This window comes from Accipiter gentilis, chromosome 17 (assembly GCF_929443795.1).
Source record: "Accipiter gentilis chromosome 17, bAccGen1.1, whole genome shotgun sequence".
In the NCBI taxonomy this organism is placed as follows: domain Eukaryota; kingdom Metazoa; phylum Chordata; class Aves; order Accipitriformes; family Accipitridae; genus Astur; species Astur gentilis.
The window spans coordinates 18588329-18660417 of NC_064896.1; the positions used below are offsets into that span (position 1 = coordinate 18588329).

Genomic DNA, 72089 nt, shown 5'->3' on the forward strand with positions numbered 1-72089 from the left:
CCAGCACAACAGTAGCTCAGACATTATCTTTGTTATTTGTTTGAATTGGTTTCCAATTTTAGATGCAATTTACCCCTCTCCTTCGCCCCAAGAACAATCTGGTAGGATTAAGTTTATGTGAGCCTGTATCACACTCTCAAACTTAAAGGGAGATTTCCAAGAACAGGCTTGTATTGCAGCTGGTGACCGTCTACCAGTTCCCTTCATATTTAGGCTTTTATGAGATTTTTTTTTTTTGTTACATTTAGGATTTTTTTCCAAATTGTATTTTAGGTCTGCTCTTTCAGCAAATGTCAACAGCAAGCTCTTTCTCAGTGCCAGCTAAAATTAAGAAACGGGTTTTGTGCCTCTGCGAAAGTATCTAGCAAATTAGCATTTGAAAAAATCAAGATGGAACTCTCAGAAGTTTTGTGGTAAGTACACATAGACAGTACAACGTGTAACTTAACTTACCCAAATTTATAGCATTGCAGGGAGTGGGGGACTCTGAGTATATGTACTGGTATCACAGAGGTCTCAGGTAGACATATGTTAAGATTTAGCTGTTTTAGTCCATGCACTAAGTTCTATAGAAAGCCTATGCTTATTCTAGTGTTTTCATGACGGTAGTGTCTTCTCAGCTGCTGGTTATGTATTTTACTGCACAGAGAGGTGGACTACCAGTATTCAACTAAAATCTTTTTTATTAATGTTCCTTACTTACACATGAAATCCAAAGCTCATATGATGTCAGAAATAACAATATTACCTGAATTTATATTGTTTGACCAAGGAGCAGTCTGTTTATCAAAGCAAGAAGGAAAGGAAGTGTTTGAATCAATGAAATTTAGGAGAGTATGTAAAATACTAAATGATTTGCATGTTGGCCCACTTCCTGAACTGAGTTCTTTTTGAGTCCTTCAGAATGGTTACTATGGACTTTGCACTGGCAAGAATTCAGCAAGGAGAGCTGATTGATAGAATAACATATTCTTTAAGATGGCTTATACTAGCAATGTATTTTATCAGAGATATTCCAGCCACTGGACTGCTAAAATCAATATACTCCTACCGATTTCAGTGGGCTGCCACAGGTTTAACCTATTGAAGATATGTGCCAAAATGCAGCTAAAGGTGGTTTTTTTCGGCTTTTATTGCATTATGATCCATACCAACATTGTAAATATACTGAGCCATTTATCAAATTGAGTTTATGAATGGCCTTTCATCATATCCAAATAATTCATGGTCTTGAAAGTTAAGAGTTGGTACTGTCATTACATCAATTCTCTAGCTGGAAAACTATGGGAAATTGCAGGTCACCATGGAAATGTTCACCGGAGCAGGACACGAAAACCAATGTATTGATCTAGTGAGTAATCAGTTATCTCCATATTGCTCAAAGTAGTGCAGTACACCTACCCTAGCTCTCATTACTTTGTCATGCTTGGCACTTCCTCCAAGGCTGGCTAGGGCTCTAAAACAGCTTGCTTTGTTTGAAAATTGAGAGTCTTGCACTTCTCAGATTGGCTCACTGCGCTACATGTTTTGAGAATATTTAAGGTTAAAGTCTCAGCTGTACCCAAGTACAGTTCCTGTTATTTTCTTGTGTCAATACTGGGAAGGGGGATTAGTATTATTGCTTCTACTGTTAATCAGAATCTGAGACACTAAACTCAGCAAGTAATGTAAGCTTAGCTTAAAATAACTTAATAGCATTTGTGTAAGAGGAACAAAAGAAATACAAATAAATGGGGATATATCTCTCACATATGTATATAATGTACATATAGAAAATACATATATATATGTGTGTGTATATACTTACAGAAGAAAACAAGGCCTTAAATGCTTCCCCTGCTTTACACATCTGGATCGGAAGGAATGCAGAGATGGCCCAATGCGCATGCTTGGCACTTTATGCATTACTTTGCTGGGGAGAGCAACTGTTTTCTAAAGGAGCAGCTGTGAACTGATTCTCCAAACTTCTTTGTATGATGTCACCTTATCGCTGAATCATAAGGGCAGTATAGTATCACAGGAATCTGCCAAATTCCTTTCCTCAGAATGTAAATTCCCAACACAAAAGTGTACTAGACTTTGGCTTTATAGTTTGACTAATGTATAGGAAAAATGTTAAGAGACCACTTCCAATTAAATATCTTTTCAAGTAGCTGATCATACCTTGGGTCCTAGAACTGATGCAGATCAGTACTTGCCCTGGCTAACAGCAGAAACGAAGCAAGGCTCTAGCACCATGCACTCTAACTTTGGTGTAATTTAATATTATTTTGAATATTTAATTCAAAGCTGCAAGGTTCTTCTCTGAAAAAGGCCAGTCATTCAGTATTCTAAAGTGATTAAGTCTTCAATTGTCTATGAAGTCTGAAAGAATATGCAATCATTCCTTAAACGGTTAAACAAAATCACCTTAGAAATACAAATCAAACTTTCACCTGTATTTCAATTTTAATTAACATTCTAGCTAACTTACCCTTCATTTCTCAAATTTCACTTCATCCCACCAAAAAGAAAAACATCTATTTTGTAACAGAACAAATTCTATAAACTCTTCATCCTCCACATACTTTATCAAACCAGTTAAAGATCCCTTTGCCTTTTACAATCTTAAGTGTTTTGCATAGCTTCTTAGATAATAAAATTATAGGAATACTTCACAAATCAGAGAGCCTTCGGGCACTCTCACTGCTAACATAAACAAAAATTAGCTGTAAGATTTACATTGCTATTAACTTCAAAATATTTGAAAATAAAACCCCCACTCAGATGGTTGCTTTCCTCACTCCAGCCATGTATTTATGCCAAGTTAACTCTGTTGTCATGGCTGCTTAGTAAACTCATTAAAAATAACATTTCACTAGGCTCCAACTACCAGCTGTATGGAATCTGTTAGAGGAATGGATGTGGGCTCCACAAAATGAATCCAGATGAGCCTGTATCACTTCAACATCACCACATTAAAAGCCACACCATTCAAGGACTTCTTTCTACCCAAGAATCTTACTCAGTCCCTGAACCTAGGAGGTAAAGGCCTGATTTTGTTCCAGAGACTTCTCGGTCATTTAGAAGTGAAGCTTATTCTGCACTACCTGGATAAGAGTGGATCCAGGGAAATACAGTAACTGGTTTGTATCTTAGTAGAGAGCAAAGTTTTAATGCAGCTATTTTTGAAGCAATAGCAAGCTTTGTTTGTAGGTCTTGTCTTGGTTGTGCTAGAAGCAGTGCATAAGAACTCTGCAGGTATCTCAAAGCCATATTGATAGAGTCTTTTTTAAATTACTAATCCTGTTAAACCTTAATATTTTCAACTATGTATGTGCTGTACAATTCTTTTTTTTTTCTTTCCTGTTACAGTGAGCAGCTTAAATCTCAGCTGCATAGTTATTTCTATTTTGAAGATACAACATATGAGTAACTATACCAAGTTATAGATGTGCCTATAAGCATACTTTGCCCCCCTAAACTGAGACCTTATCTGCCTGTACAGGCAAGACAACTGCTGAATACTTCTGGGCTCTGGCCAACATAATTCAAGATAAAAAGCAGCAATTATAAAGTTGGAAGATACGGCAACTTTTATGAGGTGAAAGGAAAAAGCAGCTTCGCCAAAGTGCATTTGATCATTGAGTACTCTATGTGACATCCTGACACATTCTGCCACTAGTCTCACATTCCCATTACTATTTTCCATATTCGTTCAAATCATAATTGTATGATGTCACTGGCTTCAAAGCTGGTTTGTATTCAATGCAACTAGTTACTTAAGCAACTCTTCAAAATTAACATATTGGTCTCACACAGTGAGAATATTAAAAAAATACTTGAGCCCAGACTCTGTTTTAACCACAGCATACACTCACTCCTCAGCAATTCTGTTATTATTTCAACCTAACATGGCATACATCACCACCCTCCTTTTCCTCTATAGCCTGCCCCCTCCTTCCAGGAGGGTGCAAAGCATTTATTGCTGCTTTATTCTCTCCCAAACACACCCCATTTATCACCCTTGCTTCCCTAGTTCGGCACAGTACCCACCCCTTCAGCTGTTAACACTGGCCAGACAAAGCATCCCTTGCAAGGAACTCTGTTAACAACCCTGCGTTATTTCCCCACCCTAAAGGGTGTGAAGTGGAATGGGGGCATACGCAGGGAATTGCAGGAGTTGCACTGTTATTCATCGACATATCAACCTCCTCATGATTTATTCTAGGTTAGGGGAATACTTGTGACATTGCTGCTGCCACATACTCTAAACCCTCTGCACACAAGATGAGAGCATGCCCATATAGTTGTTTGCCACTGTTAAGGCTTTAGCTGAGCAGCATTTAAGTAAGCACAGCAGCAAGCAACAGTTCATAAATGTAGGTTTCTCCAGGTACATGCAAGAGTAAGCTCTCCCCTTCACTTTACTGCACCAGCTACCTGGTAAATGATTTGAGAATAAGCATGAACTGGCAATAAACCCATTCTTTGTCAGTCACTGCAGCTGCTAGCCTGGATTGCAACATAAACTATGATAATTCATGTTTCAGATACATTCTAAAAATTTACAGTAACTATTCTTCAAGACTGTGCTGGAATTAGCTAATTGGTTGGATTTATTCACTGCTCTGGAAAAAAAGACCTTGAAATCCAAACCACATTCAGGTGGAACCTTCCATCTGCTAAAAAAGCAGGTCAGTGAAGTCACACTCATAAAAATGTTGTCCTGTACCCAATCTCCTCCCCCCAGCCCCCTAAGGTTTCTTCCTGCAATCTTCCCCAAGACAAAAAATGATGCCTGTGCAGAGTTATGAAGATGTTTTGACTTCTGGAAACTTATCAGAACACTTCCCTGATCTATCCAAATTTAATGTAACTAAGCACCAGGGACAGCTGCAGCTTGAGAAAGAAATCTAGTCTTCTACTAGTATAAGCAGTGATAATAAACAGCAGTCCAACTATTACACTTAGAATTTCTTGGAAAAGGTGAGGATTCATGATCACTGGTCATCTTCAATAACAAGCCTGTAACTTCTATTGTAGGAACCTTTAAATCTGATATGGACTGACTCCTTTAAATGGACATGCTTTCCAACACTTCACTCCCAAGTACACCAGGCAACTTTGACACATGGAAGTGAAGCTTCCTTAATGGTTACCACAACCTAGTCATGTCAGAAGGTAAGCTTCATAACTGGTATGAAACATCTTATATATGCATTTTTTTCCCCAATCCTCCTGTAAGTATGGTTATGTTATACCTAACAAATTAATACTAATAAAAGCCATTATCATTCATCAGTTATATTGGTTTAATTTTGACTGTGACTTTACTATTTGAGTATGCTCTATTTACATTTGAAGTACAATGCAACTCATAGTTAGAAGCCACATGAAAATCAGACCAACTGAACACCCACCCCTTTTTGCAGATTGACTTAAGTCACGAGCACTGCAATAGAGCACTAGAAACTGTAGTCAAAGATCAGGTCAAGATCCTCCCTTTCCTATCTATGGAAATACCATTTTGATGTAGACATTGCAGTTCTAAGAGCCATTTTTATATCTGTTTCAAACAAGATCTGTTCACACTAACTGCATGTAAATTTTGCAAGTGACTCATCATGGAGAATAATTCTACAGTTCAGTAGTATTTTCTACTGCATAGGTTCTAGCCCACATTTTTGGTCATTCTTCTATCCTACAGGAGTTTTCTCTAAGAGCTCCTAACTCAGCACCTAGTTACAAACAAGCCAAGTAGCAAAGCCTCCATGCACAAGTACATAAGATCATGGTAATTGCATTTAGACTGGGCAAGAATACAAGGCTTAATTATGCTCTTCAAACCATCTACACCTGCTAGCTTAACCCTCTCCAAAACTTCAGAAAAGGTTAGCTGCAGGTTCTGGTTCTATTCTCCTGAAGTTTTGACTAGGAATCATTTTACTTGCACCTCCTTCTACTATTGCCTTTTTAACCTCACATCTGCAGGAAGTTTAGTTGGAGCTATTGGTTAGGACTGTTCTTTCATGGAAGTGTAGTTCCTCCCCATCTTCAGTATGAGAATGAAGTGCATTGTTTATCTGGTGACCTGTAACTGGAGTATACAATAAGTAGTATTCTGGTGGCATGCACCACTAAACTGATCAGCTGTAACAGCAAAGTTTAATCCCGTTATTGAAACAATGCTAAATTTCACTACACTGCCTCTTACTACACTCAAAGTAAAACCGCAATTCTGAAACAGAAGAATTGGGAATTAAGAGTAAATGAACCTTGAAACTATACTCATGTTCTTCTACCCCAATCAAACATATTGAACTGCAGAACCTTAGTGAGTATAAAGGACATCCACTTGAGAAGCATCTTTGTCTACCCAAGAATGGACATGAAGTGAAGGGTAAAGCCCATAGCCCCTGTAGATCTAACATCAACTGTATTACTCTACAGCTAGGAAATACTTTCATAAATTGATGATAGCTCTGTATCATGACTGGGAGGAACAATATACCATTAAGAACTTTTTTGGAGACCCCATGATGTCACTGCTCGCCATTGTTACACAGACATTGCAGCTACATCAAAAGCAGCCAGCTCCCAACCTCAAGTCACCTAAGGAAAGGAAAGCACAAACTACACTTAATTGAACTAGTCCACAGAAATACCCTACTCTCCCATTTACTGCTAGATATACATTTCTGAAACAGAGATGGTTGTTTCAGTATCATGAAATTGTTAGCAATTCAAGAAGTTAAAATATCAAATGTTACTTGGTTTACATAATCACTGCACCTTGATTTACTGACCTACACATTGTACAGCAAGTTACTGAGCCATGTGAAGAAACTCCCTGAAGCAAATCTAACAAGTATACAAGAGGCCACTACTTTAACAGTAGGTTAGGAAGCCTGCCTTTCACAGCAGATTGCCAGCAAGAACCAGAGAACCAGACCCACTACCCCAGTCACAGCACTTCAAAGCACATAAATGCAAACTATCCCTCTCCTCAAAGCAAACCCTTTTATCATCTCTAGTTTTCTCATGCTCCACTTTTTCATTTCCCACAATGCAGAAGACAGTATGCAGTCTAAAGCACTTCCATCACTGGCAAAACCAAGTTTTAGTTAAGGAGACACTACTGTTTTGCCATTACGAATACATCACTTTCCAACTGCCAGTGAGGAAAAAAAATTCCACTAGGGACAAGGTTCTAGGAAGTTAAGAATTTTGAGTATTTAATAGATGACATTTCAAGCCTGTACAATGCAACATCATTAAACTCTTTCTGTGTTTGGGTTTCTTTGCCAATTTGAGAAACAAGCAGCTAATAACCAGTGCTGCTTAATTAAAATGCATGCATGTGACCCTGGGGCAAGTTCAAAGCATTAGGAAGTTAAAAAGCACATACTCACTGCTAAAGCATGTACTGGACCACAAGGCAAACACCTACCATTTCCCCAAAATTTCTTAATTTTCCTCCTGTCACAGCAAGTATGTAGTGTCTAAACTTATCTGTGACCTTATTTAGAATTCATTTGCTTGTTAAGACAATTATGAGAATCTTAAGATGGTCCCAGTCGAAGTCAACTTCCACTGAGGTTTCCTTCCATAAGTAAACTAGTTGTCAAAGCTCTTCTACTGGGAGACATTCAGAAACAAGTCAAGTATCACAATGTTTATTGATAGATACAAGTATATAAAATCAGGGCATGAACATGTCTTGATAAATTAAGTAGACTTAATTTCAGTACTATAATAGAGGGACCAATTCAAATTTCTCACCATGTCATGTTTCACACCCACAAAAACCTCTTCCAAAGGGCATTAAACCATCTCTTCAGCTGATCAGTTTTTGTGCAAGTAAACTGTTTCTTTTTAAAAGACTTGTGCACTTGCCCAGGCTCAAGGATATTAAAACCTAGCACATAAAGCCCATTACTAGAGGTAGAAATACAGGCAATATACTATTACGGCAACAACCATCGATTACAGTTAAGGATTCTCTGTAACAACCAAATGGATAATCAAATATTGCAACAACTCAAGTATTACACTGAGCAAAGTGCATTTCTACAGTATTCAGTGTTGCTATTCAGTTTTCTAACTTAAAAACAGCCTATGATAACTGGCAGCAAAGAAGACCCTTGCAACAGACTGCTTCTGCTCGAGAACTTATGATGTAATTATTGCATGCTGCTAATACACTGTTATCTAAACATTAAAGATACTCTAAAATATTTTTATTGTAGACTATTAAGACATACTACAAAAACCTTTTGCAGAGGATATCCTATTGACATACTTCTGCTTTAAATATTGTGAAACATTACAGCGGAATGAATTTTCGCAGTGGTTAGGTCAAATGCAGTTACATCATAGCAACAGTATGTTTGCACAATTTAAGGCTTTGGCTGGTTCTTTAGTCAGCTTCTTCTTCAGATTCTTCTTCTTCAGCAGTTTCCAGCCAGGTTAGCCACTGGTTTACCTGCAGTTACATAAAACTGGTTTAAGGGAGCAGGAATTATTTCCCCACTATGTACTTCCACAGAATGCTGCTTCCCCCCCCACACTCATTTTAAGTATCTTTCAGCCACACTTTGCACTAAATGTAGGTCCCTAGTAAAGAAAAGATCAGTTCATCCTGCCTCACTTCTTCCTAGTGAAATACTCCATGAAGTTTCTAGACTTAACAAGTCTTGAACACAGTCTTGGAAGTGTTCTCTAACACTCCAGTGCAGCAGAGATCACAAAAGACAAGTGTCTAATGTCAGCAAATTTACCTGGAATAAAGCTTTGCCTTTCCCTGGAAACTCTTGAGTAATATCTTCTTTCCATGCCAAAAAGGCTTCTTCTTCAATGATCTCCATATCATAGAAATGAACAAAGAAGCGCAGTAACATGCCTACAAAAGTAAATTTAAGCTTCGTTAGCTTTATAAACTTCTGAACAGCTTGACTCTTAAGAAACATAGTGACAAGCCTGAAAGCCACACACAGACACAAGCAAGCAGACACAAGTTAAGTTTTGGCAAAGATCTTGATGCACATACCTTTTGGAAAGTTATTGTTGTAGCAGTGCACCTGGAGTGCATATAAAGCACTCACTTGCAGATCAACATGGTCATGGAGGAACTTCTGCATTACTGGCTTGAAGGAAAGAAGCAGTTGTTTTTCCTGCTCTAGCTGCTCTTTAGATGGAGCAGATGAAGAATCTGATTCGTCACTAGGTGGGTTTACTTCACTAGAAATATACTGCAAGAAACTGGACAAAAAAAAAAGCTAAGTTCTGTAAACTAAAATACAACAGCTGGATTTCATGGTCTAAACAGTTAAGATAAGTACTCCCGAGTTCAGTTTACTAGCTATTGCTAAAAATACCCTCCTGCTTTTATCAGCAGTTAAGTGCATGCACAGTGAATTAATATTGTGGTTGACCATGCACCACAAAAATCAGTTTTGCTTCCATTATGGCTCTGAAACATTTTAGAAAAAGAATACACAGGTCTAGACTTCTTCCCAAGGAAAGGCAACACTGGACACTCATGCAAACCTGGAGACTTGCTTTTCTTCTCAAATACAACATGTGTTTAAACACAGGGGATGTTTGCTCAGAACAATTTATCTCCCCATGTACTCTATCTTTTTCTGCACATACAAGGGGTCAGCCTTTACACAGTTAATGACTTACTGGTAGCTTAAGAAAACATGTGCCTGAACTACATCAAGATAGCATCTCACCTGGTCATCAATATATTCACAAATCCCTTATCTACATGAAGTTTGGGTGAAATGTTATCTTTAATCCACTTATAGATGGCTTGAGGGGATGGATCCGATTTTATTTGCTTTAGCAGTTCCTTCTCCAGTTTCAGAAGTGGGAACAAGAAGCTAAGCCCCTTCCCTTCTAAGATCTCCAGCATGCGGTCCTTGTTCTGGTCAATTTCTGACAAGTAAAGAAGAGAGACACACTTGAGTGCTGGTGCTAACCAAAAGCTATCATCAATTGTTCATAGGTCTAACCACCTCTTAAGAAACACCATTCTGATACAATCAACTGTCATGATTCTTAAGAATAACCTTGTATGTTATTTTACTTTGGTGAAAAAAACTAGAGGAAAAAACATTTTGCATACACTAATGAGGTGTCCTAGGAGCTATTTGCTAACTCTTACCTGGTAGCATTTTCTGCATATTCACTTTGCTTTGTTGGAACAATTCTGTTAGCCATTCACGATCTTGTAGCTTAGCTAACTGTTGAAGGCAAAGCAGGAAGAGAGGGAAATGGGTGCCGCTTTCCAGTGGTTGAGCCAGTTCGGAAATGCTCACCAGTTCTGAAATAATGGCACGGGCTGCAAACTGTGCTAAGTAGGATTTCACCAATGGGATGTCCACCTCCAGTTTTGGGCACTGGTCCAATACATTCAGGAAGGCCTAAGGAACAATGAACACACAAGTTGAAATTCTGAAATAATTTTGTTCCTGTGCGCAGTAATGCTCTAGCTACATAGGAACAACATGTTTCTTTTTCGCATTTAATCAGTTGCCAGGAGGTTCCCCCTTTCCAGTTCATGAATCCTGTACCTACACTTCTTCCTTTCATCACTTCTTATTCCCCTTAGAGGTTCATATTATTTTTACCTCCTCAGATCAATAGCATTTGAAAAATTTGCACACTGCCTTTACACAAGCTAACACCATCAACAGCCAAGCCTATTGGATTGCAGTACCTGCATGAAGTTGTCACTTGTGGCTATTCCCTCCTGCTTAAGCAAGCTGATCAAAGTACTTGCTTTCTCCTTGTCTTCATCTGATCTATCTAGGGATTGAATGATTACTTTGCTCAACATCTCAGGAATGAAGTGTTTTGGAGCTCTCATTTCTCTCACAGTATTGACAGCATCATTAGCATTTCCATTGTTCAGATACTCAGTCACAACGGCTTCCTAGAGGAAAAAAGTATAGTTAAACATTAATTTTTGAAGAACATAATCAAGGCTTCAAGAAGCACTACTACTACATACTTACAGTTTGTTTAAGTAGCTCTTCTTTAGAAGGAGGTGGTTTCTTGGTGGTCTTTGCAGGCTTTTCTTGTATAAGCGGTGGATTTGTTTTAAGACCAAGTTGAGGAGGCTGAAAAAGATACCAGAATTTGTTTCTTTGGAGTATATCTACCTACATTTACATCAAGTTTAAGAACACTCAATATGTACAACGGCAGATCAAAGTCAAATTAGGTTTTCATGCATTCTTATCTCCTGCTCTATGCCATGAGACTTCTCTCTCTCTTCCCACACTAGAAACTTGTCTAAGCTTTCCATGCATGAAGATTAAGTATAACCAACAATACACAGTAGTTTTCATATTTACCTGTCCCAAAGGTGGTGTCTGAGTGCGTGGTGGTTGAGCACTGGGAGGAATCATAGTTATCTGGGGCTGAAGCTTTGGCACTTGGTTTTTATTCATTAGAAAAGACTGAGCAGGTCTCAGGCTAATCTGTAAGCAGATAAGTCAGAAAAAACTCGAACTGTTTCAAGTATTCTGACCAAGAATACATAGCCATGGACTCACACCAACTGATCCCACTGAAGCATGACTTTTCCATTTCTACAATGTTAACACTCAAACACAGATTAAGCCACATTACTGAAGTTCCCCCAAAAGCACAACTTGATGAATCACAACCTGCTGCAAGTTACTGTATTTAGTTCCATTGGTATCAAGATCTGGAATCGCTCCTTTTAGATGCAGTATGTTAGAGACCCAAGAAGACATTTAGTGAGTTTGCTGATGTATTTTACAGCCAAGATAGATGTCTACCAATTGCTCAGAAATTAAGATACAAGTCTGGTTAACACTCAAAATAACAACGCAGTTCACTTTGCTTTTGACATTTTGTCTATTCGCCAGTTCTAAAAAAAATAAAAAAAATCTAAAAAATAGATTTAGCCTGGTCCAGCACTTCAGGGTTTCTAAAGTTCAGGATTTTCTGAAGTTTTAATTAAATGTATTTTTATCAATATGATGCATGGGAACTGATGTCAGAGTAGTGTTCTTGGGGAGGTGTGGGGCAAGGAAGGGACACCCCAAGAAATTGCCCTCATATCTCAGTCTTGCTCATAGGACGCTGGATACCCTAAGGAAAGTGAGGGGTAAGGTGAAAGAGGAAGGGACAAAGAAGGAGGAGGAGAAGGAGAAAGAGTTCCAGCATTAGTCCTCATAATAACGCGTCTTGCTATAATCATTGGGCAATATTTAGAATAGGCTTTAAGTAATGTAGGCATGTAATGTACCTCATCTGCATTAAGCTGTCCTTTCTTAGAAAACCGAGGTGGCATATCCTTCGACTGTCCTTGTTGCTGGGATAAGAGTCCCTGATTCTGGTTATGGTAGAGCTGGCTTTGCCCCTATTTCAGAAAGGGAGATATAGAGAAAGAAGTGCAGATGATGGAGTGGCGTACATCATATGGTAAGTAGTACCAGAGGGACCAGAGGAACAAAGATTCTATTTGCCAGGAAGGGAGAAAGAAGGAGCAGGGGTGGTGGGAGAGTAGCATCTATCCCTAAAAACAGGGCTATCTTTTAAATAAAACACACCATTCTGACCCACCAAAGCCACATGCACCTTTTCTTGCAGTAAAAAGTGTATTCCTTGCATCTCTTGCACAATTTAAAAAAATGATTTAGAATTTTTGCATCAGCTGAGCATCAGTTCTTATCAGAATCAAATCTGAGGAAGTCTTTCAACATAAGCAGACTATAATCCATAACATACGCATCTGTAGAAGAGCTTCTAAACAAGCTGAGGTCACCCTGTGAACAGCATCTTCCTTACCTGACTTTTCAGAAAAGATTTGCCTAGTTCTCCAAACTGGGATTGAGCAGAAGGCATGAGGTGACCCCCATGGCCATTGAAAAGTTGGTTTGAACGATGGCGTCCCATGGTGGGTGAAAATCTATCCTGAATAACCCCTGGACCAGTACCAATTCCGCTACCTGTATTAAGGAGACGAAAGACATTTTCAGTTCCTCAATACAGTACAACTGCAGTCACCCCATCAGCCTTGCAGTTTCAGTGTACCTGGCATTTGTCCAAACATATCAGCAAGCCCTCCGAGTGGGTCCCTGTCAAGTTTCATCCTGGGTGGCATAAAGGGTCCCTCCAGAAAGAAGTCACTTCTCATCCCTTGAGACATAGGAGCAGGAATAAAAACTCCCAGATCCTTTGAAACAGGAATTGTAATTTTGGTCAGTTGGGAATAATAACCTCTGATAAGGTTGAGTTTTTAGGCCTGAACTATAAAAGTCCATCTGATTTTAACCCTTAATCCCTTACTGTCGCACTCTGCTCTGAGAGCTATTCATTAGTGCGCAGCATGAGTTTTGTGACATATAGTAAGCAGCACAAGGATTCACTTTAACACTTAAGCAAAAGCCAAGTACAAGTCTTCGCATGCAACACTTACTTTTACTGCATCTTGACGGATTTGATTGATAGTCTTTGGTCCATTGTCAAGAAAAGCTTTGCGAGGAACCCAGTTGTGTTCTCTCAACTCCACAGTATCCTTAGAACATAATGAATTATCAGGAAAGGGTTCAAGACAACTTTGCAAGAAAAAGGATACAGTAAGCCATTTTACCATCATACCTGCAGCAGGAAACGAATCCTTGCTGGCAATTCCTTACTTGACATCAAGGAGCGCATACGGGCAAAGTACTGATCCATTAAGGACTGGGGGAACAGAAGCAATGTTACAAGTGAGGGCTAACTCTATCCATATCAAATATTTTCAGGAGAGGTGATCATATTCAAGGCATCCAAGATCAAAGTAATGGAACAGAATGCCCTTTCCTGCCATCTCAATCTCCTTGACAGCAGTAGAGCTTAAGGAAAGCTAACACATCAAGACATCTCATCTGAATCAAAGATCAAAACCTGCCAAAATTCTCATTACTATGACACTATTTCAAGTTTACATTCACAACTCAGAAGTCAAGGTCCAAAATACATCTGTCAGATCACCTAGTTGTGTTCAGATTAGAGTTCCTCACCACATCCTTTCAAGGCAGCATTTACGAAAACAACAGTCTCACTTCTGTGACTTGCTAATGACCCTAACTGCATTCTGGGAAGACATTTAAACCCATTTCAAAGATTGGCTCTTTTTGCTATCAAGAGATTTGATGCAGGAGCGATTGTTTGCACTCTTGCTCTCCGCAAGTCAGACCTCAGTTTTGTACTTATGAATAGAACATTGAATATACAAGGTTCGAGCAGTTGAAGTCTTAGCCGTAGTTTAACTAGTTTAATGACTGCAGTGGATATGCACATACCTTGGCTTTTGCATGGTCTAATCTAGGTCCCACTGTCCTCATTATCTGACAGAGGCACTCCAAATCCTCCCCCATATCTTTGAGTTGGACTCTCTTCTTCTTTTCCAAAAGCTGAAATTAGAGGTGAATTAGCTATTTCAACAAATTATAAATGACAATTAACATTAAGAGACAACTTTGTACACAGACACATGCAGAAACATTTCATCTTGTTCTGAAGACAAATGGACTTGAAAATTAGTTTAAGAGTTGCTAATTGAAGTACTTGCTACATAAAGTGTATGTACTCTGAAGTACCTGCGGTACTTCTGTCTAGGCCAAACTACACCTTCACTTGGAGACAATTCCCATGGATTTGAACAACGCCAATTTTACTTTTTAATCACACCAAGACTGTTTATTTCAAACAGTGGGGAGTAGATAATTGACAAGAAACCTTTTTGTGGTATTTTATGCTCCAAGATTCCCAAAGCTACATGAACATTTACATTTTTTTAGTTTAGAAGTCTTATTTTGCTCTTAGCCCCCAACCAGTCTGAATACTCACTGTTTTGATGCACTTATGAAGGATAGATTCATGAATAAGATCAAGCTTGCCAAGTTCTCCAATGAATTTGATGTTCCCCAGCATCTTGATCTTGGCAATGGCTCTCTGTTCCTCCTCCTCGGGGAGGAGGGGACCATCATGCTTATCATAGACTAGAAAACAAAGAAGCCTATTTAGCACAGCTGTGGAAAGAGAAGGTAAATAAAGTCTCTATTAAAGTGGTTTTAAAGCTTACTATCAACATTTCTGGTTCGGTTTTCAAATTCATCTTGAAGTTTAGATATTAGGAGGCGTCTGAATGTCTAAGAAGAGAGAACAAAGAAAAATAATTACGCTAGTCAGTGCAACTATATGTGCTAGTGAAATTTATCATTCCAGATTGAGGGATATACTCACTGTGCTTTGCTTCTGTCCTGGATGACTCTCTGCTGATGGGCCATCAAAGTTGGGTGCATCTTCTGCCAGTCGCAGACATAGTTGAGCATACAGTGAGCTATACTTGGGCTCTTCAAGGGCTTTGTCTACGATCTAAATAAATTTATTTTGAGTAAGGTAGCGTGTAGTAGAATGAAAAGTTATTAGTAAAGTGAGTTGCAAGACACACAATGGAATATTACCACTGTATGATCTAGAAAACCTTTTTTTGCCATTTCAAACATACAGAAATAATAGATTTTGTTTTAACACTAGTCTTACTGCTGAAGCAAGGGAAAAAAGCTACTCTATGCTACCAAAGTGCTTCTATAACCCTTAGCCAACAGACAGGACAAATTTGAAGTTTATCGTCAGAACACCGAAGTTAGTATTGCCAATCCAATCTCAGATTAAACAAAGTGACATGATAGTGAAACCAGTATATGAAGAGATCACCTGTGGTAGCATTTCCAAAACCATTAGGCTTGTTTGTCAAGAAAACAGGAAAAGGAAGAGGGGGGCCAGGAAAGTAAAGATTGCTAACTAGCATCTTAGACTATTAAAAAAAATCCCCAATAACCTTTAGTAATCCTTGAGACTTCTAAAACAGAAAGTTAAAGCATTAGGTCTACTTCCTCCTCAGTATATCCTTTTTACACAAAAAGCTGGAATGACATTTCTGTATGTTTGGATTATCAAACACCACATTAGCCATGCTACTTCTGTATCCCATCAAAAACAGACAACCTCTATTTTCAACATGCAAGAAAACTGTAGTTAAAAGAAATGCAGCCATCTTACCAGCAGTATGACCCCTTTTAGGATGAGCTTAGATTCTACACCCACATTGAGGAGCTCAAGGCATAGCTTGTCAAACTTTTCAGGAGTAAGCTTATTTAGTATGCTAAAGAGAAAAAAACAAAATATAAATCCAGATTACAAATATTGTAAACATGCTACAAGTAACTTAAGAAGTAAAGGTAAACTTGGATCTAAAGTCTTATTAAGCAAAAACTGAGAATTGCATTTTCCATTCAACTATTCTTCAGGTAGATCTTTAGAATGTAAAAAGTATTATTGAAAAGACTAATTCTCTCACGAGAATTATTTCTGAAGTGTTTGCTGCTGATGGCCTATCAGTTTCTGCCTCCTTCCCTCCCAAAGATATCCCCACCCTGGCTCCCCCCCACAACTTAAGACCCACATATCCTCCTTTCCTCCAACCCATTTATTAGATACATATTACTTAAGAAAACAGTAAGGAAAAAATCTCACAAAGAACTTACCCTCTTACTTTCCTGAAGATTGCATCATGTCGTTCTTTGTCGTTTGCGGAGTCGTCATCTCGTCTAGTGCTTCGTGAAGGAATCCATTTCTGAGCGTTTTGCCCTGGGGTTTTCCCCAGGAACTCGCTATAAAAATTTTAAGAACATGCTTGTTAAACAAACAATTTCAGGAACTGACCTTTTAACCATTCAGTATTACCTTACTCAAGCTAATTCTGTTACTAGCTTTGATAAGAGCAGACACTCACCCCTACCAACACTGCAATACCTGATGCACAGTAAAGTATTCACTCAACAGTAATAAGAATTAAAAAAAGACACAAGAAAACCCTCTGAACTTTAAATGAAATGCATGAGAAAGTCTGTGCACCTCGTATTATTACACACACTTTCAACAAATTATATGCTATCTTGCCACAGACTGGAAAACATTAATATGTCATGAACTCAGTAAGTATTCCTTGTACAACTTTAAAGATACTCTACTTTCAACTCAGTATTCACCATCAAGCATTCGCTGCCTTTGCTATCATGCCAAACTGAATAGCAAGATGACATACCTGTTGCTGGCAGTCTTGGGATAGTGCTGAGGTGCACCCCTACCACCTCCTCCGCCTGAAGAAGCACTGTTAAAAACAAGCACGTAATCTTGTTTAAGTTCCAAATCCCAATGCTTACAATTACACATCAGTTTTGGTATAAACATAAGACAAATTTAAGTTCTCCTCAAAGGACAGCTTCCACTGCCAAGTGTTCATCAAACAAACATAAAAAAAGCACTAGTACCTGAAACGAGAAGCACCCCCTTCTGCAATCGCACTCTCCACTTTGGCGGCTTGACAACGAAGAATCTTCAAAAGAATAAAATTAAATTGACGGGGTGGGGAAAAACAAAACCTAGAAAGACAAATCAAGCATTCATATTATAGTTGTTTTACTAGCAGCCATAGTATCTAACTTACAATAAAAGTACAAACATTTGTTAGAGAAGGGGAACCCTCAAACACTAAACTTCATAAAAGTAAGAAACTCTTACTTATGCAATACTGGGGATACTCATAGAAAGGCCAGTTTCATGATTATTGCCATGTTTTCCAACGGGGGCGAGGAAGGAGGCAAGTGAATCCCAGACTGAGAAAGTAAGAGCCACAAATTTACCCTGTCAACCCCCCTGCCCCAAAAGCACTTGCGAACCAAAGAAAACAACACAAAAAAGATGGGGTTTTTTATGATAATATAGCATAAGTAAATGAATCCTTTATTGGTATGCTTTACAAACTACAATTATGGCAAGACACAGTAGTCAAGTTTCAAAGCGAAGTACCAAATCACAAAATGCACTTAATACAGTAAAAGGGATGTATTCTACATCAAAGTCCAAACGGCCAATTAAGCTGCTAAATAATGAAAAAAATACCGCCTCTGTCCACCTCAAATTTTCGCTTGCAAAACAGCAGCAGAAAGCAGAATTTCACTGCACTGCTCACGTAGCAGAACGCAAATCACGGGGATACAAACGCCTGGGGAGCACGAAAAAAGACCCACAGGCATTCTGAAGCTCCATCACAGATCTGCTCCGAGACCTTATAGTACTAAGCACAGAGTCATCTCCTCGGAAAGCCAGCCTGAGAAACGCCCAACAGAACGCACCTCTCCCCACTGAGGCGGCGGCCGTTAGCACCGCGCCCCGGCAGCCCTCCGCACCCCGCCACCGGCCGCTCGCCGAGGCGGAGCCAGCGCGGGCACGAGGAACGGCTCCCAACATGGCTGCCGCCGAACAAAAGGGCTGCGGGAGCGGGAGGGGCGCCCCCCACAGGAGGCAGGCGCTACCCTGCCGCATGGAGATGGCGGCTCCGGGCGCACCGAGCCACCTCCCCTTCCCCCAGCGGGCGCCGCCCGTTTCCAGGCTCAGGCGCCGCCAGGAGCCCGGCCGGCTCTTTGTTCTCTGCGAGGGAGGTAAGCCGGCTCCGCTCCTTCGCCGCCGGCGCAAAACGGCGCCCTCCACTCGCGGCACCCGCCCCGGTCCGCCCGGAAAGGGGAGGAGGGGGGAAGCAGTCGGTATCCCCCCGGCATCACCGCCCCCGCCTTGGCTTTACTCGCCGCCCAAGCCTGAACAGGAAACACGGGCGAGGCGAGGCTGCTGCCGACAGACACGGCTCCTCGGTAGTCCACTCTCCCACGACAAACACACAAGAGTAAGTGAACAAAAAAAAAAAAAAAAAAAAAGGAAAGAAAAAAAGAAAAAACCTCTCGCCACCGACTCCTGAGAACAAACAACCTCCCCTCCCCCCCCCCCCCAGCAATGCGGATCCCAGAAGATCCCGAGACCGCAGTCTGCTACGCATACTGAAACTACTCCCCTCCAAGGGCAAACCTCTCGGGCACCCCGGGGCCCCCGGAGGCCGCAGCTAGAGACAAGGATTCACCAGCTGATCTGAACTCCCGAAAGGCAGAGCTACGAACCGGCGCTACGCGACGCCATCTCCCTCGCTACAGATACGCGGTTCTAGCCTCAAACGCTTCTGCTCAGTTTCCCTTCCGCGCCTAGCGGGGGCTGTCGATCTCCTCTACCTCTTCGCTTAGCACGGCCGGGATCCGAAAGCGAACAGCGAGAGAGGCCGTCGGCCCGAGCCGCCATTTTGTGCGGAAGAAAGAGAGAAGCAGCCGACCAGAAAATGGCGGCCGCTTCGGGCAGCCGCCATTTTAAGCGACGGCTGCAGCAGTACCCGTTCCCTCCCGGCCCCAGATGACTCTCCCGCCACTCCCGCATTTCTCACCTTCCCTAAGGCCTTGTCAGCTTCCCCGGGTCCCGGCGGCTACCAAGGGCAGGGGAAAAGGCAAGAGAAGGGGGGGGAGGGGAAGGGAGCCGGGGACCGGGGCTGGGGAGGGGAAGGGGGGAGCGCGCGAGACAGGGCGAGTCTCCGAGTCACCACAGCAGGCGCAGCAACGGCCCAACACTTCCCTCCGCCACCTCCATAGAGAGCCGACTCGCCGCCGCGTCTAAAGCGCACTGAGACAGCCCCACTAACTTTATTACCCTTCACGCAACCTACCCCACCTCCCTCCAGCGACCGCCAATCGTCGCGAAGGGCTCCGCCCGTCTTGCCAATCACCACCGAGAAAGGAGGTGGCCTTAACGTCGAAGTGGGCGGGGGAGGGAGGAAGTTTGGTTGAACTGTGCCATCGCCGCAGTGCAGCATCCGTATTCGCCAAAGCCGTTACGCCACATAGCTAGCGGTAGGGCCTAGGAGGAAAGGGAAATTTGCGCAAGTGGCGTACTTGGTTAATGGCGGCAGCTTGGCTGCCTCTTTCCTTCGCTGTTTGCTTCTGTGCTTCAACCACCACAGAGCCCCAGTTCTAGAGGCCTAGAGTGTGAGTTACAGTTGATTCTGTCACGTTCATTGAAGGGTAGTTTAATATATATGTATTCTCGTAAGGTTTTTTTTGTTTGGGGTTTGGGTTTTTTTATTATTTAATAAATTTATTTAAGGCTAGGTTTCCCTTCAGTCAGACCACATTTCAAATTTGGTTGAGGTAGAAAAATAAGCTGATTATAGACTGTAGTCCTGAGCTTGCAGTCAGATCCGAAGGAGGAGGCTTGCCATTTGAGCTCCAAGAGCCTGTCTGTACAGATCCAATTTCAGGTTTGCTTTCTGGGTTTGGAAACTATTTCTATCTCTGCATGTGCTTTTAGCTATTAACTGGCCTGTGCGTGGCAGGGCGTCCTGCAGGCAACCCATGGACAAGGAGGATTCTTGAGAGACATTTTCATGTATTTATCATGCTAAGCACTCAGCCGGTGCGGTTTTCTTGCTACTGCTCAGTTAAACAAAACAAAGATGGCCAGGCTTTTAGCTATAGGTGGAAGTTTGAGTCACGGGAGACTTCCAGAGACTTACCAGTGTGAGGTTTTATCCTTTAACTGTCAGGTCTCAGTCCCAGATTGTCACTGAAGTAGCAGCTACCTGGACTTGCCAAAGATTCAAACTTATTTGCCCTAGATGGGGCAGGACAGAAAACAAGAGCTAAGTAAACCTGACAACGAACTCCACAAACAGGCACATCGGCTTTGTTCACACGTACGCCTTCCGCTTTCAGTTTGCATGACTCATAATTCAGATGACTGGGAGAAAGTGATACATGTAGCAACTCTTGAACCATATAGACAGCAAGTCCAAACAAATGATATTGCAGAACTTCCAGTTTTCCAGAGCCAACCTCATTCCTAATGTTTTCAACGCAGTGTGCCACAATGTCCCAAGGGTTATACAAGGCCTAAAGGGTGCTGTCATACAGGAGTTCTTGCATCACATCTTATGTGGGATGAAGTTTGTTCAACATAAGTTTCCCCATCTCATACCTGTAAGCATTAAGGACAGTTTACTTATCAGATTGTGTTATGGAAAATCTTGAATAAACTACCTGAAAGTAAGTTTTGAGCACTGTGTCACATAAGGGTGAACATAACTGTGACAGGTACTTGACACACCAGAATTTTTATATAATGACACTTTCCTGCATTTAACAGTAGTCATATTACTGCAAGAGCTTGGGCCTGGCATGTGAATCTGTAAGAACAGAACTGTACAGAACTCCATTGTAATCTGTGGAATCCAGTTTGAAAGAAGGGGTCAATGGGCACAGAGGCAACAGCAAAGTCACCAAGATTTAAACCAATATTAAAACCAGTTAATATTGTTGAAGTAAACCTTCTCAGAATAAAAAGTAATAAAAATACTTGCAAATCTTAAAAATGGAAGTGAAAGCAAGGATTTTGTTTTGCATTGCATGGCAGAATATTCTCATGCAGTGTTTCCAGCATAAGCAGTCCAACACTGTTCAGGGCAGAGACCCCATAAGTGAAAATTAAGGAGAATTTTTCTTTTGGGGAGTGGCAGGGGAGAGGGGAGAAAAGAAAGGAAAACCTGCAAAACATGGTAGGTACATATTGACAGACTAAAGCATCACCTTTTTTGTTTATTTTAAAGCATACTATAAAATACTTATTACCATAACAACAGAAAAAACCCCAACGTTTGGTTGGTAAGAGAATAGCAGCAAACGATCACTGTTTTGTTAAAACTGTGATTTGTTTTTTAGGACTTAGTCCTGCATTATATTAAGATCAGCAGGATATATGCCATTCCATAGCTCACATTGACTTTGGCAGGTGGGAATCTAAGAAGTTTCTGCACTTGGCTGCTGATAGCTTTCCTTCACATCTGTGCCACGCTTTGTCAGCCTCATACACCAGCTGCACTAGTACAGTTGATGAAGGCAATGAACTGTAGTACAGAGGACAAAAAAGGTTGTGAAATGCCTTCTATTTTATACATCTCACCTACTTCTTAAATTCCATAAACTAATGTGCAAGGCACCATTATTCATGTCTGAGAATGTAGCAGCCCAATTGTTGGTACAATTATTTGGTAACAAATATACCTAAATAATTTTTTTTCAATTTGTCCCCTTCACAAAAAATAAATTAAAAAAATAATAAAAAATTAAAAGATCAGCAAATGGAATTTAATAGCTATCAGTTTCAGTATCACCTTGCAACTATAAGTCACCTTAGTGCCTTGTCCAAATTCCACCCCCACTTTGTATTTTCCCCCTTTCTGTCTTCCACTTGCCCTGAACACCAGTGATGCTTTAATTCAAATAAGCTGTTTTACAATTGACGTAGTGGTAGTTCTGGATTTGTTTCTGCAAGTCTGAACTTGCAGAATCTATGCATAATTCCAGCCTGAGTGCACTGCCACTGGTTATTTGGAGAAGGGTTGTCTGTAAAGTGTTGTGAGGAACCTATTGTGTTGCAGACTGTGTGGCACTGAAAAAGGAGTTGCTACCACAGATGCAGCATCTGGGTGAGAGGAAGAGGAATGCCTCTTGCTGCACATATGGCATAGCTCAGAACCTGGACTGGCTGCTATCATCTACCAAAACAACCCACAAAATGTGGGAAAAGAGCTTTGCGGAGCTGGGAGTTTTTCCTTACTATTGCCAAGCTGGAATCACTGTGACTTATCCTGTGTAGCAGGTTGCATTGCAGTGATTACAAAGCTGAGCCCTGCTGGGTGGAGATTCCTGAGAGCTGATGACAGGGTGGCTGTAGCAGTGTGGCACTGTACCATCTCCAGTAAATACTGGATCTCATCACTGTGCTGATTGTGGATCCAGCTAGGTTGGGATTTATGCAGGCTGCCCCATTAATGTAGTACAGACATGCATATAATATGAACCAAAGCATCCATGTAGAGAACTACTGCAAAGTAATTCACTGAAAATTTACATCCTAGTTTACTCCATGCTAATTTCTCGAACATAATGACCTCCTGCACCTTACTTTCAAAACTGTTTTTCAGTCTGCCTTTTCAAGTGAGCCTCTTTTTTCTCCAAAGCCGTGTATATATAGTTCCTGACCCACCCCACAGATAAAGCAGCTGTCACGAACATTTAACCAAATGTACTTATGTAGTTTTTCCTGTGATAGAAGTCTGTCTCAAGGAGAGCTGTAGGAAAAAGGCCTGGGGGAGAAAAAAACCAACAAAACCCAAACCCAAACTGAAAAAGACACCTATTTTTTTCATTTAAACAATTTTCTTGGCACTTCTACTGAAGCAGAACGCTCTTAATGGCAAATCCATTTATACTGTGCAGATGCACTATTACAGGAAGTTTGCATTGTCTTTTGGAAAAATGCACTAATATATTGGTTATGTGCCTAATTTGTACAATATAGCACGGATGGTGTGAAAGTGTTGCAGAAGTCCTTGTGGTTGCTCTCCACAGGATTTTAATTTGCAGACTATATATTGGTAGTAAATTTCAGAATATCTGTAGAGATGACTTTTAGTGAGACTGATTTAACAATACTCACTGAGGCAAGAGCATTCCAACACTTCTAAACAGTGGTGGACTTCTAACCACCTGGGAGGTCACTTCTTTTTTCCCTTTCTTTGGAACATCCTTTGCAGTAGATTTCAGTAAGTCTTCCATCTAATAAAACAAATGATTTTGCTTTTGTCCAGTTGTCTTCTGAAATGCTGTTCCCTATACCTTAACTCAGCACCTGGATTTCCTGCTGCTCAGAACCAGTCCTTTATACTTAATCAGGTATATTACAAAAAAACCAAAACCCATGTTCTTTAGTCTCTATTTGAGATCGTGAAGACTTGTGAGATTTCTTAAGTATAACAATTAGTCTGGCAGTTACAATTGCATGGGACTGTTATTGTGGTTCTTTGTCAGAAATTTGGAAAGATGTTTGGGGGGTGACTTTATAGTTACCCAGTGGAAACTGCTTAGAATACTCAAATGTCCAAGATACTGATATTTCATCAGTGAATGTTTATACAGGCAACTAAGGAAAGTGAGGCAGTGCCCATAACAGTACAGCTTGCTTTGCTTTCAGAGTCCTATTTAGAACAGTGAATATTTTTAGCAGATATAATTGTACTAATGCATAATCATAACTTTCAAAGAGGAAGATTGCATATGTATTCCCAGAATGGTTTAGAAAAAAAACCCAAAAAACAACCAAAAAGCAAACCCAACAGTGACTGTCTTCTCAGCAGGTCTAGTTCAATGAAACATGTAAGCTGCAAAATTTTTGTATTCTCTAATCTTCTAAAATGACAGATTTGTTCATGTTCTTTAGCATCAGCAGAGTGAGTGTGCTGTACTGCAATGTTCTGTTTCTGACATTGGTTAGCACCAGCTTTACAATAAAGTAAGAAAGCTTTAAAATTTATCTTTTTCATTATTTGCCGAGAAAAGAGCTTTTCCTTCTCCTAACCACTGCCAGTTCTTGTTTGAATTACCTTAAAGCATGGCTATAATTTGTAATTTTAATAGTTATTAGTATTTCAATTTTCTGTGTTAATGTCTAATTTTAGACACCTTTTAGGCCTCTCCAATATCATGTCTTAGTGAGTTCTGTGGTTTAATAGTACAGTGTTTAAGGAGTAATAATCCTTGTATCAGTTTTAAAATGTATTGGCTTGATTCCATTGAAATCTGCCTGCTTAAGTGGCTTTGTGGCAGTCATCTTCTGTATGAAATACTTATCATATTCATAAACACCTACTTGAGCTGAACACAAATTACGGTTGACTGAGTTGGAAGAGCATCAGAGTGTCCTATAGCTGCATTGCATTACTCTTATCTTTATAAAAATATATTATTGATGAATTCAGAAGCATGGATAGAAAATTACTTACTGTTATTAAAATGCTGCACTTGGTATTATCAAAATGATTTTGCATTATCTTTTTCATTGCAGAAAATGCTGTGTCATGGTTTGTGTGTGTAGGAAACACTAGGAATATACCACAGAACACATATATACTTTTAGTTGCTTGTACAAATGGGCTTTTGCTGGACGTAGTGAGCTACTCTGCTGTTTGCCTTACTTTTCCATGGTCAGAAATGTAGTGTGTCTTCTTACAATTTAAGGTAATATTCACATATAATAGTTATCAATGGTTGCTACTAATATAATTGCTCTTAATGACAAAGGATAGCATTAATACTCTGTTACTGTAAGGGCTAGATTTTCTGTTCTTTAGAGATCAAAGATCCACTTGAGCTAGAAAAAGTGTAAGGAAAAGCTACTTAGCATTTTCAGTCATCAAGAGGAAACAAAAATACAGGGAAATCAGGCAAATAGTTATAAATCCGGGTTAACCTTTTGGAAGTCAGTGAAGTCCTTGTGTTTTACCTAGTTAACTGTCTGAAAAGTTCAAAATCTTCCCCTAATATAAAAAGATGATTACTTGTACATATGAGCATGTTATTACAAACCTATATTTTAAAATAGGTTCAAGAACATTAAAGCATTTGATTACGATGAACAGCATTTCCATTGCTTGACCTATGGTTTCCTTTATTAAATCCAGTGTACTTACAGTGTGTTAAAATTGTTCTGCATTTCTGTAGAGTATTTTTATATTGACATTCTTTAGTCCTTAATCCATTAGCAAATATAGCTACTCGTTGAAATTATGTAATTGTCTCCTATTTTGGTGAAATCAGTTTGGTTTCTAAAGAAATTGCATAAAGGAGGCTTTTTCCCATTCGTACCCAAATTGTTGCTTATACCTACTTTGGGAAGAGAGATGGGGGAAGAGAACCGAAACCACTATCAGAATGTGACCTAAATCAGGCCAAACATCTGAAGACTCTCAGATACTAAAAGCAAGCTAGATCTGACACTTAATCTAGCTTTTATTAACCAGTAGGTATTTCTGGCCTCATGTGGCATGATTTTATGTCATACAGTAAAACTTAAGCAGGTCCATAGTAGGGCCACAAAAATGATCAGGGGGATGGAATACCTTTTCTATGAGGAAAGGCTGAGGGAGTTGAGTTTTTTAGCCTGGAGAAGAGAAGGCTCTGGGGAGACCTTATTGCGGCCTTCCAGTGCTTAAAGGCGGCTTCTAAGAAAGATGGGAACAGACTTTTCAGTAGGGCCTGTAGCGATAGGACAGGGGGTAATGGTTTTAAACTAAAAGAGGGTAGATTCAGACTAGATATAAAGAAGAAATGTTTCATGATGAAGGTGGTGAAATGCTAGAACAGGTTGCCCAGAGAGGTGGTAGATGCCCCACCCCTGAAAAAGTTGAGGTCAGGTTGGATGGGGCTTTGAGCAACCTGATCTAGTTGAAGATGTCCCTGCTTATTGCAGGGGGGTTGGACTAGTTGACCTTTAAAGGCCTCTTCCAACCCAAACTATTCTATGATTCAATGAAAATGTTAAATGTGTTCTGCAGATTGAAAATATTTAATTATCTGGGGCAATACAAGCCATTTCAGCACCATAGAATTATTTCCCATTAGCCAGCTTCACGAGTTTAGTGAACTTAGGAAATGAATCATCATTAACAAAACATAAAAAGGACTTCAGAGATGTATTTGAATAACATGATCCCATTTGTCGGGATTCTCTCTTGTGCACTTTTGAGTAAAAATGGAAGGTTTTAAAAGAAAAGATTATGAAAACTTAGTTCTTTTGCAAGTTCTGAGCTAGTATGGCCTTGCCACATGGCAATAGCCTCACATGCAGCTGCGGGAATTGCTATATTATGGTTGGTGAGCAATCTCATGAAGGGTTGTAAGGTGAATGGGGGTGTGGTGTGGGGGAGTAAGCTGTATGTATGCCTATTTGTAAACTACCTGTAATCAGAAGAATCTCCAACTGGGTTTTTTTTCTCCTGGATTTCCTTGGTAAAAAGGAAGTGGTTTTGTTCCTGTTTTGTTTTGTTTTGTTTTGTTTGTTGTTGGTTTTTTTAAGAGAAAAAATATGAGTAAGCATAATTTCATACTAGGTAGTTATTCTGGTTAATATAAATGGTTTACTGAAATTATTTTAATTTTGCAAGACTTTCAGGCTTAGCATTTACATGCTGTGTGTCTGAAACAGAAGTCCCACACACAGTGAATCCAAGTTAAACACATCTGTCCACAGACACATGTTTGTTTCAGATGTAAATAGCTGGATCCCTAGATTGAGATGATTTTGAGTTGAATTACAAAATTTTCTAGAGATGAAGTTCCTAGATAATTTTTGGTTTCAGCATTGTTCAGATACTGTGAGAGCTGAGCATGCTGGGATTGAAGTATTTAAAAGAGTGACAGAAAAAACACTCTTGAGCTAATCAAAAGCCTTTACTCCTTCTATAGACTCTTAGTCCTGTATTTTTAGCAAGTGGAACTCTGTTTAGGCCCTAAACAAACACAGAAGGACATAGTACTAACTTTATGTTAGTTTTATCAGGGATGAATTTGACTCAGCATCTTATCCATATTGTATACTTTATTAACTCATTTATTGAATGCAGCAGCTGCCAGAGAATTAGCTGAGAGCAGAGCTATAGGGTGCTTCCTTCAATATACTGACTTTGATTTTCATCTAGCTCTATTAGAAAATAACAGGTTAATGACTGTTATTTCCTAAACAACATTGGTGGAAAAGCTTAAGAAAAATAGGAGTCAGTAATTTATTTAAGTTTAAAGCTTGTTCTGATTAAAGGAGACAGTTTGCTTTGTCCAACTTTGCAGATTAGAAGCTACAGTAGAAAACTTCAGTAAGAGCTCAGCTTCTTACTCCTCTAAGGGGCTAAAGCACCTAGAGAAGCTAAAACATATACAAATGATGTCAGGACTATTCCTACCAAAGGGTGTCTCCATCCTCAGTTAGCTTGGTAAAAGCTTTCTGATGTTCCTTACACTTGTCCTTCTCTTCCTTGGTCCTGGCTTTCTTAAGTAATAAATACATTCTTAGCCAGCTCCCCATGCATCTTGCTTCCAGCAACCACACTGTAAATATCCTCACATTATGTCTTTTAGCCAAACAGATATAGAATCATGATAGCACTGTGACAAATAGAAAAAGTACAAGGCTGAGGATGTGTCAGCTAGAGAACACTCTGGAAGATGAGTCCAAATGCACAGACTTTATGGATTAATTGAAATTAGAACTTGGATACTTTCAGCCAGATGTCTTTAATGTTTAAATATGTGTCTTTAATTATTAAAGCACTTTCTAAGTAAATTAAAAAAAACCCCAACAGTTAAACCAAATTAATTTTGAGCAATAAGAATGTCTGATTAGAAATATAGCACGGTGTAACTGGTAATTTAAAAAGATAACTAAGATTACTTTTCCTGTGTATATCTACATAGAAGCCACAGAGAAGAGTCCAAGCACTTAAGTAAAGCAGTTTGCCTCACATAGGTAAATAAGGACTAAAGCTGTCTGCCTTTAAAGTGGAGTGAAACAATAGCTATATTCTGTGAGTCCTTATAGAAGACTCTCTTCCTTTTTCAGTACTCTAAGTTGTGTTTCCTAGTTTCACTTTTCATGGCAGTCAGAACCAATAAGGGATTGATTTCAGGTAGAATATGTACAGAAAAAAAATGCTTATTTGGTAGCATTAACATTTGCAAAAGGGAAAACAAATGGTACATTGCTCCTGCACAAATATTAGTGACATAGACCATGGTGTTTGGGTGTACTAAAAATGGGAAAAAGGTAATTTGTTCTTTATTTAACACAAACTTCATTTTCATTCTGTCTTTTTTGTCTTTTTCTGGCTTACATTTTCCTCATAAATGAAAGATAGAGCTTCTCTATTTTCATATTTGTACCCTTCAATTAATACTAAAAATATAATGCACATTTGTTTCTTTAACAACAGATTTGGGTGGCATCCTTAACCTCTGTATTTTCCTAGCAACAACCATGGATACCATTAATTTCTTCAATGTAAGCATTATTTTCTAGGGAATGGATAATGAAGTTTGGTACGCAACAGGTGTTGTCACATAAGCAACTAAGATGAGGAAGAACTGGTACAAAGCTAGATTATATTATGGGTAGGAGATTATCTATCCTCCTACCTGTAATCAACCAACACTATTCCTGTTTAACACACAACTGTTATCTATAGATAATTCTTTGCCAAGAGAGTCACTCGCAGAAAAGATACTTTCTTTAAGAAGACTACACTTAAAGCAACTGACGATTGCTTTGCACTCTGTGAATTGTTAGCAGCAGTACAACATGAGGAGGCAAGGCAAAGAAAGATGCCAAGAACAGTTATACTCCATTTGAATTGACTGGAGGTGAGCTTTGGGTGCAGAGTGCTCCCCTCTAACTGGTATTTCTTTACTGTGTTAGCAAAAGTTGCAAAGCAGTAGAAGCCAAGTTACAGAAGACAGATTTTATCTGTAACAAGCTTCATCCTGCCCTAATTGTATTTTAACTGCTACAGAAACATCAGATAGAATACAGGCAAAAAAACCCCAACCCAACTGGGCATGTACTCTACCGTCTAGCAGCTATGTTTTGGACTTCTGAATTCTTCTCTCTCCTCTTATCAAAGTTGCATAAAACCTCTAAATGTCTGAGTGTAATCTTATCTAGTTCAATGTGGCCTCTTTACCCTACCTTGAGCACCTGTGTGAAAGTGGAACAGGAAATTTAACTCTATACTTGCTGGAGATTGTTGTCACTTCTCAATGGAAGTAAGAACAAAAAAAGTCTTTTAAAGAAATGGTAATTCATGTTCAGGTCCAGTGACTGCCCAGATCTGCAGAAGTTCTGAGTAACATGCGGCATTTGAAGATCTGATATTTGTGTTGCTGATACATTAAACTCATTAGTGACTTCCTCCATTCTGATAGTGGTCTTTTTCCACAGATCTTTGCAGGACAGATGGGTTTCACAAGTTAAAAGTTATCACGATCAAGGATATTTCAAAAGAAAACACATTCTAGTTGGTATGGCAAAATTTGATCAGTCAATTATTGCTTCTTTATTCAAACTGCTATTTCATTGATTTACGTGTTTTAGGGAGAAAGAATCTAAAAAAAGTCTTCAGGCTTCTTTGAAAAAATGCAGAACATCACTATGGTATTTATGTTTTCAGATGTGAATTCATATCAAGAATATTGTCTATTTATTATATCTGATGAAATTTAATATATTTTTATTTCCAATCCCTGTAAATATTACTAAGAAGCATTCATTCTTTTCCTTGGGGTTTAGCCAGCTATCAAGAAAAAGAGAAATAAACCCTGCTCCAGTTTTTATACTCTAGGCCAGCAAAGTCTCAGAATCAGTGAACCTCAGGATTCAAAAGAAGCTTTTGCAGCTACAAACTTTACCAGAAAGTAAACAAACAAAACTGATGTCAGAAGGCTCACTCCTCAGTCTTGCTAGAGCTGATCTTAAAAGGGTTGTCACTGATGCTTCAAACTGTTTGTTCTTTTACAAGATGCAAAATTGTCACTTCTGCTGTCCCCTCTCAGAATTGCTGTCACTGAGCTCTTGAAGGGAAATCACTTCTAATGCAACTAGGGCTGCCTGGAAAAAAAAAAGAACTGAGAACACTGTTGGCCTTCTTTTGATGTCAATTGATGATCTAGCCTCATATGATGCTATTTCCTTTGTATGGTGTTATAACCTATTACAGATAACAACTGTAATTATCTGTAATTAAAAAAATATGGTCAGACTACTGTAATACTGGTTCTTGCTTTCATTGACTGTTTTTTAACAGGGAGAATTCAAAGGGGTGCTCTTGAAGGACAACATCTTGCCTCACAGGCAGGATATGCCTGAGGTGTACCTGGCTAAGAGGACAACAAACACACAAAGTGGGTTGGGTATTTCCTACTTACAGAGAGAAAGTACACAACTTGCTTTATCTCAGTTTTAAGTATGGTTACTTAGACAGGGAGTTTAAATCTCCAAATCTATAGGTACAAGTATACAAAATATGCTTGCACCAAAATGTCTTTCTTGTTATGCAGTTGCAGGATTTATTCAGGCCTTATAATTACTCATTTTTGAAAGAAATTTTAGAAATAGACACTGAAAGCAAGGTTTGTAGTTTGCGTGGTAAAAAAGGAAGAGAATAAGCAGTGTATACCACACTGACATCTAATTGAAGAATGAGTGGCATTACTACCTTGCTTATGATATTGTGAGTAGAATTTGTGGTGCATTTAGCTTGATAACCTTTGCTATTGGGCCAGATTAAAAAATGTTTGGGGCTACATATATGCGTAACATATGTTTTATTATCAAATTTAATTGCTAAGACAGTTTCTTGGCTAATCACTGGTGCATAATTTAGATAAAAAGATAGAAAAGAGTAGTCACACTTCATACAGGGCATGTATAAATACTCACCAAAGCATCTCCTTTTCACATTCTCCACAATGGAGTAACCATAAGTAACCAGGATTACCAGATCTTGGTTGGGAACAGGAAGTATTTTGGTTTGTTGTGCAGCGTGAAGTGTTGGAAAATGTGAAATGCAGAATAATCTGTTACTGTCACAATACACCAAGTAAGATATATTGTCTTGTACATTGGCAACATAGATTTGTTTGCAGGTGGTGAGTATTGTTAAGTAGATATGTTCATAAATACCAGTTCCTTTCAATTCATCTTACAAATTAGACATGATCTTTGCGATGTAATTGGCAGCACATCTTTGAATAATGTTTAAGCCACTAGTGACGTGGAAATATGAAAGTGGGGAGACAGTGTACTACGTTCACAATGAATTAAGAGTTCAAATTTATTATGTTACATTTCTTGTGACTCATCAAAAGAGATTAAAATTAAAAAATGGAGTGATTAGCAGAGCTCAAATTACAGGTGCATGTGACTGAAATTAATAGCTCAAGCTATTTTGTTCCCCTGTGCTCGGCACTGGTGAGGCTGCACCTTGAGTACTGTGTTCAGTTTTGGGCCCCTCACTACAGGAAAGACATTAAGGTGCTGGAGTGTGTCCAGAGAAGGGCAACCGAGTTGGTGAGGGGCCTGGAGCACAAGTCTTATGAGGAGCGGCTGAGGGAGCTGGGGCTGTTTAGCCTGGAGAAGAGGAGGCTGAGGGGAGACCTTATTGCTCTCTAAAACTGCCTGAAAGGAGGTTGTAGCAAGGTATGTGTCAGTCTCTTCTCCCAAGTAACAAGTGATAGGACAAGAAGAAATGGCCTCAAGTTGCACCAGCAGAGGTTTAGATTGGATATTAGGAAAAAATTCTTTACTGAAAAGGTTGTCAGGCATTGGAACAGGCTGCCCAGGGAAGTGGTGGAGTCACCATCCCTGGAGGTGTTCAAAAAATGCGTAGACAAGGCACTTCAGGACATGGTTTAGTAGGCACGGTGGTGTTGGATTGATGGTTGGACTCAATGATCCTAAAGGTAGAGGGGGTTGACTGCATGTTTTTCTACAGTCTCAAAATTGCGGATGTGTGTAGAAAGACTAGGAACTATGCTTTTCATCCCAGACCATCTATTTGTTGACGGATCTCTGTAAACAGCAAGTGTCTTATAAGGGATGTGTGTCTCAGCCTTTTTAGCATATAGGTGGTAGGAGCATAGGTGATTCAATTATTAGAAATCTGTAAATAACTATTATACAGAAAGTACTGTAATGAAACAACAAATCAATTTGCATGTTAGTAGATTAATACTGGTTGAATTACTTACCACAATTCATATGTCAAAATCTTCACTTGTGTGTCCTTCATTTTTGTCTGCTTTTGCTTTTCTAGATATTTGTGTAGTTTCTATCACTGTAGTGTCTGAACAACATAGAAAAATCAGTACTGTAAATTCCTGTGTTATTAAGACCTTTCATGTAGTAAATATAATTTATGTCCCATTTAAGCATGTTTCACACTGCTGTAACAAGGGCATAGGGGCCACAGTGCAAGACCAAATGAAGATGTAGGTAATTAGTCTGTATAGCAGTCTCTGCAACTGGGGAAAGAAGACTGAGAAATAAAGGCATTGTCTTAATGGAAGAATAAGTGCTGTTTAAGTACGAAGTTATGGGATATTCTGTACAAATGTACGTTATGGACAGTGAAAGGGTATTTTTATGCCAAAAAGCAAAGCTGTGTACAGTATCTAAAACTACCTCTAAATTAAATCAGAGAACATGTCAGAAGCAGGATATTTATGACTAGATGGATGATATGCTGCTTCTGATACTGAAACTTTAATTTATTTTTGTAAAGCACTGCATTGTGGAATGTGACTACACCTTTGGATTTTACTATGACTGTCTTTGTTCAAAGTAGTTTAATCCATATTCAAAGTGGGAAAAGCTGCCTTTGCTTTCTGTGTGGTAAGAATGTTTATACTGGGAGTTAGTTCAGAATTGGTATGGTGATCTGAATTAAGGATGGTTTTCCTTTATGTTTACTTGCTTGTGTAGACAAACCCCAGGTAAGTGCATCACACAGGAAGTCTGTGGAGTTACTCTAGATTTATGCTGGTGTAACAGGATACGAGAGAAATTTTATGACTGTTTCTGTCCCAAGCAGACCGAATACTAAGTGACGGTTCCAACAGGAGCAGATCTTGGCAAGTACTGTTTTAAAGGCTTTGTTAAAGAAGAGGAGTCACATGTCTTCTTTCAAGTTTAAATAATGCATGAATAGTGCATTACAAGTCCACATTGCTTATAATGCTGGAATGCAATCCAGTGGCCTCTGTTTTTCCAGTTTTAATGTAGACTATTTAAATTTAGATTATAAGGGAAAAAGATCAATGTCAGTACTGCTCCAAAAAGTATGTACTTCCAATCTGTGCTGGACTTGTAGTATACTACCTATCCTTCACTTGTGACCTTCCTGTTCCACTTCCGAAGTACTGAGAGAAAAAAATTGTAATATTGAAAGAACTGAGAGAAGAGACGTTATAAATGTGTTAAAAGGCCTCAGTGCAATTTTAAAGCTCTTCATAACAAATAAAACACACGTGGACTTACTGCCTCTCCATCAGTATAGTAAATGTCATCAAACTTCCATTAGTATCATACTGTGTTTTCCAAGAAGAGAAATGCCATCATGTTCATGCAGTTCAATTTTTAAAAATCTTTCTCTCTCTCTCTCCAGCTTCCAAACACTACTGAGGGGGCTGGACAAAGTTAAACACAGCAATTCAAAAGCCAGATCCATTAGCCAAGATGGAATTAGACTTTCTGCTAAAAGAAGAAGAATGATACAAAATATTGACAGAGTGAGCAGACTGAAGCTTTCTTTAATTTAGATATTGTAGTTTCTTCATATCACATATTCCTGGAATAGATTTCACTGGATTGATTTTTTCTGGCCTAGCATTTCCCTTTCTTCAGTAGCCTTATGTTCCTTTCTGTATGATACATTAGATACATTAAATAATTTTGTTCCATTCTGTAATCAGCATTTGTTAGCTTCCAGGAGTCAGATCTTATTGCTAGGCAACTAAACAAGAAATCTCCATCTTTGTGTTAAGCAGTTTGCTGTATCAATGACTGACCCTATGCTTATCTGTACATATATCTATCTATAAAATTACTTAAGTGCAGCTGTAAATGCCAAATGTAAACATGCTGCATATATTATGCATACTGAATTTATCTTGAAACTGAGTCATTAGTAGTCAAAACAGCTTGGAAAAAGACACAGATTTTTTTCCCTCCCCCTTTTTACATGTATTTCCTTCACGTGCAACTAGCTTTAAGGGCAGCCTTGGTGCTGAAAATTACTTTTGTATTTTGGGCTATTAAAAGAAGACCTATTTATATATTAACCGCTACAATTTATATCTTTTTACATCAGGATACCTCCATATTTTTATTAATGTCTCTGAAAAATTTTGATTATTGTAGTTCTCTGTTTGCAAGTTTTCCAAAGGAATTATGAGACAGATGAGTTAGTTTGAAAAACCAACAGCAGGGCTTCAGCAGATTGTACAGACAGCAGTCTTTCTGCAGTTTGAACAAAGCTTATACATTTAATATTTTAATAAGTTCATATCTGCCATCTTGGTGCTTGATTGCATTTCCAGTGCCATCCAGCTTATTTTGTTGATCTTCTAATAATATGTCCTCAATAACATCATAGTCTTATTACTAAGGATTTATTCTTTTCTTCAGTGTAATTTTTATAGCTAGAATATTACTGTTCTGCCATGGAGAAAAAGGCTTCTGATGTCACACATTGGCATGACCTTTTTTTTTTAAGGTATTTTATATTGATTTTTAACCAGTTCATGTCATGCTTTTAACATGTATATTCCTACGTGTGATGTGTGAGTCTCAGTTTTAGAATTGTAGAACTAAGGTCAGAGAGGATGTGTGGAGGTCATCTAGTTCACAGTCCTGCTCAAGGCATGGTTAATCGCAGATGCTCAGGGCCTTGTCCTGTTTAGTTTTGAAAATCTCCACAGATGGAGTTTGTGCAGCCTTTCCAGGGCCTTGCCGCAGTGCTTAGCCACTCATGGTGAAGATTTTTTCCTTGTGCACAGTCAGAATTGCCTTTTGTTCTTTCCCTGCACACCTTGGAAAAAGTCTGCTTTTGTCTTCTCTGTAACTGTTCTCTAGGTGGTAGAAAACTGCATTGAGGTTCCTCGCAGCCTTTTTTTTTTTTACTTGCTAAACAAACCCAGTTCTCTTAGTCTCAGCTCATGTAATGTGCTGCAGTCCCCTAGCCATTGGCGGAGGCTGCCTCTGGACTCCTTCCAGTTTGTCTTTCTCTCTCCTATACCGAGTGCCAAACCTGGACACAGTATTCCAGTAAAGGGTATTCTGGATGTGGCCTCACAAGTGCTGAGCAAAGGGGAATAATAGCTTCCCCCTATATGCTAGCTATGCTTGTGCTAATGCAGTCGGGTGTGTGGTTTGCCTTCATCACTGCAGAAGTGCATTGCTGACTCACATTCAACTTGCTGCCCTGTTCTATACTAGTGTTTAGAAGCTCCCGTCTCTGTCAGGGCCTCAATGTGCTTGGATCCACACAAACACCGTAATGAAACCAAGGTGACGAGGAGGTGAATCTTACAGGCATTGCTTAGGCATGCTACTGTCACCACCCCTGAGATGATTACTTAATTTAACTGGCTGAATTACTTAGCCAGTTTTCTAAGTAAAAGCTTTGGACAGAACAGGCCTCTTCCAATACCCAGTTCTGCGTTTTGAATTACACTTTAAACCAGCTTCTGATCCTCAGTATCTACAGAAGGAGCTTATGGATACTCTTTCTTTATTCTGACTGGCTCATATAGGTACACGTACAGTTGGTTAGTATAAATAAAGGAACTGAACTGATCCATTTTTTGTTCTAATTTTGGTTCAGCGGTGATTAAAGCTGTCCTTCCTGTTCAGATCAGAAATAGATTGGTAACTGACTCATGTTAGAAAATATAGCATTTAAAAATAGGAATGACTGCATGCTGTGGGTGATCCCATGGAATGGGGCTTCAGGTGGAGGTAGGGTTTAAACCCTTTTTTCTGCTTTGCTCTCATAGCACTGCTATTATTTGCGTTTCCCTACACAGCACCACTGCTTTTCTCACCTCTTCAATCTCACTTGCCATATTTAGTAACCGAGGCAATCTGGCAAGTACAATTGAGGAGATGAAGAAAAGCTGTAGGTCTGCACTATACTTAGTGTTTTAGCGGTGCTGTCAGCTGTGCCAAGTATGTGGGAGATTGGAAGGGAGATGCTGAAGCCCTCTGAGTCTTGCCCTCCTGGAAATAGCATAGACACAGGTGTTTGTACTGTGACAGACATTGTTAGTTTTGTTGAGCGGAGGGTAACACAGGCTGATGGGGCCAAGTGGGGACTTGGAGTGTACTGGTGGCAGTGAGAGCATACTATTGCTCAGGTTAGTCCACGTGATAGTTTGTGGTCATCACATATCAGTTGACTGAGTGCACAAAGAAGGCGGACCTTGTAGCAGAGGACACAGAACATGTGGAAATAGCATACGTTGCTTTAAAAGCGGCAAACCTCATTTCAATCGTAAGTTCATATCCAGACTAAATAAGTGCAGTTTATTAATCTATCAGATTTCTTAGTTCTTTCTCACTGATTCAGCTGTGATTTCTAAACCTGCATTTTTTTATGGTGCTTCAATGGAGACATGAAGCTGTTTGCCACAAAAATAGTCTGAAATGAGTACATAGGTTTTTAAACTTCAGGTAAAATGTGTTGGAGTCACAGTATAAGCATGATAGCAGATTCTAAACATGATAAAAAGAACTATGTAAACCACACATTCAGTATATTCATCTTTGTACATGCAGATAACATGCATGTACATGCCTGCAACATACCAGGTTGTGATTGCTAGAACTTGGAGTTTCCATCTTGAACCTCCTGACGTACATGAATCTAACTTGCACCCATTCCTCCTATGCAAACAAAAAGATCCATTTTAAAAATAATTTCATCAAAGGAAATTTTATTAAGGGGAAAGCTGAGATGGAAGAAGGAAATATATCCTGCTGTGCAAAATATCCTGCGGTGCTCCAGCCTGCCCACCGCCCTGAGCTAATTTTGCCCGTGTCTACATTAGCAACTAGTGTTGTGCAGTGAGATCCAATCTATAGTTGGTGCTGAGAACCTGACATCCACATTATATGTGAGTGGGGGGGAAAGGAGGGAATCTGCTTTGAACTGGCTCCAGTTTGCTCCTGCGAACTGAAAGTCCATTAATAGTTGGAGCACATTAGATGCTCTGAAGAGTGCATCTTTCAGCTTTGTTTCATTTGGGGGATATCTAGTTGTACTCTCTGATCTGTGCTGTGTGAAACAAAGGTAAGAGGGAATGAACAGGAGATTCACTTCAAAAGGTTACTCCTGGTCTGAACTTACAGACTCATGTAGATGCATCCATTGATTGGATGGTTTGAAAAGCTAACATTCAGCCAGACTGTAGGGAATTAGTACCTTCTCCCCTTTGAAAACAAATTATCTCTGTATTCACTGATGCTGAAAAAAATTATGCAGTATATATTCTCTGTGCTAGGATGAGAGAGAGGGAAACATGATAGAATATAAGGGTGTCTACAGTGGAAGCTACTTGTTAAGTTAGTAACAAAGGACTAACCTGGTAAGTGATGACATTCTGTTTCAAAATTAAAATGGAGTGTACATGGACAGAAATGTATCTTCTATATATGTGATTTTACTGTTTGAAAGCCTTCACTATTTACCTTTTTATAAAGCTACAACTAAAAGAACTTTCCCTGATCTAAAATTTTTTATTCTCCACAATCTGAAAACTGGTAAATTTAGGACCTTGCATGAAATCCAGTACATGACTTAATTCTATAGCATTAGTTGCAGACAATACAGTGCGACTATTGCTACCTTTTTTCTTCTGAGTTGTTACTGTAAAATACTACAGCCGTGAATACAGAGAAATATGATAGTTCTGTAATAATGATGGAACAGAGGAAGGTTATGTAATTCAAACATTTGTGAAAATAGTAGAATTATGGATTTCTTGCCAAGGCTTGTCTTCTGAGACTGCGGTTGTCTACAGGAGCTCTAGCACAGAAGCCCATGAGGAAAGATGATATGAGCAGGCTGATTCTGCAGTCTTATTCAGATGAAGCAGGACTTGCTCTGAGCAGTGAATACATTCATTTTCATGAGGTAGCCTAATAATGGAATACTAAAGCACAATGGAATCGAACCCTACATCTTAAGCGTTCAAACTCTGTTTAAATAACTGAACGCACAATGCTTTATTGTACTTATGTTTGGCATGGTTCTCAATGGAAACTGGTAGTACATACAACATAGGTAAAAACAAAAAGACAGAGGCGATTTCATTTTTTACACAGATGTTGCTAAAAATAAGTAATTGATCAAGTGAGCAGAGGTAGTGAGCCATATAGAAATTTCTTACCAAAGTTTTTACAAACCTTAGCACTATAGCCACAGCATTTATGTAGCTTTAAACATGAGTATTATTGGCTTTATGTAAAGGAAATCAATCCATAACTAAAAAATTGTATTTTAAAAAATGCGTGTAAAATAAGCATTCTTTAAACTCAAACTTTCTCTCCCCTTTTCTGAACCACTATATATTGGTGGTCCACATGTGGTACTTCCTTCAGCACTACGTCAGCATGTCTGCTGGTCAGTGGGAGTTTTGCCAGAGTACAGTCTAAAGCAGGTTTTGGCAACCCATGACTGCGGATTATGAAAGGCTGGCAGCAGAGCTATCGTGGGGTTAGGAGCCATAACATATTGAGGGAGTTGGCCAAGAGAACCGATATCTTCTTCAGAACTCAGCAGAAATCCCTGACTTGGGAAGTCCCTTCATTATACTGCTGATTTTAAGGTGATCTGGTAAGCAGTGTTTCATTTGTTTGAGTTGGAGAGGTTTTTAAATTCTGCTAGGTTTCTGTCACCATCCTCAGCCTCTCATTTGGGAAAGAAGAGTATAGTCTAGTGCAACACATTTGAAAAGTTTCTGACCCCTGAGCATTTGAGCTTTGATATCTTACTATGAACATCTACTTTTTAATTGTATGTAGGGCCTGAGTAATTCTAACCATTACTTGATTATTTAGTGCTACTTGGTCCCTCAGGCTTGTTTTTTGAAAAAAGGCTATGGCATATGTAGGAATTAATTAATTCCCTGCAGGCCTTTGTATTCTCTTCAACTCCCAGTCTGATTTTCTGGATCTTTCTGCCTGTTCATATGTATTCAGCAGCTAAGTAACTATGGTTAAAAAAAAAAAGGTCACTGTAAAATACGAAAATGGCATTTCCCTCCTCCCACTTTTCATAGGATAACTGCAATGGAGAGGGTCAGGAATTTTACTGGCAGCTGAATTGATACCTATGAGAACAAATAACTACACTACATTTTTGCCCATGTCGTCTTTGTTCATTATTATTGATTGAAATGAAGCTTAAGAGTACGTTTCTTCTGAAGCCTTTTGAGAAATGGTGGCTCTCAATACACATTTAAGGCTGAAACATCCATCAGCAGCACTGTAAAGATGGTGAATTAGTTCTGCTGAAATATGTGTGACACCTCTGAGAGCTCCTCAGTGTGTCTGATGATGAAATCAGGTTACTTTAAAATTTTGCATACAGATGGAGGAGAAGAAGAAAAATTTCTGTGCAATGAGACAATTTATGGCAATGAGTAAGTGTAATACACAGGTTAAAAGCACCTTTTGAGAAAGCAGCGAAGAAGAAAGTATAACATTATGTCCTGAGGTCTGACCCCACAAGTACTCACCTTTGCAAAAATTATCCACTGCACAGCCCTGTAGAACTCAAAGAGACTTTCCTGGGGAAAAATTCTTTGTGCTTGAGTATAACTTCACTAGTTCCAGAGGGCTGTGATCTGTTTATTTAGTTCTGTGAAACTTATTTAACTTCAAATACAATTGGAAGTATATTCCAATTGTAATTGGACAATTACAAGTAAAAGCAGAAATCATCACAAAAGGTATATTTATATGTTAAGAAAAAGAAAACTTATTAAGTCTGCAAACTAAAGCATTTAAAAAATAGGAATTGCCTCAGAATTTAAGTTACCTGGGCTTAATTGTTTGATCTGAAAAGTAGGCAGTATCAATAAGTGAGATCCAAAATAAAAGATTTGGACCCAAAAGATTTCTGTTTATTGAAATTTGTGTGAATGTAATTGAATAGATACACTCACGTGCATTTAGATACACGTGATACAATATGCTTAGTTCATGTGCAGATGTATATGCTACTCAAAAGCATATCATTAGCTATATCCTGGATAAGTGAAGTCTTACGACAGATGTGACAGATGTATACAAGTAAATATACAAGTAAAGGCAAAGTAAAGTTGTTGCAAACCAGCAACATTTGCTAATTGTTCTACTGTCTGTATTTGGACAAGTAAAAAAAACACTTTTGGAAGTGTACTAATCGGGGTGTGTGTGTATGTGTGTGTGTGGTGTGGGGGGTGTGTCTAAGACAAATGTCCTTGCAGTTTTCAGAAGTACTAAACAGTCAAGATCATTGAAGTTGAGGAATTTGAGTTCTTAAGAAAATTGACTTGATATTTTTGGAAATCAACTTTTTCATATAAGCCTAGTACACATTAAAATCCTAATTTCACTCACCTCTGAAATGTTTTACCCTAACCTTAACAGAATGATCATAGAATCTCAAAAGAATATATTCTGATGACTGAAGAACTCATGTAGAAAATACTTCGGTTTTTTTCTCAGTAGTAAAAGACAACATATTTAGTGCTGGTTTTTTTTTTCTTCAAGGTGATATTTGACATCTGTCAAGTTGAAGGTTCTGCACAAGAGTGGAAATTATTTTACCAAAAATTAGGTGTTACAGAAATAATTGATTTCCAAGTGCATGGTCATGTTTATGAAGCCTTAAGAAGATAATTTTCATTAATTTCTATTCCAGAAGGCAGCAGTACGTATTTAAATTAAAAAAAAAAAAAGAGTGAGAAATAAAGACAGGTATGTTCTGGTAATATATACAGGTTATACTTACTGATTTGGTTAATATATTATGTACAGATAATATGTAAACTCCAGTGAAGTAGAACAAAAGCTTTAAAGATACTCTTATGATCTAATTTATGATATTCATAAATGTTATCACTGAGGAAGTAGAAAGCAATTTTTCCTGAACTTTACCTCCATGAATAACTGTTGACAAAAGGCTCTTCAGGATGAAATGTCACATCTTTTTTTTCCTGTGGCTTCTGATTAAGTCCTACAATCAGAATGTTAGGGTGACTAATTTTTTGTTAGGAAAGAGTTTATGTGTCTACATGCCCAGAAGGTTTTCCAGTTCTCTGTGACTCTGAGGCCACAATATGTGATGGTAGTAAAGGAAATTGAGGTAGTATTTGCGCCTGCTGATACAAACACAGCTGTACCACCTCTTAGTAGTTAGATAAAAATTCTGTCTGCATAGTTCATATCTGGAACTAAATATCAAAGATGACCAATGTTAAATTTGTTGTTTAGTTTAGGTCCAGTGTTCAGTTTGTTTCCTACTGTAGTTTTCTGTGCTTATATTGGCAGTCCCCACTTCGTTAAAAACAACTTAGACAACTCATTTGCCTCTGCAGCTTAATAAAATAAACTCAAAACCAATTTTCTTTTCTCAAATACAGTTATGTCTTTATGGAGCACATTGCTGCATAAAAGTACTGAGTAGGGTTGTGATTTTTTTTGTTATCCTTTTAGCCAACCTGTCTAGGATGGCAAAATCTTTTAATTGTAGATCAGGTCTTATTAAGGATTTTTGCAAAGATTGGATTAATTTATTACAGTACGTAAAGCAAATGGAATTTTGACTCATCCTGTGTATAAATAGCTTCTCTAAGGTACTAGATTTTTCTCAATTACTCAGATTACCCATATGTTTCTTAGGTTATAAACACATTTTTTTATATAAAGAAGAAGGAGGATTGATTCTGACATTTTCTCAGTTGTGTGCAATGACACTTGAAATTTTAATAGTCTACTTCCAGCTATGGATGTTGACTCAGGCATGAGATTTTCAAAAGGCATGCTTACTTTAGAGACTAGTTTATCATGTTTCCATCTGTTGGATAAATATTTTTTTGACTAAGTGTAAAACCCCAAATACATGTCATCCCAGATGCTCAAGAAATTTTTCATCTGACTGCTGAAAAGCAACAAGATGAGATAGAAAATCCTTTCAAAACACTGCCAAGGAAGACTGTACACTCCTGTCTCAGGCAACTAGAAACTGCAGATTACAGCTGGAACTGTATCGGAGGGTAGTCACCTGAGATTTTGGACTTCAACAATCCAGAGATTAAAAACAGCAATCCGTGTGACAGTGAGGACAAATCTTACTGATAGATAGCATATGATTACCCAGCAGGTGGGAGATGTAAATCAGTGGCCTGGAGAGAATCAGGAGATACGAGAATGGCAGAGGGTTGTACGCTCAAGTGCATGCCCTCTGCAGCTGAGTTCCAGGAAATCTGACCTTGGGTTATTTTGGATTCTGGCTGATAGAAGCCTTTTCCTTGCTGTCTGAGCACTGTGGCTGAAGAAATTTGCATTTCTACTTTTTGCATTTTATCCTACTGCCTTTACCAGATAGGATTGATCAGAGCAGGTGAGACTGAAATCACATTGTGTAAGCTCCCTTGCTGGCATGCAGAGATTTCTTTGTCCCTCACAGGGATTATTTGGTAGATAGGTGTGGTGGGTTGACCCTGGCTGGATGCCAGGTGCCCACCAAAGGCATTCTATCACTCCCCCTTCTCAGCTAGACAGGGGAGAGAAAATATAACAAAGAGCTTGTGGGTGGAGATAAGGACAAGAGAGGTCACTCACCAATTACTGTCACGGGCAAAACAGACTCAGCTTCGGGAAAATTAACTCAATTTATTACAAATCAACTAGAGCAGGGTAGTGAGAAATAAAAAAAAATCTCAGAACACCTTCCCTCCACCCCTCCCTTCTTCCTGGGCACAACTTCACTCCCAGATTCTCTACCAACCCCTACAGCGGCACAGGGGGATGGGGAACGGGGTTTACGGTCATTTCATCACACATTATTTTCTGCTGCTCCTCCCTCCTCAGGGCGAGGGTTCATCACACTCTTCCCCTGCTCCAGCGTGGGGTCCCTCCCACGGGAGACAGTCCTCCATGAACTTCTCTAACATGGGTCCTTCCCACGGGCTGCAGTCCTTCACAAACTGCTCTAGCATGGGTCCTTTCCACGGTGTGCAGTCCTTCAGGAGCACACTGCTCCAGCGCGGGTCCCCCACGGGGTCACAGGTCCTGCCAGAAAACCTGCTCCATGGGCTCCTCTCCACAGATCCGCAGGTCCTGCCAGGAGCCTGCTCCAGTGTGGGCTTTCCATGGGGTCACAGCCTCCTTCGGGAACCCACCTGCTCCGGTGGGGGGTCCTCCACGGGCTGCAGGTGGAGATCTGCTCCACCGTGGACCTCCCTGGGCTGCAGGGGGACAGCCTGCCTCACCAGGGTCTTCACCACGGGCTGCAGGGGAATCTCCGCTCCGGCGCCTGGAGCATCTCCTCCCCCTCCTGCTTCACTGACCTTGGTGTCCGCAGGCTTGTTTCTCTTACATGTTCTCACTCCTCTCTCCAGCTGCCATTTTCCATCCCAGCAACTTTTTTCCCTCTTAAAAATGTTATCACAGAGGCGTTACCACTATCGCTGATTGGCTTGGCCTTGGCCAGCGGTGGGTCCATCTTAGAGCCAGCTGATTTTGGCTCTGTTGGACACGGGACGCTTCCAGCAACTTCTTACAGAAGCCACCCCTGTAACCCCCCCTGCTACCAAAACCTTGCCACACAAAGCCAATACAATAGACCTTGGGAAGTGTTCCTTCAGGATTCTAAAAACAGTATGTTAATTTGTAAATGCACCTCTTTTTCCCTTCCTGCATTCACCGAGATAAAATAACACTCTAGTGGTACATTCTCTGTAATCCTTCTGTGCCTTCTCTTGAATAGATCTGGAGAGATCTGTTGCTCAAATAGAAGCCTCCTCTGCAACACCAATGTGCTTACATTGATACTGATTTTTTTCCTTTTTTTATATGGTGTCTGTTGATGTATTTGCCTAGGAAAAAGCAAAATCAGTTAAAGTAGAAGAGATTAAGTATGACAGAACAACTTTATACTCTTGACTACTCAACAGCAGGTTGGTGAGAGTAGGTAAGGACAAATTTAGTTTTGTTTTTTTTTTTTGAGTCAGTTATGAGTTTTACTTAATGTAGTCACTAGGAGACTTGGTGACCCTATGACCCTTTTTATATGGTGTGATTTTAACCATGCAGTTTTCCTCTTTTCTCTGGCAGGGTAACCTGAAAAGCAGGTTTCTTTTGTTTTGTATTTAAGTTTGATTCTGACCAAGGCAGTGAACAGCTATGGTCTTGGTGTAAGTTGCTGCTGTTACTTTCCCAATACTTTCCTGATCTCTAGCTGCAAAATAGGAATGTGAGACTGGAAGTGACTCTTTGGATCATAGAATCCACCTCTCTGCTGCAGCAGGCATCACATCTCATAAAACCTGTTAAAAAAACCCAGTGTCAGTCTTGAAACTACTTCTTCACCCACCTCACCTGTACTGGGATATCTTACATTGTTTTAAAAATGCTATTCATGAACTTCAAAGGCCTCAGCTTTGCTCACTGCTGGCAGAGAAGTCCTCTCTTCATAATAAGCTTCCTCTCCTCTAACAGCACTACTGCTAAGTAAGCTTTTTTTCAGTTAATAAAATGCAGGATATACACATGAAAATATGGTGTGTAGCTGTTTGTTTCTTTCCGATTACTCCTGCTAGAATGCTGTTCTGGGACCCCACTGGTGAGAAACCCCATTTCTTTGTCCAGCCTTCACGGCTAGTCAGCCTGTGCTTGAAAGGTAGTTACCCAGCTTGCAGACTTGAACGTGCAGTTTCTTGGACTGTCAAAACTCTTCTGGGGAGGTTTGTTTAAAGCTTTGTTTAAGATATGTCTAAGATTGCTCACTGAGGTGAGTTATGGAATGCACAAACTGTTATTTTGTCGATATGTGTTCCGTAAAGAATGTAGGAATAGGGTGGAAGATCCAGGGTTGCTAAATAACTCTATAGCAGGGGAAGAAGTGCTTGGCTGTTCTGAGTATTACAGGCTGAGACTGATTACAAAAGCCTTGTAAACAGGAATATTTCAGGACATCTCGGTTGTGTGTTTAAAGTCAACATTATGGAATTCTTCTTATCCATAGGGAGGATTTAATTTTAGAATGCATTGAAAAGTAGTGTTAATGTGTCTATGATAGCTTTTCTAATTCAGTGAAAAAAAAATGCTTCAAGAATGATTATATGATTTTGTGAAAGGAAGTAGCATGACCTGAATCTATGTCTTCTGGCTAGAAACAGGAAAGAGAAAAATCTCTTTAGAATTTCTGTTTTCCAGCTTTTTTTCTGATTCAGAACTTCCATTTTCTTCAGTGTTTATCTGAAATGAAATTCTAAACATGCAGAGGTTTGTCCATCCGTAGCCATGCTATTAAATTGTTCTCAGTTCTATCTGATTTCCTGGACTGATACCAGAACAATCTGCATTGATTCCATAATTTATGAGGAGTATTATAACTAAAGCAAATTGCTTTATTTTTATTTTTTAAAATTAAGGTTTAAGTAGATTCCATTTTTACCTGGTATTCTAAGGATTCATTACCGGCCTCTGATAAGGGAAATAATATGGATTTTTTTAGAGAAATGCAACATAAACCACATAGTTCCAGAAATACCTGTCTAGCACTGTATATTTTGGATTTATGCACTAGTAATCATGGAGTCGTTCAGAGGAAATTTTACTTATGAGGTAGGATGGGGCTCTTTCATGTATTCCTTGGAGTTGCTTATTGATGCTTTCAGGTCACAGATGCACAAACTGCTTTTGGTAGGGTTCTGGCAAAGACAGTTTGATCAAAGTGCATAGAAGGGTAAAATTTAATGCTGTAAATGGGACTGTGTACTTCTAAAATTTTAAAATGGCTCCTTGGGGCTTAGTAACTGAGGAAACCTCCTCTGAGTCCAGTCGTTCATCCACACCTTTGTAACAGAATTGCAGATCATCTCAATAATCCTCTCTCTTATCCTAAAATCAAATATTAGACATTGCTTCTACATTCACGGAGTCTGTCAACAGTATTTAATATTTTTGCCTGCAAGGGGTAGCAGCTGTAGATGGAGGTTTTTTTGTGAGGGAAAGTTACAGGGTCTGTTCATGTGTTATTCTGCCACATGATGTCCTCCTAACCTAGGTTAGAATCATCGAATGCATACAGTCCCATTTCAATGGTAAAATTCTGTAACATTCAGACATGTATTTATATAAAAGGTATCAATCTTGTTACAGGCTATTACTCTAATCAGAAGGTTCTATGTAATTTTTTTCAGATGCTGTATATGAGTTGTGAACATTTCTTCTGAGTCTGAGCATTATACGTACAGCCTTATAAATACTTGCTTTAAAATCCAAAGCTTAAGAAACTTAAGCATTTTCATTTTGTCCTACTGTAATGAACATAGTCCAGTTTAGTGTTATTGGTACTGCTCACTACTTTGTACAAATATTTCGTGCTAGTTGTGTATTTTTTGCACCAAGGTACAATTTGAGTGTTGCACACATTATGTGAGAGTTGTAATTAATCTTGTTATGAATAAATGACTTTGAGCAAAATTTCTAGTACTTGTATTTGAGGTATGGCACAAATGCAGACTTTAAATTTAGATAGAGCATACTACTTGTCCTTTAATTTGTACCATGTTATTTTTTGCTTACATTTTTTTGTCAAAAATAAGTATACCTTATAATACTAATGTAGCATATTTCTACTTGAATGGTAGTTTTCTGTCGGTTCATAAAAGTGGAGGGATAATCTCACATCTTCCTATTCCAAATAAAGGAAAATATTTAAACTAAAGAAGAATCTCAGCAGCCTTAAGAATTTCGGTGATAGTGCTGAATACTTGCATCCACTGGAGGTCAGTAATGCGCTTGATGCAGTGTGCCTTTGAGCATTGACTCCTCCCAGCTGTGTTACAGTGATTAAATCTAGGGCTTCAGAATATTAACCAAAAAAAGGATTTAAAAAAACCCCCACCAACTGCCTGTTTGCAGCAGAGTCGATAGATCTATTTTCTCTCCATGCTTTATCCATGTGTATCTGTGTATATTAATATATGTGCACAGGTATGTATTTTTCACCATATAGAAACCAACAGAGATATTAGTAAAACTTCACCTCTTCCTGCTCATCTGATCTTTTACTACGGTAGGGATTTACATTGGGCATAAACTATTTAATAACACGTTTTACAAGGTGGCTGGATAGTAGCAAAAGGAAAATTTTCCAACACAGATATCTAAATTTTTGAAAGCTTACTTGCAAATCTGACTCTTAGTGTGTCCACTAAACAAGATGCTGAGACCTATGTCACACTGCAGGGCTTTCTTCTGATATGGAACTTAAGTTTGACCTTAACTTCAGTTTAGGACTTTTAAAATGAACCCATTCCTCAGTTAAAAAAGGAGGAAAACAGTTACATGGAATATTATTAGGGAAATGAAAGGAACTGTTTTCCATGAAATACTTAATAATTGGTCCATCCCGCTCCCCTAAATGCACCCAGTACTATTTAAAGTAATTATACTAATCATCACAGTATTTAGGCACAGATTACATTCATGAAGGAAAATGAAAATGCTGTTCTAACATGCCAGTGAAATCTGCTTTGACAAGTTAATCCAGTATTTATTTAATTAAACAATGGTAATAAAATATTTAATTGCACTTTAAGATTTCTACTTCTGTCATCCAACCAGGCAAAAAATTCAGAACTCAGTTTATGTGAAGCGATGAAAATGCCTCAAGCACATCCAGTATCACTGTGTTTTATAGATTAGTGAAAGAAACTAAGCTGCAATGTGCACAGGTATAAATAGTTAATTATTTAATTCCCTTTCTGCTATTTGAGGCTGAAGCAAAAGGGAAATATCCCTCTCCTCCCCCAACCCAGCCCCGTTTGTTTCTGAGGAATGTTAATCAGCTTCCTAGTGCCAGCAGGCTACAATCACCAACTACTAATTAGTTTTAGATAATGATATTGGTAATGAGCCTCTAGTTCCTCAGAGGCAGTAGACTGAGCTTGACTCAGGTTTATTCAGTTGCTTATCAAGAACATTATTGTGACAAGCAACGTGAACAATTTGGGCATGTTTAATGCTAAATATTTTCCTTTAATTTAATAATATCAATATACCATTTCTTTACAGATTTTGCTGAAATAACTGCTGGTTTTAAATTAACTTTCCATTAAACGATGATAGTATTTGTCTCTTTGTTAGTCCAACTGTTTGATTACTCTCTTGGACATCTTTACTACTCAAGCAGTTACCTAATCACCTGAGGTAAGAACACTTAATTGGAGAAGATTTTTAAATTAACTACCTGTTGCATTGCCTTTCTAGGAGGTATGTGTCTGGTTTGATGTCAAACAATTATCTTACACTGCTTTTTTTTTTTTACAGGGTATAAAATTCTCTGCTTTGCAATCGGGTAGGTATTCCACAAGGGAGGTTATAATGTGTTGGAGCTGCCAACTGTGACGGGTAGAGAGAATAATTCAGTCTCTACTCCTTGTAGAGCTGTTGCTATAATTCAGATGTGGGGTTATTTTCTATGTTCCAAAAAGTTATCCTCAAAATACTTTTCATCATTATGGTAGAAAAAGAATACCATTATCCAGCAGATGATAACAAATATCGTGTAATGATTTCAAGCCTGGAGCTGCAGTAGGGAATTAGAAATAAGACATTTTAGCACTTGAGGATATCAGTTTGGTGCCACCTCTCTCCCTGGTAAGTTTACATTGGAGGATGATTGTGTTTAATGGGTAGACATGTGGAAAAAATGCCATGCCTGTTTCCTTGTAGCATTGAAAATGAGACTACAGAGGGCAGAAATGTAATTTACATGTTTCTTGACTGACCTGTCTCTGCTCCTGCTAAACATTATAGAACTTATTTGATCCTTAATCCCTTGAAACACCAAACCCCTGTTAGAAAATTAATGGTTGAAAACTGTAGCATGTTGAAACATTCTGGACTTTGTGCTCTTTTTGTCTTTCTGTGCCTGTCTTCTGTTTATACATGTTCAGTGTCTTAGAGTAAAATCCTGAATCTTACTCTTGCTCCCAAAAGATTAGATATTTAAAGGCATCATTTTTGTCAAATTCACATATTTAAATTGCAGTTCTGAAAATGCTTGCAAGTGCTTTCTGGTGGTGCATGGAGTCTGTTTTTTTGTTTTGCTTTTGTAATTGAAAGTGCCCTAGTATGACTAAAACTTTGTCAATTTTGACCAGTTGAGCATTAGAAACTAATGGAATTGTTATTCTTTTGTGTAAGTATGTGTGAGCAGGCTTCAAGGCGTGTAATTATATTTATGCCATCAAGAAAATGTGTGATATTTTTGTATTCCACTCAATAGAGCATCTGTCTGAGAAGAGAAATATTTTGAGGTTTTGTTCTGGCTTCCAGTAAAGTTTCTATTACTAATCTCAAATGTAAGAATCATTAATGAGATGCTGAGTTGCACTCTCTCATGTGATCCTTCTACCTGGCCCAAGACGTCTTGAATTATTTTCCTTACAGTAGTGCAGCTTCAGCTGAATATTGTCGAATAGTTTCTAGGTTGCTTGTTAAGACCTTTTCTGGGAAAATGGAAGACATGAATTTGAGCTCCCTTGTTCTGAGGAGAAAATCAAAGCCAAGCTTTTTAATTCATAGGTGACTGCTAGGCTCTTCTATGAACAATGAACTTCTTTTTCTCAAGTCATGTTTTACAGGAGTAGAATAGGTGCCAGTCAGCTCTTGAAGGAATCTGCACCTTTCTTAGGGGAGAGAGATCTAGGTTATGGATCTCTAGTGAATGAAAATGCTTTCCATCAAGCCTGAAAAAGATATTTGGAGACATACTGTTGTCTATAAAAAAAGTTTTGTCTGTACTAGCTTTTGGTAATGCTACTCTTCTCCTGCTGACTTAAGTTTGTTCTATCCCTTCTTGAGCCCTGTGTAGGGCATGTGGCAACTTCTCTTAAGGTCATGGACTCTGATTTGAGACCAAGCACCAAAATATACCTATTACAGCATCTGTATGTCAGCTTTTTATTGTATTTATCACTTTATTCTACTTGTGCTTTAATTATTCGTACTTAGCATGGAATATTTTGTAGCTACTGTTGAATTGCTTTTATCTTTGCTGTGTCATGATTTTCAGATGCCCTTCCTCACAGACTGATCTGTTGAAATTGTGAGATGATAGTAATGAGTGTTTTAAAAAACCAAACAAACAAACCACCAAAAAAACCCCCCATCTTCCCCAAAGCCCATAGAGTCCTCTGATCCACTTACCAAAGATATGCTTAATTTAAATTGAAATTAAAAAAAATAGCCCAATTAATATTGAATTTCTAACCCTCTGATGACAAGGAGATTTAAATAAAGATTTCATAAATTAAGCATGAAATTGGTAGTGGTATTAATAGCACTCTGTACTGCTATTAGCTGTATGGGAATTCTGTGGTAAGTAGCAGTGTTAATGGCTCTGCAAATGTTAGTACAGAAGAATTAAACTTTTTCTCAGTGTATGAAGTGTCCAGCTTTTTGATTTCAGGTTATACTATATTGTCTGTTTGGAAGAATTGCAAATGGAAGAAGCTTGGGTTTTTCTGTACCTTTACTGAAAATGAAAGTAGAAGACTGTATTGGTTTTGTCTGGCAAGGTTTTGGTAGCGGGGGGTGGGGGTGGCTTCTGTAAGAAGCTGCTGGAAGCTTCCCCTGTGTTCGAGAGAGAGCGAGCCCATACCAGCCGGCTCTGAGACGGACCCGCCGCCGGCCAAGGCCGAGCCAATCAGTGATACTGGTAATGCTTCTGTGATAACATTTTTAAGAAGGAAAAAAGTTGGGACGGAGAAAAACAGCCGCCGGAGTGAGGAGTGAGAACATGTAAGAGAAACAAGCCTGCGGACACCAAGGTCAGTGAAGAAGGAGGGGGAGGAGATGCTCCAGGTGCCGGAGCGAAGATTCCCCTGCAGCCCGTGGTGAAGACCCTGGTGAGGCAGGCTGTCCCCCTGCAGCCCAGGGAGGTCCACGGTGGAGCAGATCTCCACCTGTAGCCCGTGGAGGACCCCACGCCGGAGCAGGTGGGTTCCCGAAGGAGGCTGTGACCCCGTGGGAACCCTGTGCTGGAGCAGGTTCCTGGCAGGACCTGCGGATCTGTGGAGAGAGGAGCCCACGGAGCAGGTTTTCTGGCAGGACTTGTGACCCCGTGGGGGACCCGCGCTGGAGCAGTGTGCTCCTGAAGGACTGCACACCGTGGAATGGACCTATGCTGGAGCAGTTTGTGAAGAACTGCAGCCCGTGGGAATGGCCCACGTTGGAGGAGTTCGTGGAGGACTGTCTCCCGTGGGTGGGACCCCACGCTGGAGCAGGGGAAGAATGTGATCAGCCCTCGTCCTGAAGAGGTGAAGCGGCAGAAAATAGCGTGTGATGACCATAAACCCCATCCCTGTCCCCCTGTGCCGCTGGGGGGGCTTGGTGGTGAAATCCGGGAGTGTAGTTGTGCCTGGGAAGAAGGGAGGGGTGGTGGGAATGTGTTCTGAGATTTTGTTTTATTTCTCATTACCTTGCTCTGGTTGATTTGTAATAAATTGAGTTAATTTTCCCAAATTGAGTCTGTTTTGCCCGTGACGGTAATAGTGAATGATCTCTCCTGTCCTTATCTCGACCCGCAAGCCTTTTGTTATATTTTCTCTCCCCTGTCCAGCTGAGGATGGGCGAGTGATAGAACGGCTTTGGTGGGCATCTGCTGTTCAGCCAGGGTTAACCCATCACAGTCTTTTTGAGAAGGGGTCACCCAAAAAGAAGGCTGTCAGCATAGTTGCTGTAGAGGCTGGTGTTTCTGCCCGGGAACCACGTTGGGTGCCAAAAAGGACTGTGGTGGGTTGACCCTGGTTGGATGCCAGGTGCCCACCAAAGCTGCTCTATCACTCCCCCTCCTCAGCTGGACGGGGGAGAGAAAATACAACAAAAGGCTTGTGGGTCAAGATAAGGGCAGTTTAATAAAATGATAGCAAAGGTCGCGTGTGAAAGCAAATTAAAAAACAAATGATGTTACACTCTACTTCCCATCAGCAGGCGATGTCTGGCCACTTCCCAGGAAGCAGGGCTCCAGTACGTGTAGTGGTTGCTCCAGAAGACAAAAATGCCGCCCCCCCCCCCCCCCCCCCCCCGCCCTTCTGTCTCCCTTCACTTAGCTTTTATATCTGAGCTGACGTCATATGGTATGGAATATCTGTTTGGTTAGTTTAGGTCAGCTGTCCTGGTTATGTCCCGTCCCAAGATCTTGCCCTGCCCCAGCCTGCCATTGAGGGGAGGGCAAAAATGTTGGAGAGACAGCCTTGATGCTGTGCCAGCACTGCTCAGCAGTAGCCAAAACACTGGTGTGCTATCAACACCTTTCTAGCTACTGATGCAGAGCACAGTGCTATGAGGGCTGCTATAGGGAGTACTAACTCCATCTCAGCCAGACCCAATACAAAGACCCGGTCAGCTATTTGTATTATTACTAATATCAGGACACATACTACTGTATTCTCTGGCATGATGGCAAAGACATGGTTGTCTAAAGAACAGCTCTGCTTCCAAATAAAAAAATATATTGAGTGTTGGAGCCTCATAATCAGTCCTGCTGAAGACTAAGGATATCGGGATATATCAGTTATAATGAAAATACAGGTTCTGTGTGATTGAGAACCTAGGCTCCATTTAGGCTAGCTGTGTCCATCTCTGCTCACTAGCTGTACTCACATGAAGCTTGTTTTAAAATATTCTTTCCTTGTATTAGGATTGTAGAAAGCAAATTTTTTTTGTTTAATGTAATGGGGGACAAATCTACTCAAAGGATTATATTTTATAAAACTAAAATTGTCTACAGTAGGTAAAATTGTATTTGAGGTTAAGAATATTAGAGTATGATAACTTGTGAGTGACTATGCACTTTGACAATTAGGAAGAAACCTTGAATCAGGAGCAGGTTACTTCATATCTTTTAATTTTGCATGTTCTCAAAGCTTGTTTATCAAACATGGGATACATTCCAGCTGTGAGATACTGGAATCTGACTAGCAAGATCCCAAGCGTGGCCAACAGTGTAACTTTGTTTTGACTCCAGAATTTTATTTGTTCTATCCATTTAGTTTGTGATGTTCGACTTATCGTTGATTGAGCTATTTAAATTCAGTACTACTGATATATAGTGAAAGAAGCTTAGCTCTATTTAGACTGCAGATGTCATAGTTTTGTTTTACTTCAAATAAATTGACATTTATCCCACTTTCATCCAGGACAGTAAATATTCTTTTGTGAAAATTCCATTTTGGAATTGCATGATTAAATGCTTAGAAAGACTTTACTGTATGACATAGGCAAATGGTGTTTTGTAAGCATAAGAATCATGCTGCATTTATTTTTTCTGATAACTCATGAGTCTTGGTATGTCACAATGTTTTGTTGGTCACACTTTAAGGAGTTTCTATGCAAGTACCTGTGACTTTCTACTTTCCTATCACTGATTTTTTTTTTTTTTTGAGACCATACTATGTAGTTGATCATTTGGTGCATGCGTATAGCTATTCAGAACAGTAATGTGTAAAGTCAGTTTACTGGTAACATCCTAAGGCATCTGTTTTGTTATTTGTTGTTCTGAGAAATTTAATTGCTGTATTTCCACCTTCTTTCTATAGCTTGCAATTTCTGTGAGTATCTTTCAGGAGAAGCTTTAAGGGGGGGAATGGGACTTTTCATATTCTAAACTAGTCAGGTGTGCCTCTTCAAAAAAATAGACATAGGAAGAATCAAAGAATTTGAGGAGGAATCATAGAATATCTCAAGTTGGAGGGGACCCATAAGGATTGTCAATTCCAACTCCCTGCTCCTTGCAGGGCTACCTAAAACTGAATCACAGGACTAAGAGCATTGTCCAGATGCTCCTTGAACTCTGACAGGCTTGGTGCTGTGGCCACTTCCCTGGGAGCCTGTTTCAGTGAACAACCACCCTCTCGGTGAAGAACCTTTTCCTAATGTCCAATCGGAATTTCCCCTGACACAGCTTCATTCCATTTCCTTATGTCTTATAGCTGGTCACCAGAGAAAGGAAATCAGCACCTTCCCTTGTGCTGCCTCCCTCCCCCCCTTGAAGTTGTAGATTGCGATCAGGTCACCCCTTGGCCTTCTCCAAACTGAACAAACCAAGTGACCTCCACTGTTCCTTGTAAGTCTTGCCCTCAAGGCCTTTCACCATCTTGGTCACCTTCCTCTGGATATACTCTTATAGTCTTACGTCCTTATATTGAGGTGCCTAAAACTGCACATAGTACTTGAGGTGGGGCCGCACCAGTGCAGTGCAGAGTGGGATGCCTCAGGACATGGTTGGCCCTTTTGGCTGCCAGGGCACACTGTTGACTCATATTCAACCTGCCATCAACCCAGATCCCCAGGTCTCTTTCTGCAGGGCTGCTTTCCAGCCTCTTGTCCCCTAATTTGTCTGTATAAGCAGGATTACCCCATCCCAGGTGCAGAATCCAGCACTTGCTCTTCTTAAATTTCATGCAGTTGGCGATTGCCCAGCTTCCTATCATAGAATGGTTTGGGTTGGAAGGGACCTTAAAGATCATCTAGTTCCAATGGGCAGGGATATCTTCAACTAGATCAGGTTGCTCAGAGCCTCATCCAACCTGGCCTTGAACACTTCCAGGTATGGGGCATCCACAACTTCTCTGGGCAACCTATTCCAGTGTCTCGCCACCCTCACAGTAAAGAGCTTTCTGGTCTATCCAGATCTCTTGGTTAAGGCCTCTCTACCCTTGAGGGAGTCCACAGCTCCTCATAGTTTAGTATCATTGGCAAACTTACTTAATGTACATAGGATTCCTGCATCCAGATCATTTATAAAAACATTAAAGAGCACTGGCCCTAAAATTGAGCCCTGGGGAACCCCATTGGCTGCTAGCCTGATGTAACCCCTGTTGTTTACTATAACACTTTGAGCCCAACCTGTCAGCCAGTTGCTCACCCAATCTATAATGGACTCATCTAGCTGTATGCTGGATGTTTTGTCCAGAAAGAGACCGTAAGAGACGGCATCAAAACCTTTGCTAAAATCCAAAAAACCGTACTGGCTTCCCTTGGTTGACTAGACGGGTGATCTTGTCATAAAAGGAAATTAAGTTGGTTAAGCAGGACTTTCCCCTTGTGAACCTGTGCTGGCTGTGATCAGTGACTGCATTGTCTCTCAAGTGTTTTTCACTAACTCTCAGAATAACTTTCTCCAGGCCCTGGAGTGAAACTGACAGGCCTGTAATTACCAGGGTCTTCTCTCTTACCCTTCTTGAAAGTTGGAACAACATTTGCCAGCTTCCAGTCGACTGGGACCTCTCTGGACTCCCAAGACTGTTGAAAAATAATGGAGATAGGTCCTGCAATAACATCAGCCAGCTCTTTCAGTACCCTGGGATGAATCCCATTGGGCCCCATAGACTTGTGTGCATCCAGCTGGAGCAGCAAGTCTTGAATGAGTTCAGAATCAGCTGGGGGTTTATCATTCCCCCAGTCATGGTCTTCCAACACAAGGCTCCAGGGGTCCCAGGGCCCATCATCGGTGTTACAGGCAGAGGCAAAAATGGCATTAAATGTCTCTGCTTTGTCTACATCCCTATTTGTGAGGTGACCAACCTCATGAAGTAATGGACCAATGTTTTCTCTGATCCTCCTTTTGAGGAAAGAAAGGAAATGCATAATACTGAGAAATCCAAGTAAGGGGGTAAAATGAGAAGGCGAAAGGAGATGAGGGTGAAATAAAGCAGTTTGATTCTACTCCTATGAGTCAGATAACTTTCTCCTTTTTCTGCTTGTAAGCACACAATGCACATGGACATATTTTCAATTTATGCAACACGAATTTTCTTCTTCCTTTTGTCATAGAAAATACGAAGTGATTGCAGTTTACCCAGGTGGCAATAAGTGTGTACTTGCTCAGAGAAGAGCTCATGTTTTATTGTTTAGGCATGTGATATTGTGTGTCACACATCACCCCCAAGAGGGTTATGATGTGCTTAAATGCATTACTCTTTGCCAAACTCCCTATGACTTTAATTTCTATATTTGTGTGGCAAAACCCCTTAATGATGGTGATTTATACTTCAAGTCGTCTGTTAGCTTCAGTTCTCTTCAGCTTGTCTGCTGTGTGAGAAACGTAGATCACGAACTTGTCAGTCAGGCAAAGGAAAGAATGTTTTACAGCCTTTTAATTACTTGAAAAGAAGAAAAAAATTTCTGTACACACATTTGTCCAGTGAACTTCTGAGGGTAAAGTTATCTTTGAAGTCTGAGAAGTATGGCAGAGCAATGTGGTACCAAGTACTGCTATTTGGAGGAATTCTGCTGACTTTTATTATAAAGAACCTATTTAAGTTGACTCTTAGACTTGCTTTGCTTTTTTGTTAGCTACCTAAAGGTATAAGAAATTTCTTTTTTTAACCTTCTTATTCTAGAGAACTATATGAATTAGATCTACAAAGCTTGCAAAAATTTGTCTAGAGTTCTTTTGTTATTTCCATCAATGCATGAATTTTAATAGAACTACTTAAACTGGAGCTCTGTTTGTGACATTTGCATATGTTTCAGTGGGAAATTAAAAAAAGTTAGTGTAGCCAGGAGCATATTTTATAAATATGAAAAAACAAAGGAATGGATGGCTAGTCATGTGAACAAACCATTCATGTTTGTATCCAAAAACATTGTGTAATGTGCATACAAGTCAGATTTCCATTAGAATATTTTCTAATGATAACAAGTGAAACTATTAATGAGATTTTGAAACTGTTCATATGAATATTGAAAAAAAAAAATTCCAAAAAAGTGGAAAGAATTTGAATTCCTTTAACAAAAAGTTCAGAGTAGTACAGCAATGAGGTAAAGCTTGCACTAATACTGAAATTGCTGAAATGTCTTTGGTCACTTTAGCAAGGGCTTTAATAACATTTTTCCTCTAAAGATTTTCAATTTAATTATTGTTGAGATGAGCAGATCTTTAATTTCCACTGAATTGAACTCTGAATTCTGTTTGAAAAGTTTCCGTGCAGAGCTAAGTTTTGATACAATGACCAAGAAAAAAAGAATTTGATAGTGTCTGAGGGGTGGTATCTTATTTTTATCATGATTTGCAATATTTGAATTCTGCTGTCCAGTGTACTAACTCATGACATCTGTATTTTGGTGACCTCATTTTCCCACTTGGTCTTGAGGGCATGATTTTCTCTTGTTTTTAGGATATTCTGTTGTGGCAAGAGGCTTTACAATGAAGAAGAGACTAGCCCATAAAAGCGATCATCTGATTCATCAGGGAACTTGGCCTATGGTTTTAGTGGAGTGTGACATACCTGTTAGACATCATGGTAGTATATCTGACTCAAGATATGTTACTTTTTATCTAAAATACAGTTAAATTTCTCCTCCCCCCTCACCCCTGAAATATTTTTGTAAATTATTTCAACAAAGAGCTTTGAATAGGTAAGGGTATGAATGACTGTGGCTGACTGCCATTTCTGGTTTCTTCGTTGTTAGAAAATACAAGGAAGGTGACGTCTGCCAGAAAGGCAAAACAGAATGTTCTTTTAATTGAAGCAGCTGTCTGTTTTGCCAGAGAACATGGTGTTTAGCCCTAGATTCCCAAATTTGATATTTATTTTCTGAAATCCTGTAAGATAACCCTTTTTTTTTTTTCCCTTTAGTTTGTTGAGTCTATGTTATGGATGCTCCTGTTAAAGTAGTAACAGCTATTTACTGACATTCCTAAATGTGGCTTAAAAACTTCTTTCAGTTGATTGCGGTGTGCAAGAACCTTTATTTTATCATGTAGGAAACAAATGGGAAAAAAGGTAACTTTCTTATATATTTTAAGTAAATTTCAGATCTTTTAGTGTTTGTATGTGAACATCTCAGCTGATGTCATACAATATGATACACTTTTTTTTAATGAGAAAGGCACAATAAAAATGAGTGAATTAATCCAAATTAAGACCAAGAGAATAGAACTCAATGATTATCTGTAATTTTTTTGGTATTATATCCTGAAGTTCCGTGATAGCTAGGTGGCATGCTCTCAGCGAAAGGAAGTTTCGTGCAACCTTATTTAAAACATTTTGAAATGTAGTTTTAGAGCACCAGAAATAGAGATGGATGAAGTTCTTTTGATAGTTCAGTCTGAAAGATATATAAATGTTCAAGCTTAAACTCAAGTGTTCTAGTACTTCTGTCCAAGTTTATGCTATGCTATAGCATGTATCATTAGAGTTGTTTTTATGGACCTGTGAAGGAAGCCAATTTTTCAAAACATCCACTGTTATTCAGCTCTTCCCAGGCTTGTAAGACAACTTTTAATGCTGTCTCTTCTTTTTCTCCTCTTATCCTTTGTAAATGTTGTTAGTAGTATTCTCTTGCCTCAATCTTTATACCCTAGGAGTTGCAGAGATTGGAATTAAGAGTTGTAAAAGAAGCACTGCTTGACTAACCCCTTTAAAAAAACAAAACTGCATCAAAAGCAAAGCAAAACCCCTGTCTTCACCTTGTCAATTGACTGAGAGGCTAAGTGAATTAGGACTTTGGTAAGTGTAGCTTGCTTACCTCCTTCCTCAAGAAGAGAAAATGGATTTTTTTTGTAGCAAGAAGACACTTGTCAAAATCTACGCTTCATACACCTATTTTTCTATTTTTTTTCAGGAACTCCTGATGTTTCAAGCTGTTGTTCTCTTTCATACCAGAATAGCATGAAATGTTTTGACCATTTTCCTGAAATTGGGTTGTCAAAGTCAGAATTTCAGATTTTGATTTTGGGAAGTATGCGTGCGTCTATGACCAATCATGCATAGGGCACTAGCATGAAATGTGACATTTAAATCTCTATTCTTCTTGGTTCAGAGCAGTTTACCTTGCATTACCCGGAGTCAGGGAGAGCATGGACTTGAGTATGGAACCCCTGTTTCAAACCATGCCATTAGACAGGCTTATGAAGCCAGACCACAAGTGTGTGTGAATATGTACATATGTATGCCTCTCTTGTATATCTTTGTGCAAAGAATGCATCTTAAAACAACATCTTATGCTAAAATTTCATTTAATTAAAAATACTCTGTCCATGTCTATGCAGGTAAATAGTAAATAATTTGTTATACTCAGAATAACTCATTAAAATTCCATTTGAAACCCATTAAGGTTTATCTGGGCATTTAAAAGGTCATTATCAAGCAATTAGTTTGCTTTCTGTTGAATATTGGATATTTTTTTTAATGCATCTGAAAGGGGAAATTGCCATGGAAGAAACTTTCAGACTAAGCAACAGAAATAAAATGACTTGATGTCTGGTGAAAGAACCCTCCAGACAAGCAGATACTAATTTCCAAAAGTAGGCTTTCTTTCTGATAGCCTGTTCTTTCCCCTCCCCCCTTAGCTCTGCAGAAAAGTTATGTTTCTGTCCCTTTTACCATTCCCATTGTGGTTACATCACAGAAGACCAAATTATTTCCTGAGTGATGAATTGGGGGAAAAAAAAAAAAATTACTTGAAAGATGAAGTCCTTATTCAAACAGTAGTTACCAAATTCCAGCATTCCATGCCAGACTGAAAGATAATGTCTTAAGCTCCCTGTTTCTCACTGTCAATCCTACAGACTAGTATGTGTTCTGCATGTCTGCAGAGTAAAAGCATCCCAAACAGTGGCAGATTTCCTCAACTTGATTTTTTTAATAAAATAATTAGCAGGAAGGCAGTGATACTGATGTTTTAATTGTAAAAACCTTCAGAATTATCATGACAGTCAAGTGACTGGGAGAATACAAGGTCAGAGGGACAGCCATTTCAGGGTGTCTGGAGACTCAGTCCATATCACATTTCAGTAGTTACTTTTTCATGCATGGGGATAATAAAAATAATAAACCATTGCTTTAATTCAGGAATGCAATTTGATGGTAATTTGAGTAACAAGATAATGTTATTAAGCAAACATTATGAAGTGGTTTAGGTACTGAATGTGGTAAAAAAGGAGATAGAAACTAAACTGTTGTATACTGATAGTGTGTTCATCTCGCCTTCCTTTTTTAAAGATGGGTTTAATCCTGTACTGAAATCTGTCTCATTTGTCTCCAAATTTTGCTTATAAAGCACTTAAATTCTCTAAATGTTACTGCTTTGTACTCTAGAGTTATGTATGAATGTAAAATAAAAAATTTTCACTGGTGAGTTCACAGAATAGCATAGCGACGTATTCTGTTAAAATTTCTAAGAGTTTCAGTCCAAAGAGATTGCTGGAAGTCCTTCTTGTGAGATAAAATACATTCTACACTTGGACCAAATTCAACTAACAATTTGGATTTTCAGTCTTATGGCTTGTCACAAAATCATTGAAGCAACAAGTTCTGTCCCAAATATTTTATTTAATTAGTTTCATTGTGCTGCCATGATGGGTATGAGCAAAGGCCAGTGCTTCCTCTTGATGATGCCTCATCATTGCCATAGTCCACAGAGGCACACCAGTTTTCATCTTTGAGAACTGGGTGTCTGGCTCAGTGTTGTCTCTGGCAGGCCTTGGTCACTGACTGTGTTCTCTGCTTTTATTCCAATTATTTCCAACTTGTTGTCTTTAATGTTTTTAAGTGGAGGATGAGCTGAGCTGGCAAGTTAATTGGAAAGGGAAGACAGTTATAAATTTTTAATTCTAGGGAAAAGAAATTGCTGTACCTGTGAAAGAGGGAATCCTGTTAATAGCTGTTAATTGACATCTTGGCCACTGAGATAAATAGGTGGGTAGTACTTCCCCCCCCTCATTTCAATGGTCAGGTACAATACAGAGTATTTCGATTCCTTACCACATAGGTTTCTCAAAAGCTTGGAAGAAAAGAGTAAGTAACACTTAAACTTTTAGTTGCTTTCTCTCTAATCTTCAGGTCCAAATAAAGTTTTGGATCTAGATCTGATGTTCAACTACTGTTTTGCTAATGTGTTTTATCCTGTTGTACAAATCTGCAATGATTAGTATGTGTGATCAGTTAGCTTGAGTAAAGGATTTAGGAATTGGGTTTCAGGTTAGAAATAACCAGTCCTTGAGAGACTGTAAACTGGCAGGTTAAGGGAAACCTAGGTTGCAACAAGGCAAATATTAAAATAGAGATGCCTCAAAAGATGATTAAGTACCACCTTAATTGGTACTTTCAATAGTTTTGCTATCAATTTGTGTGCCTCCATAGTGTTTGTTCCATTGTCTAGTTACATCTTGTTTTAATTGAGATTACAAACCTTCTGAGTAGTGATGAAGCATAGAACTTAAAAAAAAAAAAAAAAAGGTATTTTCAGCATAATTAATGTTTTGCAGAATAAGTCTGGTCTCTCGTGTTGAGGCCAAAAATGAAACTTGTAACTTTTAAATTAAGATCTGAAATCTTTTGAAGACAAATTGTGACTATTTTTTTGGAACTGCTTTTATGACATTTTTTCACAGGAGTTACCTTCTCCCCATTTAAAACCAACTTTGCAAGGAACTATTTTTTTTTTTTTTTAATGTTTTGCTCTGCTAGTCTAATGGGGCTATAAGCTCCAGTGATCTTTCTAGATGCTCCTGCAATACACATCTAACCACCCCCTCCCCCCAACAAAATAAAACAAACCGCAGCTAACCAAAAAACCACCCCAACATGCCAAAACTTCTCGATGTCCTTATGATCCTCACAGAATGCATTAACCTGGACCGTTAACTGTAAGGCAAACACAGCAGATCAAGGCTATTACTGTTATTTGAATTAACTTGGTTTTGTTTCAGCACAAGCAATTTGCAGTGACTATTCCTGTTACAGTGTTTTCCGGAGTGCCTCAGAGACATGCACTTTGATTGGCAAGTGTTGTAGTACTGGGCTCTTCTGGAGAATTTATGCCTGTTATAGCAGCCACTCAATGTTGTTACTTAATGTGCAGTGTTCTATCAGAGCTATAATTTACAGCAAATTGAACATATTTCCTACTCTGTTTAAAGACTGTTCCATTGTTAAAAGACTCGTGTCTTCTTTTATGTTTTGTTGTTATTTTTGTGATGTTCTTTGAGTTTTTCCTGGTACCAGTGGCAGATTTATCTTGCTGCTTCTGTATTTAATTATAGTTCCAGTGGAATTCTTGCTGTAAAAGAGTAAGTGTGATTTGCACTCCCTCTGAAGCTGTTTTGACAAGTAAAGCACAATGACTTTCTGCATAGTGCTATTCACAGTGTTTCAGGCCACATTCCTGACACAGAAAATAATTGTGAGAAAAGATAGATACTTTAAAAGTTCTCCTTTCTCCTGTTTTTGTGGTAAGTAGTTATAGGGTCCCTGTTCAGATTTGTGTGTCGTGCTGCATGAGGTACTGTGAAAACCTAGAGCTCTGAACTTAATGACTGCTTGTCCCTCAAATCTTCAGAAGCTTGGGTAAGGATGGACAGATCATACTTACCCAGAATTTGTTTTAGCAATAACATAAAGCTGCCTTGAGAGTTGCATCATATTTTGTGACTATTTTTCTGTGTGGGCAATGGATCTTTGTACACATTTTTCCTTCTCATATTGTCAGTGTGAGCTGGTAACTTCATGGAATTGCCTTCAGGGAGCCTCATTTGTTCTTTTTACCAACTTTGCAGTACAGCTGTTTTATTTAATATATAGTTCCTTCTTTTGGTTTGTCCCTAGGTGGCATACTTTGCAGCGTGAAATTAAATTCTCTTTGTCTTTTACTATCAAATTCTTTAAATCTGTTTACACAACTCTTTGTTTACTTTTAACTTGCTGCCCTCTGTCCCATATAGTTACTCTTTCAATATTTTGCCAGCTTTTGCTGACAAACCACTGGGTATATAAAAGCTTAGCCTAGCCTTATGGAAGTTTGGTGCAGACACGGTGATCTTTCCTCCCTTTGTTCATAGCAGAATTTGGACCACAGGGAACCTTTTTATTCTTCTGTTGTTAAGAGAGATTTGAGGACCAGAAACATCCTTTTCTACCCTTAGCCTTTCTGATCTCTTATTCTGTTTACTTAGGAGACTCTAGTCCCTGGCTCTATGCTGCCTATGCAAGTCTGTTCCTAATGTCTTATTGCTCTGTTGCTATGTTCCTCTGTTTCATTCATGTTGACTTCATAGGAATGGCTGTTGCTTCAGCGTCCTGGGTTCAAGAACTGGTTGTCATTGGTTGTAGCTTGAAGCCTGTTTAATCTGATGTGACTCTGGCTACTGAGGTGGCATCAGTACCCTGTTTGTGCAATTTTTCCCAGTGTGGTAAGATAACATGTATAAACAGCAGTTTTGTAATCAATTGCCTTTCTGTCTAAATATGTCAGATTCTCATTTTGACTGAGGCAGCATTCATAGCTTTGATTTAAATGGAACTATGTTGCTTTAAACCAATGAAAGAACTGTTCTCTGTTTTTAATACATTTTTGTGATTCTTAAAATGTACTTTGCTATGTTGTATCTACTTAAGGAGTCATACAAAAATGACTAGGGCTATTCATAGTGACTGCAATTTAACATGTCCTCAATATTTTCAGTGCTAGGTTCATAATCTCTTGTTACTTTTCTGTAACTGTTTCTGTTTTTGAGAAGCAGGGCTATTTTTTTTTGCTTTCCAGGTGGCTTTTAATTACAGTGAAACAACAGTAGGCTTTTGACAAATTCTATCAAAAAAGCAGACTTATGCTTCCGTTCTTAGAATATTTCTTGAGCTTTTGCATAAATGTGCTAGATTTTAAGTTTGATGTATTTTCCACTGAAATGAAATTTCCCACTAAAATAAAGGTGTAGTACAAAAAGAATAAATGCCTCTGCGGGGGGGAAAAAGCGACACTTTTCTTTCAATGGATTCAGTAATCAAGAACGCTTTGGGTTTTTTTTTGGTTTTTTTTGTCTTTACTGAGAAAAATTCCAGTCATAATTATAGCATACCCAGTGCATCGAGGCATGCCTTTCTATTTTTATTTAAGTTACCTTCCATGTTTTCCATCCAAAATGTCCTCATAAGACTTACAATCATCCTCTATTATTATAGCCGCTATTTCTGTCCTGAAGAAGGATCTTTCTGATGTTTCACATTTCCAGTCACGTTCCTGATTTAAGCAGCTCCATCTTCTCCAATGCAATAATTAGAAGATCTACATGCTTTCTAGTTATTACAGGTAGGTATTTCGGTGTTCTATTTGATTTCTTGTGTATTTTAAAATGCACTCTATTACACAATATTGCTTAGTTATGACTCTTATTCCCACAGCTCGTTGCCCATTTAGTAATTTGTAATATTCTATGAAGTGCACATACTGATTAGATGTGAGAGTCTGTGTATGCAGATGTGCATCTCATCTGTTGCATCTTTGAGAGGTTAGTCCTTTATGCCTGTAGGAACTGGTTTTGTGGACTGAAATTCTGCTTTTGGATAGTGCTATTGATCATTTGGTTAGGTTTCCTTTACCACCTTAGTGAGCGCCTACTATAAGTTTGAAGGAAAATAATTTTACTATTTACTTATGGAAGAAATATTGTGTAAGGGTGATATATTCTGAATGATGAATCCCCCTGCACACTTATGCTACAGTACCTGATACCATGCATAGTTATTGTGATAAAAAAAGAATTTGACTGAATAAAGAGCTTGTCAGTACCCTAAGCCCTTGTTAGATTTTGTGCATGGAAAGCTAAGCACTGAAAAGGTGCCTTTCTTAAAATAAGGTGGATACTTGTTCTTGATTTGTCTTACCTTTTTTGTCTAAGAATTTGGAATAATCCTCCACATTGTAATTACTTCAGTATCTTTTGATACATGAAATCTATTGCAGAATGGTAGAAATATAAGTGTTATCTTCTCTTTATTAATGCTTATTTGATTTGGAAGCCAGGGAATGTATTGGGAAAATTACTTGAAGATGTAACAAAAAAAAAAGGTAGTGCTTTTGAATGTTGTAAAGATGACTACACCAAAGGAAGAATCTTTCTGCCATACCTTATAGGTAGTTATTGTTAAACTTAGGAGCTAAATACTGTCATTTTTCTTGGAGAGGCAATATTGTATGTAGGACGGAGGTAGTGAGCAGGTGATAGAGTAAAAGCTCCTGCTTGTGGATTTGAATTTGGCTAGCTATGAAACAGTGTCTAATTGTATTGAGTATGGATTTACCTTGCAACTGCAATTAGAAGATACTTGGAAATTCTTCCAGGAGCACAGAAATCTTGCAAGAAGCTTCTTACAATCACCATGTGGTTGTCTACTTTGTCTTTAATCAGTGTCTGTTAACAACTGAGTACCTTTATTGACAGGGGCAGGGAGACTCTCCCATGCCTACCAGACTTTTGCCGTAGATGCTGTCTGTTTAACAAAGAGATTTTTGACTGATTTAAATATGAGTTTGCAGAGATGAGACCTGCTGTGGTAAGAGCCAGTAGCTGAAACGATACAGTGGAAAGCAAAAGCACTTTTTACCCCCAACCCTTTCTCTGAAGCCATGTTGAATCTAAGATCAAGCAAGGTAGGAGGCAGAGATAGTGAAAACGGAGCCAGAGTAGTGGGAAGCTTTCTTCCTAGTCTGGTCAGACAATAATGGAATGAGAAGCAGTGTGTTGGAACCATTGAGAACTCCAGAGAGGAAGGGGAGAGCAGCATCATGGATGCCTGTTCTGCCTCCCTACGTGTATAGGAAAAAAAAGTAGGGAAAAGGATGCTGGTGATATGGAGTACATCTCCCTTTGCTGAAGTATTCACATCTCCCACTACTCAGAAGTGCAGAGAAATGTACCTGGGATTCTGTAGAGAGTATCTCCTTGGTTGTTTTTTTTCTCTTTGCTCAAGCAGAGTATATGTCTATCCAAAGAGATGAATCGGGGAAACGGTCTTGTTCACATACAAGGGATTCACTTCCATCTTGTACAAAAAAATTTCATGTTGTCAACCTTCGCTTAGCTTTTTCACAGTTCAACTCCATTAGATCAAAACATAGTAGCTTCCATGTTTATACCATCTCTCTTTCCTTTTAAAATTAATTGCCATTAGGAAGTTGGATAGAGTATTACCAAAGAGAACTTAATTGGTCATCTATGAAAATAAATACCTGCGCAACTGTATTATCAGAAGCATGTTACTTTTTTGTGCAAAATCTTCGGTCGATCCCTGGTTTAACAGTTAACTTTAAGGTAGATAATTTGTTGTGGTGAAACAATAAGAATTTTGTCTCTTAGGCCAAATGAATCAAAGTGCAGCACAACTTTCAACTCCATGGAAATCCAGTGCTATTTGTCATTCTTGCACACCTGTATCTTCCCAGTGAGTTGTATAATACAAGACAGACATAGCTTTCTGAATATTCATAACATAAACTATTATGATAGGTTTTATCTGAGCTAAAGCTGTCTCCACAATAGCATGAAGAAGCAGAGGATATAGACTGTCTTTCCACTGGATGTCACTCTTAGCTTAAATCTGTGGTAACTTAATACTAAGGCATTGTCTACATAATCCTGACACCTGGTTTGTTGGTTTTGTTTTGTTTTTTAAGTTGAAGTTTTAAAGAGGTTTATTTAACTTCATGGCTTTAAGAATTTTTTTTTAAGGAAAAAAAAAAGTGTTTGAAATATTAATGATGATTTGTGGAGTTAGCTTTTACTTGTGTGATTCTAGTGTATTTCTGAATGGGGATGAATTTGTGAAAGTTAATAGTGTAGAGAAGCACTTGGATAAGATTCTCAGGTATTAAGAGAATGTATTAATACGAGTCTGTTGCAAGCAATTCCCCTGTGCTTGGTAGACCTGATACTCCACAATGAATTTTCTTTTTCATTCGGTATTTAACCTTTCCTTATTTAGTCTCTTTGCTTAAAATTGTTTGTTTGTTTTAAATAGAGCTAGTGAATAAAAAGATTCTGCTAAAAAGAAGTCTGCTAAACCGCCATCATTTAGGTGTGCGGATGTGGATGTCAATGGAAAACTTAATTTTGTCTTAAAGCTTTATAAAACTCATTTCTGTTCTCATGATTTCTATGTGCTTTTAGCCTCAAAAGATAGATTATATGCTGTATTCATTAGTGTTTGTCCATCTTTATTTTTGGCAGTGGATAAAATAATGTGTAATGAGAGAAAAATGTTACTTGTCTGACATGCCTTTCAGAAGAAAAATCCAAATCCACTGAAGTTAAAGAATTACTTCCCCCACCACCACCCAAAAAAAAAAAAAAAAAAAAAAGGGCAAGAAGTCCAGGGGTTAACTGGATATCCAAGGATAGCTTTTTTTTTTCCTGTCTAGGAGAACAGTGTTGCAGCCTGCCATACAGTATTGCTATTCACTAGTCCTTGTCATTGAACTTCCCAGTTTATAGCTTACAGAATGGCTTCCAGTGATTGCAGGGAGCATTATTCTGTGGACCCAGAAGGGGTGTCCTTCCCTAGGCTAAAGGATGTTCCAACATGCCAATCCTATTTCTACTTCTTACTGTCAGGATCTCTGACAGTAGGATCTCTGAACAGTAGGATCTCTGTGGATAGTAGTGGGATCCTGTGGAACTGAGAGGATGCCAATACAGTGTTTGCATCTCCTCATCTTCAGCAGAGCCTCTGCGTACATGAGTATGTGTTTATCTATTTCTTTAGGAGCATGTACAAATGAAGCCATTCCTTTCTCCAGTGTGAAATGATATGTGGGAGATGTAACTTTTCTATAGTCCCAAGACAGAAGTGGCTGGCGTGGAGTGGACAAAATTGCATTCCTTTCCATCACTTGCTGCCTATTTGATATGTTCAGTATATGAGAGAGATTTGACCCTAGTAAATATACTCCCGAAAGATATTTTAGGTTATGCCAATGAGCTAAACTGCTCATTAATTGATGTTCTGTAATGCTCCATTAGAAGCAGCAATTTAAAATATATCATGCATAGGTTTTGTTTGCCTGTGTTCCATTAAGTTGTCACAGAATGCTTCTGGTTCTGTGGCATTTTATTTTGCACTACTCCTCAGGGTCACACAGAACAGCACACAGCTGTCCCTCTATAATTACATTTCAGCGACACAACTCAGATGTTTGGCTGTTTGGCTGTTTGGCTTGACACTAACAATGTCAGCATATATTGGCCACAAATGAGCTTTGAAATTAACATTCCTTTAAGGTGATTTGTGAAGTTCATGTCTTTGATACTTAAATGTCACATTACTTTGATTCAAAGTCAGAGCAGAGGGGACAAAATTTATATGGATGCAGGAACCTGCTCTCCTTTCCCTGTGACTGCATATTACAGTAAACATTTACGTGGGCTGAAAGTGAAGCATCAAGGCTAAGTTTGGAAGTTCCGTACTATGATGGCTTTTGCTCCCACAGAGCTAGTTTAAACAGCTGCTGCAAGTTTGAACAGCTAGAAACAATACAGAGATTAAGTATGCCAATCTGTTTTAACTTGCAAAGTTTTTCAGTTGTCAGTAACATTTACTCCATGTGTGTCCCATAAATGCCAAATCAGTGTGTTTGTATTCCAGTCTCATCTGTGAGTTATTGTACAAACATAAGCAGGCCTAAATTATTGCAGCTTATACATGGCCCTTGGCTGCTTTCCTTGCCTTGATCTTTTAGGCACTGACAAGGCTGATTTCTTGTCAGTGTCTGCTAAAGAGATGGATGACAGTTTTCGCATGGTCACCTGACCCCACGTACAGCCTCTGGAGTGGGGAACAAATGAAAGGATAATTAAAGAGCAAATGGGGTGTGCAACCTGTGCTTCTAGAACATCTGCATGAACACCGAGAAACATCCCACCCAGAGAGCGGCAACTTGGGTTATTTGTTGCAGTATCTGCTCTACTAAATGCAGTTGAGGAATCTAGCATCTTTTTGTTCATGCCAAGTGAAGTGATTTGCTGCCATGGTACTTTGGTTTCATGTTACTCCTATACAGGCTTTTTGTTCCTGTTTGGAAGAATATACTTTTAATATTTATATTCGGTTTTCTTTGATATTTCTATTGGAAATGTTGGCAATGATAATGATTAATGTATTTGGTGATAGTATTTGAGTATTCAGGATCTACAAATACACCTCATACCCTAAGGTCTGATTAATTTTTGAGGGGCTATTGGTAGATGTTGCAGCAGTGTTTTCATGCCTGGTCTCCTGCTAAAAAAGAGTTGTCCAGTTAAGAGGTAAAAGACAGTACAAAGCAGCTTAAACCATTTTTCATTTCCTTTCTTGAATCTGTTGGTTTTCAAAGCACCGTTATATTATCCTATGTAAAAACCCTAGTCTTCTGCATTCATTTCGTAAAGGTAGAAGTTACAGGATGAGTGACCTTCCAATTCTAACTCTACTGTCTTTTTTTTCTTGGAGGAACTTTGAGCAAAACAGTGGCTACCAGTAGTTGAGTCTTGTACTGGTTTGAATTCTGGACACAGCCTCTGAACTAACTACAGATTATTTATAAAATAAGTTTAACTCTTTAACTCCTGCTTGTATTTTGAAATGCAAAAAAAAAAAAAAAAATTATCTTGAAATATATTCTGAGCAGCTTAAGCCTTCAGAGTTGTGCTCAAAATGTGTATTTGGGTCATTCACTAAAAATGAGAAGCTGACATACAGTCTGATCAAACAGGTGTTTACTGATGAGAAGAGACACTTTGCATATTTAGGCCTTTATGTGCAACTGGGAAAATTACCCCCCTCAGTTTTTTATCAGACATTTAATATGTATAATAGTAAACCTAAACCCCTTCTCTCTGCATCCATCCATAATTGCTTAATTTTCAGGAAGTGTGGTTATTCCATCTTATCCCAAACATATGTTTGCATGAGGCGTTGAAATGCAAATTGTTAATGGGTTTGATTGTGTAATTATCTCATAATATGAGTCAAGATTTTCCTGTTGAAAGGTAGAATTTTGTAAGCATGATCTTCCCTCTTTTTCTCACCTTCCCTCTGGCAAAATAGAGACACGTGAACTGAATGGCATATTATAGCTATACAGAACAGTTTTTGTATCAGTTTTTATAAAGGGAAACTTTTGAGGGGCTATTTCTGTTGTATTCACAGTACTTGCTACATTCATTTATATGCTCATTAAGACTTTAAAAAAATTATTGTAGATTTATTTCTTTGCATTACTAATATTGAAGACAAAACTGTGCACAACTGATGATAAAGAAAAATGGTGTGATTTGAGGATAATATCACAGATTGTGCTTGGTATTTGCTTCTGTGCTGAATAGCATCCCTTAATGTGTGAATATTGTCTGAACCTTGCCTCAGGGAAGCCTAAGGAGCTGATGGAATCATGTGGGCCTGGAGCTTAGCTGGAGATACGGTGATGCTTTCCAATGTGATCATGTAGATCAGTTGTTCCATTAAATACTACTCAAATGTTAAGTTCCATTATGCTTTAGTAACAGAGTATTTAGTATTTTGTTTAGACTGTAACTGATTTGTTAGTGTTTTAAACTGGAAGAAGTTGCACTCTGTTTTCTTACATTTGGGAATATGTCTTGCAGTAATTTTGAGTGTGAATTCAGATGTAGTAGTAGCAACAGTGGACTGTGTCTAGCTATTGGGAAAAATAGATACTTAGTAATATTTATCTGGTAGAGCTTCTGAAGAGTAGTTGCATTATCTGAAATAACCAGATAAACAAAGGCCTGGAAGGGAAAGAGGGCTTAAATACAGGTTTAATAAAGGTTCATAAATACATGCTTTAAGGAAGGGAAAACACTATACATAAAGAACTATGTCTTATCTCTTACTCTGTAAATTAGTGGCAAGAATGTCCCTGAACAGCAATGGAAACTATATATATATTTTTTTTCCTTGAATCACACAACAATTCATAAACAAATACTAGAGTGGCATTTAGATTTTTTTACACACTGGCAACATGTAAATTTTCCTCCCACAGGTAGCAATCCAAACACATGGATCAGTTATCTAGCACAGTGAATCTCTGTGCTAGTGCAGGAGTTTGTTGCCGTCCCAGTTCACTGTGGGAATCATTTCAAGAATGAAATATACCAGTCTATGAGAAATTATTTAGTTTATCTCAGAAGAAAATATTCATATGAGGAAATGCAGCACAGTGTTGCCTGTGCTTTCTACATCATATAAAGAAAGGAGGCTGGTGCAGTGGTAACTGAAGTACCAGATAATTTCCTGAAGTATAAGTAGGAAGAGATTAATAGTTAAGCTATGTTCATGGGACTGTCAATGGGGGCTCTAGGAAATATGAAATAGCAGGGCTCAAGAAGTGTGTGTGTTTGACACCATGTTTAGGGTATTTAGACACTGAATTTATTTGCAGGCACCTGTAATCCTGTTCTGACTAGCACCTTTAATGACTTCACAGATTAAACTATCAAAATTAAACTGGATATAGATGTCAATTTAGAAATGGTCTCTTTGGACTGGGATTAAGATACATGGGTTAAATTAAATTGCTGCTATCTAGCAGGTGCTATCTGTATGAAGAAAAGGAGAATTTCTTCCTCTACCTTTGGCAAATCTAGTACAAATCACAGGAATCAATTTTACATTTTCTAGAACTGCAACAGGAAACATAGC

The 72089-nt window shown here is 38.9% G+C and overlaps 1 protein-coding gene and 1 non-coding gene across 2 annotated transcripts; both read right to left on the reverse strand.

The window, feature by feature from the left end:
* Nucleotides 1–7642: 7642 nt before the first annotated feature.
* EIF4G2 (eukaryotic translation initiation factor 4 gamma 2) lies at nucleotides 7643–19759 on the reverse strand. Its single transcript, XM_049820807.1, has 23 exons — nucleotides 19613–19759; nucleotides 19337–19375; nucleotides 17346–17410; nucleotides 17120–17185; nucleotides 16560–16685; nucleotides 16075–16177; nucleotides 15256–15387; nucleotides 15095–15161; nucleotides 14860–15011; nucleotides 14313–14423; nucleotides 13627–13710; nucleotides 13445–13543; nucleotides 13060–13201; nucleotides 12814–12974; nucleotides 12272–12385; nucleotides 11349–11474; nucleotides 11007–11111; nucleotides 10709–10924; nucleotides 10154–10412; nucleotides 9720–9924; nucleotides 9032–9243; nucleotides 8763–8884; nucleotides 7643–8467 (listed from the first exon to the last, which is right to left on the reverse strand). The coding sequence occupies exons 1-23, from the start codon at nucleotides 19757–19759 to the stop codon at nucleotides 8402–8404; spliced, it is 2919 nt and encodes a 972-aa protein (XP_049676764.1). The 3' UTR covers nucleotides 7643–8401.
* LOC126047590 (small nucleolar RNA SNORD97) lies at nucleotides 12073–12230 on the reverse strand. Its single transcript, XR_007508615.1, has one exon. It is a non-coding gene; the product is annotated as a small nucleolar RNA SNORD97 (small nucleolar RNA).
* Nucleotides 19760–72089: the final 52330 nt, after the last annotated feature.

Bases quoted from the DNA above. Each gene is read 5' to 3' on its own strand.
- EIF4G2 (XM_049820807.1), bottom strand. From the start codon at position 19,759: ATGCTGCACTGCGGCGATGGCACAGTTCAACCAAACTTCCTCCCTCCC. The intron at 15,162-15,255 runs GTGAGTATATCC...CTCTCTTCTTAG, and splicing joins CAGGACAGAAGCAAAGCACA to ACATTCAGACGCCTCCTAAT. The intron at 8,468-8,762 runs GTAAATTTGCTG...ATGTAACTGCAG, and splicing joins AAGGCAAAGCTTTATTCCAG to GTAAACCAGTGGCTAACCTG.